This window comes from Dryobates pubescens, chromosome 15, assembly GCF_014839835.1.
Source record: "Dryobates pubescens isolate bDryPub1 chromosome 15, bDryPub1.pri, whole genome shotgun sequence".
In the NCBI taxonomy this organism is placed as follows: Eukaryota; Metazoa; Chordata; class Aves; order Piciformes; family Picidae; genus Dryobates; species Dryobates pubescens.
The window spans coordinates 10,033,458-10,105,546 of record NC_071626.1 but is presented as its reverse complement, the minus strand read 5'-3'; the positions used below and the strand labels follow the sequence as shown (position 1 = coordinate 10,105,546).

Below are 72,089 nucleotides of genomic sequence, written 5' to 3'. Positions count from 1 at the left end.
TTCACTACACCTGCATCATTTTCATTGCCCCAGGAAGAGGTATGCAAAATGATGCAGCTGAGGAGTTTAGGTGCAAGCCTGGTGCTCTCCTGTGGCTTTCCTAACACGAAGATAGCTGAGCTAAAGCTAAGGGAGGCTAAGGGAGCTGGGGTTTTTTAGCCTGGAGAAGAGGAGTCTCGGGGGGAGACCTTGCTCTCTACAATTACCTGAAGGGAGGTTATAGGCAGGTGGGGGTTGGTCTCTTCTCCCAGGCAACCAGCACCAGAACAAGACAACACAGTCTCAAGCTGTGCTAGGGGAAGTTTAGGCTGGAGGTGAGGTGAAAGTTCTTCACAGAACTGTCCATTGGAATGTGCTGCCCAGGGAGGTGCTGGAGTCACTGTCCCTGGAGGTATTCAAAAAAGGATTGGATGTGGCACTTGAAGCCATGGTTTGGTAGTCATGAGGTGTTGGGTGATAGGTTGGACTTGACAATCTCTGAGGTCTTTTACAACCTAGTTGATTCTATGATTCTATACACCACTTCTTCCCCTCTAGTGTTCGAAAGGGTAGAGGAAACCACGAAGGAGCAATAATTCAGTACATTGAATATACATATATATATATATGTATAGAGAAAGAGAGAAAAAGAGAGTTAATAAACTTCAAAATCCATGAGCCAATTACAACTGACCTTTTTCCTCCTTCCATGTTTTTCCATTTACTGTGTAGAATGAGCCTTAAGCTCCAATTCCAAAATACTCATTGCAGTAATTCTCTCCAGCAGAGCATTATTATTTACTGCTTGCATTCTCCCTTCAAATAGGAAATTACAAGCTGCAAATATAGAAGAACTCAGGTTAAAGGAATGTACTCCCATTTTGCTCAGAATGGCTTTTTAGAAGCATGGGGGTTGGTCTCTTCTCCCAGGCAACCAGCACCAGAACAAGAAGACACAGTCTCGAGCTGCACCAGGGGAGGATTAGGCTGGATATTAGGAAGAAGTTCTTCACAGAGAGATTTGCCATTGGAATGGGCTGCCCAGGGAGGTGATGGAGTCACCATCACTGGAGGTGTTTAGGAAGAGACTGGATGGGGCACTTGGTGCCGTGGTTTAGTTGATTAGATGGTGTTGGATGCTAGGTTGGACTCAGTGATCTTGGAGGTCTTTTCCAACCTTGCTTTCTTTGGTGGGGGAGGCTGCTTTCTGAGAGGTGGAATGGTAGCTTTGGAGTTTAAGACACTGGCTTTTTGCTTTGCTGTTAAGAGTTGTAGTCCAAAGAAGATTTTGCAACACAGCTGAAACCTGTGCCCAGGTTGGAGAATATGGTTTGTGATGATGAGCTCTTTTGTTCAGTGGAGGAAAAAGCATGAGAAACTCCTTTACATTCATCACTTCAAAATTATTGCCAGATTATAGCAGAATGTTCCCACTGTAAAACCAAGCAAGATAATGCCTTATTGGGTCTTCCAACACCTGCAAGCACTAATACCTTTATGATTCTTGTGCTTCAAGTGTGAATGGGGAAAAGCCCTGATTTTTTATCATGTTCCCTCACATTTGGTTAATTTTTTTCCTTCCTAGAAATCTTAAAAGCCTAGAATCAAGGTACTAGATGCAAAATTATGTTATTTGTATACTTATAAGATTGTATTAACAGGTGTCAAAGGCTGGCTCTATATTTACAATGTCGAAATGATTTTTATTACTAAACTCTGTTTTCCAGCAGCCGTAGCTTGCAAAACTTCCACTTTCTAGGCTAAGATTTACCATGCTTGGTGAGTAGCCTTGAAAAGTTAACATACAAAGTATTCCAACCATTTTCAAGTAAGAAGGAGAAGCAGAATAATTTCTGCCATTGTATCTTGTGACCCTTTTCAACAACTTTTAAGAATCAAACGGCTGCCAATTGAAAACTCTGATTTGCCGTGGAAATAGCTCTACCCATGTTGCAGTGCCTAGCTTTGCTGTGAAGGAAATTGATTTTTATCTAACTGAGATATGAATGCTTTAAGATCTCATGCCAACTCATACCCACTGCAAAGGCTTTTTTCATCTTTCCACCCCCCCACTCCCCTTAATTCTGCCTTATGACCCTGATCTTGAAAAGACAAATACTTCACTTGGCATGGTCTAGCAGTTCCCCCTCTCTCTGGCTCCACTAGAATGACCACAATGCATACAGCCTGGGGAGCAGGTCTTTGTAAAAAGGATTACATGTTTTTGAGGGTGTTTTTTGTTGTTGTTGTTAATGGATCCTGTAACTAATGTGAATGCAAAATGACCTGGTTAAATTAGAAATGCTTTTAACAACTTGAACAGGTTTGAACAGCCCAGACTCTCAGCAAAAGAAGCCCTCTTCATAGAGTATACATGCTTCTGTCCTCCTGCTGCTCTGATCTATAGCAAACATGCACAGAGCAGAGAAGAAAAATACTCCTGAATTTTATTCTGATCTGGTTTTGTGATTGGACATCACAGCTTTCTGTAATTGATGGCTTCTCTTTGCTGCACTCTGAGCAAAGGTGCAGCCTAATATGCAGGAGCTGGAAAGCTGTAGTTCAGGATGCAGGCTGGCTTCACTAATCAGCCATCCCTCCCCTTGTTCCTGAAGAAGCATTTGGCAGTTGATCAAGAGAGCATTTGCAATTCCTATGCTGAAGCTGGAACAGTGAGGCTTTGGCAAGCCTGGCTAAAACACTAAAAAAAGGTGGTCCACTGCCACAGCTATTAAAGGCAATAGGGAAGTTGGCCACTGCAGAAAAAAGGCTGGGAAACTCTTTCTGCTGGCATTGCCTTCCAACCTCTGAGCAAGTCTTGTAGGCATTGCAAAAGGAAGTTGAGACAAGAGACAATAACTTAGCGACAGACATTAAAAGGAAAGCAGTAAACAAGGATTTGCTTAACAGCACAGTTGAAGAGCTTCTGAATGACGTTTGCACAGATCTTTTTGAAGAGCTCTAGAAGCAGATATCAGAGGGTCTGTCAGAGCACTGCCACTCACAGAGAATGTAAGCAAAGGAAAAGCATGTATGGTCTTCATACGTGCTGTGTCCTCTGCTGTTGCATGGCACTTCTCATAACAATGATGGACTTGCCCAGAGGCTTGGGAGCCAGCCGTTCACCATCTGGGTATCTCCACAATGCAGCAGTGCATTGAGATACGAGCTCCAGTCTGAAGGCATTCAACTTATATTAATGTGACCAAGCTAATAAGCTCTGCCTCAGGAAACTGTTATCTAACATTTCAACAACTGTTTAGGGTGAAATGCCAAACCCAGATATTTTCCCTACCCAGACAAATGCTCTGGTCATTGAAGTAGAAAGCAACAGTTGCTTGCGCTTTCTTGCTGTTTGACCTGATTGAGCATTCCCATCTGCCTTATGGCTTGTGTTGGATAAGAGCTGGAAAAGCCTAAAAGGTTGTTAAGCAGCTCAGGTAAATGTTGAAAAAGATTGATGTGAGTCTCTCTTTGCCAGACAGTCAAGCAAACGGAGGTTTTCCACTAGGAAGAGAATGACCCAAACCCATCATGAGATAAGGACAAACCTTCTACTCTTCATCCTTGGAAAGAAGGAATATCTCCCTGTAGTGCAGGGAAGAGCACTCCTTCTCTTCCAAAAAATCCAGGAAATTCCAAGTGCTAAGCCTTGCTCAATCATGTGCTCCCTACATTGCTCAATACCATTTTCAGGCTGCTCCAACATATTGACCTCCCTCTTCCCAAAAGCCATAGGTTTGTGGTCCCTCAGCACAGGTTTTGAGGCTCTCTGAGGATACCAGCCTAAAAGTTTGATGCTGCTCTGACCTCTCCCAGTTCTGGTCTGTAAGGTACACCACAGCTACATGGCACAGCTGAGAATGGAAAGACCTGTGTAAGCTAGTTCCTAACCTACACAACAGCTCCTAGGAAGGGAGGGACATGGGTGGGGGTCTATGAAGATGAACCAGGTGCACGATAGGATTGTGCTGGGCACACATTTTAAATGATTTTCAAATGACCATTTGTGATCCATCTCTCAGCACTTAAGTGGAAGAAAAAGAGTGGGTGCATTACAGCATGTTGGCTCTCAGCTTGCAGTGGGGGCAAGTATCAGACTGATTCCTCCTTATTACAGGCAGTCAGAGTGCTTATGTGTGATAAAGGCAGCTTATCTAAACAAAGAAGCAATTGTGTATTGCACACAAGTTATACTCAGAGGCTCTGATGACTCAAGCTTCCTTTCTTGCAGCTGATGGCATCGTTAGAAGGTTTCTGCTCTGAAGTAGAACTGGAACCCTTGAAGGAGTAATAGCTTCATGATTCATAGCCCCCTGTTATTTGTTTGCTCAATAAATTACTTCATCCCATTGCAGAGAGATCAGGTCAAGGCTGGGTGTAGTGCAAAGGCTGCCAACAAGCGTAAAGGCCTGGGATGCTGGACTAGCAGGGGCTCAGGCATGAACACATGAAAGACTGCCACTCTGGGGCAGACTTGAAGCACTGTGGCAGCTTTATTTAGTTCTGGGGAACCTACTACCCACACCTCTTACTGGCGTACATTTCCACCAATTTAGAAGAATGGAGAGAAGAGCTGTCCTCACGCTAGCTGAATTTAACCACTCACAGCTCCTCTAATATTTCCTAGGTTCAGTGGATTGTAAAGAACTGTCATTAAACATGCAAAAACAACACTGACATTTACTCTGCAAGGAAGAACATATGGAGTGAGCCCACGCTTTGTGCTCTGCAGCACTTCAGAGCCTGTCTAAGCATCTCTTTTTTTTTCAGTTGCTAGTCTGGCCTGTAAGGTTTGTTAATTGATTAGCATTGTTAGCCTGGCAAAACCATCAGTGTGTTATTCTGAACGCATCAGCAAGAATGATCCTAATTGTAATTTTCTACTTTCTGATGCTTGGTTTCTAGCAGCTTTCAGCAGATTATCACCAATGTTTGTCTACTGATGTCACATGTGAGGTCACACCTGGTACCAAGATGGTTGGGTCTTTTATTATCTCTTAGTTTTTCATCACCACACCCTCCCCTTGCTCCCTACCCACACTCAGTGATTGTGTGACAGAGTTTTGGGTTTGTAGCTTTACTCCATGCCATGTAACTGGGGTCAAGAGATATATATATGCCTCCAGAACAAATAGACTTATTTTCACTGAAAATTCAGTGAAAATTTCAAATGCAATTTTCAACTTTTACATTGCAATAAATAGAATAGAATAGAATAGAATAGAATAGAATAGAATAGAATAGAATAGAATAGAATAGAATAGAATAGAATGACCAGACCAGGTTGGAAGAGACCTTCAAGATCATTGTGTCCAACCCATCATCAAACACCATTTAATCCACTAAACCATGGCACCAAGCACCCCATCAAGTCTCCTCCTAAACAGCCACAGTTAGGATTTTACCCACTGTGGTATAATGAGGTTATATCTATATACACACAGCTAAAAATGATTTTTATCTCTCTGATCATAGTAGCTCTTCTATTTCAAGCTGATGTTGTGCCTGCTACTTGCTGTGAACCCATATGTTCAAGAGGGGATTGGATGTGGCACTTGAACCCATGGATTAGTAGTCATGAGGTCTTGGGTGACAGGTTGGACTTGATGATCTTTGAGGTCTTTTCCAACCTATTGATTCTATGATTCTATGAAGGTAAAGCATGACTTCTTGTGGCAGCACATCTGCTCCATAGGAAAGCTTTGTCCTTTGGAAACACAGGATGGCCACTTTCTAGAGCCCCACACATGCTCCTCTTTCTGCCAGATACTGTCTCTCAGCCAGAATCAAAGCAGCTATGGAAAAACAACAGAAGTGGCAACAAGCTTAATAGTCCTTTCTAATGACTAGTCAGTACATAGCACCCGAGGATATAATTCTAAACCTGTTTTCATTTGGTTTGTATGTCAGGAGAAAAACGCTGCCTTCTTTATTGTGATGTAGCTCCACCTAAAGCACCAAAGATTTTACATGCTGGGTTTTTTACGTCCTGTTCTCTCAGCTTAAACATCTTCTGTAATGTCAAAGAAGGATGTGACTCCTGGCCATTTTCACAGCATATGCACTGGCCTGAATTGCAATTCCATGCAGATATGTGTGAAGTGCAGAGGCTGCAGTCTGCCTAGACCACTCTCCTATTTCTGATAGCCATGAATGCACAGTAGTATCTAAAGAGACAGCCCTACTCCCTCCCTCACCTCACAACCATCCTGTGTTTCTTCTAATGATGCCTCAAAGCTTTTACAGGCATTGAGTTTCTCACACCCTGCCTGCACAACAGCTTCATCCTTCACTTATGTGGCCTCTCAGAATCAGTGCTGGGTGATAGGATGGCAGGGAAAATCCCTTTTCAGAACAGAGGTTCACGAGAAAAAGAATATATGTCACACTGTACCACCTTAGGCAGATACTGTGGTAGCACCCATAAACATTACAGCTGCCAGCAGCATTTTCTTCCTCCTCTGTAGACCTTGCAGTGGTTTGGAGAGGCTAAGGTGATACTAACACAGTGCCTCTGTTGCCACGTGGGAGTCTGAGGACTTTAGGATGTGGCAGACTTGGCAAGGATGCAAAGTGACATTCAAGTCAGATCTAGCCCTAGGGTAAAGAAACAGAAAGGCAGTTCAGGAAAATATTATTGAGTGATTTAATACATTTGTTCCTCTTAGTCTTTTTTTTTTCTCCCCTTTGTTACTTTCTTGTTGACATCATCAATCCTTTGGAAATTCAGAAAGAAAGATGAGGAAATTCACTTTGGTTTGTAATGGGTAACAGCTTTTGGGGATGATTGCAAAGTGCCTGAATTAGGACAAAATATAAATTCGTGGATGCACACAGAGAAAAAGGAGAAGGAGGAATGGAAATTATAAAGTAACTTTTATGATTGGTGAAAAATTCTTCATTTTACTGCTAATCATAATGGACTCCTGCTGCTTGTAACCTTATTGTAATCAAAAGGGTATATTCATTTCTTGCATAGTTATGTGCACATAATTCCTATTGAAGCCAATAAGTGTTATGTGCTTGCTGTGAGGGGCAAAGAGGTGCCACACAATTAAATCATTTACTATAGCTGCATTGCAAATGATAAAAATGACCTAGAATGTTATAATTATAGATAACATTGCTCATTTTTAATTTTAAAACAGAGTGCATAGCATTGGCCCTTTGGCCTTCTGCTTGAGGGAAGAAAGAAATGGTCACAGGCACTGGAGGCAGTAGGAAGATGGGTTTCTGTGCATGCTCAGGCTCTCTGCAGGCCTCCAGCAAGTATTGTACATGTTGTAAGGAGACTGCTTAACCACTTTCCAATAAAGCTTCCTGCAAGTGCCTGCAGGGCTGGGTGAAGGCTACCCACTTCAGCATGCCTGAAGTTGTGGGTGAACTGGATCTTGATAGGACTGGACATCACACTGAAAATGTAGATAGCAGCTTCAAAGAAACAGCAGAGATGTCTGTGTTCACTAGCAGGAAATTAATAGCCCCTTCTCAAAAGTATTTAGGAACCTGATAGTAATTATCTTGCATGTCTTTGCTCAGTATATTTTAGATTTATTGGTCAGGGTCTGACATCAGAGTTCAAAACAATGGCAGGATATTCAGCCAGTGCAGTTAGTTTATGCATTCCCTTCTGGAAAAAGTGTGGCCAGATCCACCCAGACAGTATAACCACAGCTGCATGTAAGCTGGAAGAGAATCATATTTATATATAAATAGTGTCATTTTGAACATATCATTTCACTGTTGTATGGCTGGCTGAGATGAACTTTCAATATTGAAAACCAAAATGGTGTATCTTAACTAGTAGACTAGACCTCAAATGTCTCTTCAGGTCAGTGGCTCTGAACAGCAAATCCTGTAGCCTTTCTCATTTGGATGTTTCAGGCTGATTTTCTCCTCTCTCTCGTTTGCCTAACCCTAGCTGTTTGAAGATGATGCCATGCAGTGTTTGCTAATGATACTAACATATCAAAACACTGACATGACAAAATAGTAGCCCCCACATGAGAGACAGCCCAGTCACCTCAGCTCCATCCTTGGGGAACTGCCCAGTGATGCATGAAGCATGCTGGGCACTCTCTCATCAAATGAAGCTCAGCTGCAGAGAACTGGGGAATCCCCATCCAAATCTGCAGATCAGGCTGGAGAGCAGAGGAGCTGTAGAGAGTGTAGCATGTGAGAAACCAAATCAAGAAAGCATTAACTGAAGTCAACTTGCTCTCAGAGAGGACAGCTCATAATCCTCCCTGAGTCCCAGTGGGAACATAAGAGCTTAAATAATGAATCTCAAAGTCTCCTTTGCCAGGTGCACTAATGTGAAACCTCTTTCTCCTCCTCAGCTTGTCCTCTGCAGCTGTTTGATTCCCAAGGAATTGCAGTGAATTTACAGATCCTTTCCTAGTACACAGAGGGGAAGGAGGGTTCACCAAGGAGCTATTCTTACATTTTCAGTCACCTTCTGTCCTGCCTCAGCCAATTATGCAGTGGTAATAGAGACTGTTAAAATGCGACTGTATTCTGCCCCAAAGTTAGCTGCATTCAGAGAGATGAACAGAATCCTGGCTTCTCTCAGTTCTGCTGTCCTCTGGATTAAAAATTGAAGAGCAGGTCTGTGTCTTAACTTTTCTCCTAACCTGGGGAAGAATTTAAACAGTTTGAAACCTCAGACAACTTCAGAGAGAGAATGTGCAGTTGTGCTACCAGGCACGGTTACTCCTCATAACCCCGAGGAAGACAGGGTAAAGGCTTAAAGCAACTTTCATGTACAGAAACTCTGATTCTTATTTCCACTACACTTACAACGGCATGGGACCTTAGGGTGAGAGTAAATACTATATTTGCACAAATTTTCCTTGCTGTTAGATCAGGGATAGACTTGTAAGGAGAAGGGTTGGTGAGGCTATAGTGCTGCTCACAGCATGCACTGGGTGCCATGTACACCCTCAGCTTCAGGCTGGGGAGCAGCTGTTTCTCTTTCCCTAATTTCTTAGATGGTGGTCACATCCCACTCAACTTTAAACCACCCAAATTTGTAAAGAGATCTTTCTGGAAATGAGGACAAAAAGCTATATATGTATACTTATTTATTAATCTGTTTGGTTTAGATCAGTTTGTTCTGTTTTGCAATTAGTAATGAACAACAAATATTTCTCTAGCCACAGTTGTGATACAGGCTTCGTTTTGGAAGCTTTCTAGAGAGGGATTAGAGAACAGAAATTAGCTTCTTGTGGTCCATGCAACTTATGCATTCCAAGGTGCCTCAAAGGCTTTTGGCCTCATTACAGGAAATAATGAGTGGTTCTTTAAGAAGCTCCAATAAATTATGTCCTCAAACAAAGATGCTCTGCTGTTTGTGTACAATGCTGCTAATTTCCTATCTACAAGAAGAGACATCAAGCAGAGGTATGAAAGGCATCGACAGAATCCCACCTTTATGACTCATGTCTGCCCATCTTCATAACCTTTTCTTCTGGACTCACTGTTTGAAGCCTTTTTTTGTTCTTCCATTTCACACTCTGAAAGGCCTGATTTGCTGGGACAAATTCACCTAATTCATTGTAATTAGGAACACAGTAAACTTGTACTTGTGTACAAAAGATGAAAGGTTACAGCTAGCAAGTGATTATTTCTATCAGTAGGTTTCTGTATAGCATTTCAGACAAAACATTCCTGCTCTTAATAGCTTGAATGTCTCAGAAGAAATCCATGGTAACTTGATCAACAGTGTTTGACTCTTTTCATGGGCTGGATGCTTTTCAAGGAGTAATGATATTTGAATAGTCTTTCTTAATGAAGAAGATCACACCGACACAATGTGCCAGGTCCGTTGCTTAGCCACACAAAGCTGGTGCTAGCTTCACATTATGGTTGTTCCCTTGGTGACTGCAGGGTGCTAAGGCCCTGATCCAAGAAAGCCATGGAGCACAGGTGAAATGGAAAAAAAATAAAAATGGGTAGATTCAGATTGGATGTTAGGAAGAAGTTCTTCCCCATGAGGGTGGTGAGACTCTGGAACAGTTTGCCCAGGGAGGTGGTGGAAGACTCATCCCTGGAGGTTTTTAAGGCCAGGCTGGATGTAGCTCTGGGCAACCTGGGTTGTAACTAGCTAATGCTTGAGGTGCCTTCCAACCCTAACAATTCTATGATTCTATGTGCCTAAACATAAGATTTTCTCGTGTACAATGTCATGCTTCTGCTCCAAGTACTTGGAGAAACAGGATGGGAAAGCCAGGATGGAAGGGAGATGTGTGTTATTTGCACAGACTTTTGACAAACAAATCTCAGTGTGGGAGAGATGACATTTCACAGCACCTGGAGTTTCCTAAGCATATCCAGGGTACACAAATGATTCACACCAGTTTCCTTGGTTGTCTGGAGGATCGGGAGACACAAAGCCATTGTATTGAACTACACTACACTGGACTGCTGTAACTGGCACATCTAAGCATGATAAGCTTACTGGAGCAGGAATCCTATTACTAGTTATGTTTTTCTTCCTCTGAGACCTATGACAAGAGGGGATTGGACGTGGCACTTGGTGCCATGGTCTAGTCATGAGGTCTGTGGTGACAGGTTGGACTCAATGATCTTTGAGGTCTTTTCCAACCTTAGTGATACTGTGATGCAATCAGCCTAAAATTACATGGTTAAAATCATCTCTACACCCACTGAGAGATGTGAAGTGGGAAGTATAGACAGGTATGGATCACAGGAATTATCTAAGCCCAAGTTTACCCTTTGCTAGGGTTGTCCAGGCACTCATATATCATGTCTCAAGAACAAGGTTTTATGCAGCTGATATGTGAGCAGAGAGAGTACTTGTTTCTCCACTGCTTCTCAGGATCAGCAGCCAAGAGAATCTTGATTAGTCCTGTCTACAAGTCTTCTGATGTGAAAAAATAAGAAACTTCAGCCTGAAGCAATGATATCTGTCTGAGGAAAACACAGACCTCAAGGTTCCTAGGTTGAGGAACATCTGTAACAGTTGTTGAAGTCTTATGGCTCTGCAGAGACCCAGTAAAGCAGAGGCATGCCTGTGCAACATCAGCCTGCACAAGATGGAGGGTGTAAATGGTCCGGATGCAGCAAGCTTAGGTATGCTTCAGGGTGTGGGGACAGTCTTGAAGGAAGAAATTGTTGCATTTCATTTCAAGTTAATTATGTGCATATTTCTCATCAGTATCCCAGATCAGAATACTGGAAACCTCTCTTTTTCCCCTTCTCCCTACCACCCCCTCTCCCTCCCAATGCACCCCCCCCCCCCCCCCCCCCCCAACCAGTCAGCCACATTCCTATTCTCTGCAGAGGCAAAAATCACTCATTAATCTTAAACAGCTTTTGCACAGAATCAGCTCAACTAATGAAAAAAAAAACAGAGAAGATTGCCATAATCTCTTGAATCTAAGGAGTAATATAGAGCACTGATTCCATCAGGATGAGGAAGAAAGAAAGACATGAGAAGGATGGCCAGGTGCATTATGAGTTTTTTGCAATATATTCATTTAAAGAGTGTGGGGAAGGGAGAGGTGACAGGCTTTTTTAACAATACCATTATTTTACTTCATCCTTCTCTCATTACTTATGGACAGGCTGATGCTGAGATTTAGCACAGGAAACAGTTTTAAGAATCCATATATTCTTGGCTACAGTTCATGCCCTCAGACTGCACCAGAACTCCAACTGAATGTTAAGTATCTAGCATACCTATGCATTTTTAATGCACGAGTTATCATCATATTGAAATCACACTGAGCACTAATGGCAAGTCTCTTTTAACAAACAAAAGGCAGTACCCAGAAACTACACTGCAAAAACACACTATTTCTTCTGAGACATGGTGTGCCATGAAGTGTAGTAAAGAGCATCAAATTATATGTGACCACACTTGGGGATAAGGTTTGCTGGGCTGGGTGCTCTTCATTTGGAAGATTTAGGCAAGTCTGCAATTTATTCTAGTGCTGCCCCTCTGTATGCCCACTTTAGGTGCATTTGACACTGAAGGCAGGATCAGTGATGGCCCTTATGCCAACAGTCCACAGAATTGCTGAGGGGTGGAAGCCACACCAGCTTGGGCCAGAGCAGCTGCAGGCACAGCACTGCATGTGTGACACTTTTCTGGATCCAGGGATTGTTCTAAGGTCTCTGCACAGCACTGCCCTGGGACATTTCAAGGCACTACCTTGGTCAGGGATCTCTAACCAAGCACTGCTCTGGGTAAATATTCCTTTAGAAATTATGAGGATAGTCAGAGAAGCCAAACAGTGGAGATGTCTCCTCTTTCCTGCCATGGCTTCTCTTGTCTAGTAAAGCAATGACAGCTTCAAGGTTAGGACTCTTCCTTAGTGTTTGTGCAGATGCAGCACAAGGAAGCTTCAGTTTCAGTGGCAGCTGCTAAGCACCACTGCAATACATAATAATTAATATGAATTGTGTATACCAAAGAAATCAGCTGACTAACAGGCCCAATGTACCACTTCTGAAAAGATTATTCACCCTTTATTTTTCTCTCTGCTTATAAACAAATATGTAAGTGTACATACCTATTTCTTTCCCACATAAAACTTCAGTGATTGACCATCTAGATATAAAGTATACAAGGCTTGAAATCTGGAAAGGATGAGAAAAATGTTCCTAAATGATGCCATTTTCAAGGTTTTCAAAAGAACTGGAGATCAAGTGCTACATAAGCAAATAAAGGGGAAAAAGGAATAAAAGAAAGAAAAAAAAGAGGGAGAGAGATAATCTATATCCCCAGGCCAGATTCTCCCAAACCTAGGTCCCTCCTTCCTGCCTTCCTAAAACATATAGCCTGAAGTATTGATTCATTTCTATTGTCATCTGCAACATTCTGCTTTGGTTTTGCTTACTATTAACTTACAATATGCTTGCTCCAGTAGTCAAGATCCAGTTCTGAGGAGTGATACTTCCTCAGTGGCAGAAGGCCTTGTTTTGATAGATGGAGATGAAAAGTCTGGTTAGACAAAGCAGTTACAGCACTGCATCAGTTCACTAATGACCTAAAGTGGGATCCCTATTCAGTAATCCTGCACCAACCAGATAGATGTATGCTTCTCATGCAAATGCTGTTCCTAGGTTTTGCTTACTCAACCTGTCACTGAGACACCTGAAAAGTATAGGGTCTCTGTTACATCCCCAAGGCAAACAGTATCACATTTATTTTCCTTAGGGAAATTAAGTTCTCAGCTCCTGTCTTTAGCCCAAGGTGTCCAAACACTATCATCTTAATTTCCTGTTCCAGGTACTGAAGAGCAAGCAAGGTGACTTTATGCTCCTGATGTTTGAGGTGCTTTTTATTTTCTTCTGGGAACATGATATGTGTCTTGTCCTTGTTCCCTCTGGTGAACCTGGTACAGTGGAAACACTGTGACAGTAAAAGGTATCTCACTTGCCTAAAGAATAAGCACCTAGTTCTCAACACCAGCTAAACTTAGCTGAAATGAATCCCACTCATAGTCACTGCTACTTTCTGGGTAGCTCAGAGCTACCTGTTATAAGCTGCTCATGCTGTGCCAGCAGTCTGGGTTCAATCAATGCAACACTTTGCACAGCGAGACACGACCCAGCTAGAGGCAGAACTGAGTTCCCTGGTCTTTAAATCAACGAATTCTGCCATTGATTTACCTCAGGACCAAAATATTTCTTTACCTTTAGCATAATGATGTCAGTATGGCCTTGCTGGTTAAAAGTGAATGTCTGTGCAGCCCAAAAGATTAAAAAAAAAAGGAGCACTAGAAGAAAGGTTGGGGTAGGGTGATTAACCCCATCCCTATATGCCTTTCCAGCAGCAAGAAACGACGTTATTTCCTGAGCTGAAGTTGTGTCTACATCACTCAAAATCTTCAGCCTTTGCTTGGCCTAATACCAACTGCTTCATTTAATTGTTCTTGTCGTTTAATTACATTTGAGCTTTCAAATTTTCCTGTGGCATCGAGCTCCACAGTGCCATTGTCTCCTGAACACTTGTGGTGTTTCTTTGAAATCTGCTATCTAACAAATTGTTCCTTCCCTCCAGTGAACCTTGTCATCTTCTTCATGAATTTCTGGTTCTATATTTTCGACAGCTACCTCATACCCCCTTTTTTTTTTCCCCTCATTCTGCCAGGAGACCAGAACTGCATTTGAGATGTAAGCACAGCATAGGTTTGCATGGTAACAAAAGTATGCCTTTTATCACACTCACTATTTCTTTCCTAATAATTTCTAAAGTTCCATTTGTCTTTTTGACCACTGCTAGCTTTGAGATGATGTTTTTGAAGAATTATGTGTAATGATTCCCAAATCTGTCTTCTGAGTGGTAGTAGCTCATTTAGAGTCCATCACTGTGAACATATAGTTAAGGTTGTTTTCCTCCATGTGCATTACTTTGCATTTATTGATAGTGAATTTCATCTGCCATTTTATTGCCCAATCACTCAGTTTCTTGAGCTCCTTCTGCAAGCCTCACAGTTTTAGCTTTGACTGCTGTAAATAATGTCAGCAGGTGGCTATGCCAATTCACTATTCACCTCTTTTCCAAAGAGAATATTTTCAGGCATGCTGTGCCTGTGGGACCACACCAACAACCTCCATCTCTCCTGAAGCTATCCCTGCCTTCTGTGGTTCCCAAAATTACAGTCTCCAAACCACCTTGTATCTTGAGGATATCCAAGCCATGTGGCTTTCCCCTGCTAGAGACCCGTACTCACCCACAACTTCTCATACTAAAACTCCCTTTATTTCATACCCAGAGCCAAGTCTCCTAGTCCTAGCTCAGCGGGAGGTGAGGAGCATAGTTACAGTTTGCGTCCTTTCCCAAGCCCCTCGAAGAAGCTCGGCCGGCGCAGCGCGGCGCAGAGCAGCGCATCCGCTCAGCGCTGGCCCGGCCGTGAGCAGGGCTCCCTCTGGCGGCAGCCGGCCAGCATGGCTGCCCGGGGGGACCCTCAGCAGGGCCGGCCTGGCCACCGCCCTGCCACCTCGGTCTCACAGCACGAGTAGGAAACGGTCTACTAGGCAGCAAGGAGCCTGGGATGCTGCCAGGTAAATGCTGAGAGACCTCGAAGATTGCACGAGCAGTTCGGGAAACACTCCGGAGCTTGCAGTTTGAAGCTTTTGAAGAGAAGTTTGTTAGTGCTTCAGTCCTAGATCCTCGCTAGCAGCATCGGTCATTCCCTGCTGCACTTTGCTGCCATGGTCCTTCCCAAGCCATGGAACTGCCATGGTGCTTTAGAATGTATGTGCATCTCAGCAACAGTGGGAGAGGAATGCTTTTACATGGGGGAGGGAATTAAAAACCTGGTTTCTGTTCTGTTCACAGAAAAGGAGGTGAGGAAAGAAAATGAAACTGAGGGTTTTGAAAAGGAATAGCTAATGAACAGGGAGCCTGAGGACCCTGCCAGGATAGTACTTTTCACCTGGGAACTTCTCTGCCATAACTCAGAGCTTTCTCCTTTTATTGTCGTGCTGCTGAATGCTGGCAAGACTGTCTGCACTGTTCAGTGCAGGCTGAGAAAGAAGTATCTTAGTTAATTCTTCACTTGCTTGGAGAGAGGACACTGAGAGTGGAGGGTTCATGAAGTAGTTCTCTTTTACAGCACTGGCTTTTGCATCAACACACTCTGGGTAGTACTGTGTGTTGAAACAAAAACCAGTGCTGTAAAAAGTAACTATTTCATGGGGCTCATGATGCAGAACAGGACTAAGTAGGGTTTTTGGGACTCTGTGTTGACAGAGATAGTTTCATGGGTCTTGGAAGCAGCATCTCAATACAGCAAAGTTCAGCATTATCCTACCTGGAGGAACCAGGGTGTTTGAAATCAGCCCATACGTCTCTGTGCTGCATGGTGCTGACACACCCTGATGCACCTGGAAGAAGGTTCAGATACAAGTGCTCAGACTACAGCCATGGTTTAGCCCATTCCACCAAGATAAGCATGAAGACATGACAAGATTTTTATAGCATTTTGGGGTTTATATGATTACTGCATTAATTGGGCACCTCTCATGGTTCACACGTGGAAGTGTCTCCTTGTTCTAGATTTTTACAGCACCCAGCAGGTGCTAAATGAAAGGTGACCTCTAAAACCAGACTAGGGCCTTGAAAAGTCCAAGTGGAAGCTATATTTCAGAGAATTAAACAAACACAGACTTCAAATTCAGTGCATAATGTGACTCCAGTCTCCATATTGGTAGAAAATAGCCTAAGTTTGGTCTGAAGTATTCATGCTTGGACTCCACATGGAGAGGACACAATACAAGGGTGAATGCAGCCATAATGTGAAGGAGGACCTGTGGAAACAGAGCCACTCTCTTTTCCTCTGACCTAGTATGTCCTGAGTGAAGCTTCAGGTGCCAAATGAGATATTAAATATTCCTCAATGAGAAAACTTTGTAGTGCTTGTAGTTGTAAGCCAAAAAGCAAACCCTTACCTGAACAATATTCTGGGCCAGTCAGTACATGAAACAGGTACATTGCACAAATTGCAAATGGCTTCACTCCCTCTGTCTGTGCTCCACCAAATTATCCCACTGCACTAGTTCAGTGGAACCAAACCCTGATGTTTTTCTCCATCATGAACTAAGTCTATACCACCAATGCAGAAAGTACATTAACCTTATTTCCTCCACATATAAAGGTCTTAGATGCACTTGAAATCCAGTACTTGAATTGTGATCCAGGGATACTCAGCCAACACACCTGGCAGGAATCTTGACTGAATGGATGAAAAAGTCTACACAGATAGTTTGTTGGTCATGTTGTCATGCAGTATACTGTCTGCTAAGCAAATGCTTGGGATCCTTCTCAGGAAGCAAATAAAAATACTCTCAAGCTGCACTCATCATAGTTTCCTCATCACAGACACAAGCCTGTGTAAACAATCTCTTTCATTCTGTGTCTTTAAATCACTGTGTATGTATTTGATCTCCTAAAAGGTCACTGGGAAGATTTGTCAACTGTGGAAGCAAAAGACGGGGGGAAGAAGCTGACCATTAGCCCTGAAGAGAAACTGTCAACTGAACAGGCTCAAGTCATGTTAAGTAACCAGCTTGTGTATAAGCTTTAAGATGTTTCCCCATCTTTCTACCTGCTCCAGCTGCAAATAGAGATATGCAAGCTGAATTTATCTTTGTCATTAACAGAATGGAGTCTGGCAGGGTCCCCAGACTATGGACCCTTGTACTCTCTTTGGACTGAAGTATCCTGAATTTCATTAGCTCAGTTATACATGGTGAAAAGTATTCAATGGAAAGATTTTTGTGGAAGGCAAAGACTGTCCTTTTTGAAGTGAATCAGAAAAATAAAAGATTGTGATGCAGCTCTCCTTGATTCTCTGTATGCTCATTATCCAGGCTGGATATGAACTGTGCAGACTCTCCTATGGATGCTTCACACAGCTTCAATATTTCCATGTCCAAAGAGGACATCTGCATGGTGCTGCACAGTCCCAAGTGCAGCATTGTCTCTGCTGGGTATTGGCTGGAACATGTCTGCACTGACATGATCTCTCACTGCATCCTCATCTCTACTGTACCCTCCTTGTTAGCTCTCTACCCTATTTAACATTCATTCAGTGACTGCTGTCTTACTGCTTTTCCTGAACTGTGTTGTGCCATCTGTATCACTACCACCTTGCATTAACAGAAGAGAAAGCAATCCTTAGCTCTGTGTAACTCTGTATTTATGTGTGTGCATGTGTGAGCAGTTTTTTAGCTGCTGTGATGTATTAAGATGGAGCCAACTGAATGTTTAGCCATCTTATGGCTGTTATGCCTGAGGTGGATTTTTATTGGATGTGATATTTCTATTAAAACCTATAAGACCCACTTCCAAAATGTGCATCTTCAGAAGCCTTGAATTAGAAAAACTGCCTCCGAAAATTAATATTTCAGTTGCATTTTGTAGTTCTAATACTTGGTTATTAATGAAAAAGCACAGATGTGCTGTAAGCTTAATCTAGCCAACATTTCATTCAAACAAACATTTTATTTGACTTTCATGGGAGCTAAGTTGGGCTCTGAAAACAGAAGTTCAAATTTTTTAATGGTTAAGTGAACCTATAGACCTGCAGGTACAAGCAGAAGGATGCCTGAATGAGGCATGTGAATACCTTGGCAGGAGAGTTTTGTTTCTAATGTAGTACAATTTCTAAATGACCAATGCCAGAATGTGGAATTGGACCTAGCTGCACTTGTGTCACTGTTGTTAGCCAAGTGACAGGTCACCTGTGTTCTTAACTGAGCATTGACTTAAAGGTGAAGAGTTTGGAAATGTAAAAGCAATGCGAGTGTGCCCTTCATATTCTTCATAGTTACTCCAAAGAGTAAAAGAAACTTATTATTTAAAATAGGTGGGCAATTATAAACTGATTCTTAACCTCATCTCACCTCTACCATTAGTGTACTAACATGTAAATGAAATGAAAATAGGCATTTACCAAAAAACCTCACCAAAGCTGACAGGGACTGTGTGTATTCACCTGGTCAGGTCAACAGTAGAGGGGTGGCAATTAGTCCGTGGGGTGTCTGCAGAGAAGTTGCTGTGGATAAAGCACATGCAAGAATAGAATAGAATAAACCAGGTTGGAAGAGACCTTCAAGATCATCATGTCCAACCTATCATTCAACACCACCCAACTAACTAAACAATGCAACCAAGCACCCTATCAAGTCTCCTCCTGAACTCCTCCAGTGATGATGACTCCACCACCTCCTCGGCTGTACCTGTAGAACCCAAGGAACACATCTACATGATGCACGGGACAGATTACTACACAGACATAAGACACATGCCTGGGGCTCCAGCTCTGCTTTGATGACAACAGCAACCCTGTTTTCATTATGGAGAAATGCTTTTAGCCCCCTTAGCCATGAAGGAAAGCTGGAAATGGTAACCTGCACATCAGGGATCGAGAAATGTCTGCTTGAATCTGCTGTCAACATCCAGCAGAGGGAAGGGCTGTACCTAAAGGTAGAGGGGACCTTTTTTTCCTTGTTGACCTAAATAAAGAAATAAGCCAGAGAATATTTTTTTTATTTTTAAAAATGCTGTATTCATGAATTTCATTTAAAAAAAAGGAGCCTTGACAATCTGAAAATGTTTTCATTTTTCAAAGCTTACTCCCATAATAATACACACAAATGGAAAGTTTTAGCCAGGTAGTTTTATTTCTGGCAGCCTAAACTGCAAATAAGAATCAGTATTCAGTCAGAAAGGAAGCTCAGTGCCTTGTTAAACTGCTTCTGGTGTAGGCAGAGGTGGGGAGAGAGAAAGACACCCTGCATCAGATGCTCTCACCCTTGACCAGATCTCTCTTCAACTATGCAAGAGCACTTCTCAGTGCCTTGCCTTGGCCATGCACACAGCTCAGCTGCTCTGCTCTCTGCCCATGTGTGATGGGGGGTAAATTTTCATTTTCTCCTCAGAACAGGCCTTGGAAACATTTACTGGATCAGAAAATAGCACTACTTTTGTAGCACTTTTCAGTGCCTTGCCAGTGACAGACAGCTCATCACTGAAGGAAGCTGAATAAACCAGGAACAAACCACAGAGAGGGGTGATCTACCTAGCAGCTTCTGTCTGTTGCCTTCTGGCTGAAAAATGCTCTTCTGTACCCCTCAGATACTGTCTGAACCCCATCTGCCGCTTCCTCTTCCTCTGCATCACAGTGTGGTGTTGCATGCTATAGACACCATGGTTTTAGTACCTTCTAGGAGATTCAGAGGACACAATGGACCAAAATGAGCAAAGAGAAGATGGGTAGGGGCCAGGGCTGAATAAGAAGGAATTCATGCAAATGAGTCATTTTTCAGTCAATTCATCAGTCCTGCCATTGAGACAGATCTCCCACCTTCTGCAGGAATCTGACCATCTACAAAAGCTTTTAGAATGTCCTTAATGCATCTATTCTCAGTGTATGAGCAGAAATAATCTCAATCCTGGCATTGTCCTAGCTTTCCAGTACTCGACTCTGCAGCCTCATCTAATAATGTTCTATAGATGGACTTTCAGGTCTTCAGTGTCATGGATACAAAGCAGACAGTTCACTTGAAGAGAGGCCAGGCTGGCACAGAACTACAGAAAAGTTTCTTTCCTACTACAACCTGCAAGGAGAAAACCAAAGCAGCCCCACTACAGAGTCCAACAATTTTCATAGCCTGTGGCAGTGGCACACCAGAAAACACAGAAATATGTTTTAAATATCTGTGGTTATAAAAATGTGGGATGGCTTCTTGCAGGAAATTTGTTTCAAATTCATGAAGCAGCCTCAACCAGGGGAGCCAAAGTAGGACTTTTCTGCCCCAAAGGCAGCTTTAGCAGCTGATGCTAAACTTTGGCTCAAATGTGTGCAATTTGTGGGCCAGAAGGTTCTGCAGTTGGCTGCAGGTCAGAAGTGTCCATTTCCCAGCCATCTGAGCTTTCATGCTGCCCTATGAGTGGAAAGACCATGACTCAGAGTGCAATTTAAGGAGGAAAAACACCCAAACCATACTTTTGGCCTACAACTGAATGGTTTATCCTGCTGTGTAACTCAGCCCCCAAGCAGACTACCACACACCTGTGTAGTTTAGGAGATGTTCTACCCTTTTCCAAACCCTAGCAGTGACTTTGCTACTCCACTCCAAGGATCTTGGAATTCCCTGAGCCAAAAGAGCCTTTCTCTTCCCATACCCCTGCCACTTCAGCACTTGGTCTTTTTCTGGTGGGATGCAGCAAGGATGCTCTTAATGGGCCCCCACGGGATATCACAGGGAAGTCCAGGAGTGAAGAAGAACATCAGGCACTTAATTCATGACCTGCCTCAGGCAGAAGGGGGCAAACAACAACAAAAAAGCTCTTCTCTCTAAGAGCAGATTAATAGGAGCTCCCACTGGAGCCCATTAGACAAAACAAAATGCTGAAAGCCTAGGAGCACTGTGCACTTCATAATTTTGTCAGGATCCCTGGGGAGAGGACAGGGGAAATTGCAATGCTACCAAGGTGGAGGGAAGGAGAATGCCAGGCAAATGGGGCTCATATTTCCTCAGTAAGTAGATGTACTAGATGAACATCGCTTCTCTGTGCCTGCAGGTGACATTTTTCTTTCTCTGGTCTGTACACAGATACCTTGTACTCTCCCAAGATTTTGCTAGGCCTCAGTGGAATGTTTGCTTGGTTTGCCATTCTGCCATCTGGCCAGCCTGACACAACTATCCCTGGCAGAGGCTGAAATGTTGATTTATTGTCTAAATTTGGAAGTGACATTTTCCCCAGGTTTTGTAAGCAGAGCTAATGAATCACTACAATGCTCTCTCTTTTACTTCATGGAGTTTGACCTGAGCTTTAACATTGACAAAGATGATGTGTTGACAGGACAGGTTGCAAGGATAATATCTCCCAGTCTTCTCTGCTGCTATATGTTGCTCCTTCCCAGCATCTTCTCCTGTTATCAATACTTTTTTGTATACTGCTCTCACTCCTCTGAAAACAAAGAGTTTATTGTCCTCTTGGGACTCCCTTTATAAGGCTCTGAGGACACAGTTTCCTGCCTTCCTGCCTTTCCTGTTCATCACCTACAGAGAAATTCTGTGTAAGCATCCCAGCTCATCCTGAAATAATATTTAAGGTCTTATCAGTCAAGAGGCTGTTTGACTGAGCAGGACCTGGATCAGGATCAGTTCACTCCCTACAGATTGTGGAATAAGTAGATTTTGGAGTATTTGGAAAACCCTGAATAATTGCCACTTTCCCAACCATTGATTTGTTTAAAACTGCATGTCTAGGTGCCAAGAAGTCTGAAGTGTAAAGAAAACAGAGCAAGTCTCAGCTTCCCTTGTTCTTTCTAGAATAAGTTAGCTAGGGGGGGGAAAGGCTGTAGTGATGAGCCTTTAACAGATTTTAATTTACTATCTTCATAGATGTTGTATGCTCTCTACAGCTTTCTGAGGAGGGAAAGTGGAGAGGGAGATACTGATACCTTCTACCTGGCATCAAGTGATAGGTGTGTGGAAATGGTTCAAAGCTCTGTCAGGGAAGGCTTAGACTGGACATTAGGAAACATTTTTTTACTGAGAGGGTGGTCAAACACTAGAACCGACTTCCTAGAGGGGTGGTCAATGCCCCATACTTCTCAGTGTTCAAGAGGCATTTGGACAATGTCTAGAATGGAATGGAATGGAATGGAATAGAATAGAATAGAATAGACCACACCAGGCTGGAAAAGACCTTCAAGATCATCATGTCCAACCCATCATCCAACACCATCTAATCAACTAAACCATGGCACTAAGCACCCCATCAAGTCTCCTCCTAAACACCTCCAGTGATGGCAATCCCACCACCTCCCTGGGCATGAATGTTTCCCATACAACCAAGACTCAGCTTAACCTCAATGATTTCTGCTCTGTAGCCAGGCTCACTTTGTTTCTGTGAGTTTCTTCAGATAAGCACATTGGAAAAATCCTGTCTACCAAACAAAACAGTTCAGTGCATACATTGGAATGGGCTGCCCAGGGATGTGGTGGAGTCACCGTCCCTGGAGGTGTTCAGGAGGGGACTGGATGTGGCACTTGGTGCCATGGTTTAGTCCTGGTGATGGGTTGGACTTGATGATCTTTGAGGTCTCTTCCAACCTTGGTGATTCTGTGATTCTGTGGTTAAGAAGGCAGGACAAAACCATCAGTCTTATACTCCCAGTTTGTGCATGGCATGGTTAATTTGAAGGTGTTCGTGGGGGTTACCTTACTATAGGCACGTAACTTTTAGATAACTAATCTAAAGTACTTCTTGAGACTTTTTCCTCTTGAAAATTCAGAGAAACAATGCTTCCTGAGAGAGGTTAGGAACACTTCTTTCAGATATTTACCTGAGGATAATTTGAATTGTCCATTTGGACATGCTAGTTTCTTCTCCCATTGGCAAATGAGACAGCTTGCCATGGCACTGTTTAAATGATTATCTTCTGCTGGGCATCTCCATAATGGAAAGTGCAGTGCAGGCCTAGTTCTTTAACTGAAGATACCACTACAAAACAACAGCAGTCCTGCATACTGCTAATGATTCATGGGAGGATTCAGTGCCTTCTCTACTGCTGGGTGATGAAGAACAGTTCTGGGACATGGGAAATTAATTTTGCTGCATTACTATGGACATTTATTCACTAGCAAACTACAACCAATTTGAAATAATGAGCTAGGGGTCATGAACCTTCTGTTTTACTCTGTTATTGATTCTTAGATTGTTGTTTGTTTTGGGTTTTTTTCCCCTGGAGAATTGTTTTTATTTCTGCTCATGTATCCTTCTTCAGTAGGTGGGGAAAGAAGTATTGTTCTTCCCATGTTTACAAGGATGGGGTACATTAAGCAGACTCTTTATTATTTGTAACTTTCCCTCAGCCAAAGAGCAGATGGATCAAAGCCAGCTTATAGCCATGCCGGACAGCTCACTATGACAATTGCTGCTCAGAGGCCTGAATTGCTGCGAAGAGAGCAACCTTTGATCTCTCCAGCCCTTCCTACACAAAACAATGCTTGCTCCATTTGAAGCAAAGAGACAGGCTCCCCATCACAGAATAACCAAGTATTTTGATAGAAAAAAACTTCTGCAAAGGGCTTGAAGCAAGAAAAAACATGAAATACAATAACAGATTAAACTGAGGGTGAAATTGCTAAAAACCACCTTCAAACTATGTAATCAGTGACCTGGACTCAAACTGTTTGTGTGCTTCTTCTCTTGCAGTCCTGCTGCTGCTGCTGTTATTATTTTTGGTCTGGGAGAAATATCTTTCTGAGTCCATTTCACCTTGATGGATTATGATGCCATTTTTAAATGTCAATTGATAATAATTATGCCATAAAAGAAGCATAATTAATGTTATCAGTTTAAACCTACAGTCTCCCTTTTATTAATATTTCTAATTTATGAGCTTGTTGAGAAATCTACAGAGACAACAGGGCTAATAAATCTGAGATTAAAAAGACTCCAGAAGGCAGGCTGCATGGGCTTTCTGCTAGATCGTTGGCCAGCTGTTGAACTCTAAGAAGATCAGAGCAGCTCAGCTGTCACTGGGGAGATTGTCAGAGTCCAGCAAGGCGTAAAGGATGCAAGACGACCTACAAGGACATGAAGCTCCAGAGGTGATGTGGGCAATTTGCAGCTGCACCATCACTGCCAACTGCCAGTCCACCTATGCACCAGTACCTCTGACTGCCTGAGCTCATAGACTTGTTCTGAACAGATGACTGAGCACAAGCCCTCGGAGACAAAGTGCTGTGAGATGCAGCATCCATGCCGTGCATAAACACTGGACAGCTCTGACTTACATACAAAAATGGGAGCTTAAACTACATGTTTCAGAAGTGCAGAATATTGTCCCAATACCATCTTTATCCAGAGGAAAAGAGCAGTGAGACAGGAACAGACATGTTTCCTGAATCACAGCATAAATGCACTTCTTCCTCATTAGGACAGGCAATATAGGATTAAAAATTCCCAAGTATTGATCTCCAGTTGATTTCAAGTCCACATATCCAGGATTTTTTGCTTTTTGAAACCACGTCGTATTTCAACAACCTCACAGGCTTTATGGACCTTAAGGTTTGCCTGGCACAGGCAGAATAAGCTGAGAAAATAACACAGCATGATTTTGTTCTAGACAGCTGCCTTCTGGTGTAAAGAGCTGCCTTCAGAACTCAGCAGCCCCAGGGGAAGGTGTGTTTTCTACCTCGAGGAATTTATAGGGTAAATTAGACAGGTAACACAATAATTGTAACAAATAAGGGTCATCTGCATTTCCAGGTCAAGCAGAAATGTAAAGGTATCCCCAAGCTACCCTACAAAACCCATCATATTCGAACTCAGCAGAAAACTAACCTCTTCATTCTTTGGTAGCTTAAAAGAAAATCATTCCATGTTTTGACTATAAATAATTTGTTGCATTTCAGCAACTCAATCATTCAAAAAGGGGGTCAGCTCTGAACTTTCTTTATTACTTTGCAAAATGCTCATTTGCATTTCAAGCCTCTATTTTATGCCACTTGTCTTTATTTTAACGTAACAGAAAGCAAAGAAATTCCAAAGCAGGGATCACTCCAAAGAAAGCACTTATTTATTTATTTATAGTTAATGAGATAGCAGTTATCACTTATTTTCCAATTTGTTATTTAGAAAACATGAAAATGTTCAAATTTTTTGGTATTATTTAAACATTTCCTTGAGTACAGTTCTGGGCCCCTCAATTTAAGAAGGACATTGAGACTCTTGAACACGTCCAGAGAAGATTAACGAGGTTGGGGAGAGGCCTTGAACACAAGCCCTACGAGGAGAGGCTGAGGGCGCTGGGATTGTTTAGCCTGGAGAGGACAAGGCTCAGGGAGACCTTATTGCTCTCTACAACTACCTGAAGGGAGGTTGTAGACAGGTGGGGGTTGGTCTCTTCTCCCAGGCAACCAGCACCAGAACAAGAGGACACAGTCTCAAGCTGTGCCAGGGGAAGTTTAGGATCGAGGCTAGGAGAAAGGTCTTCACTGAGAGAGTTGTTAAGCCATTGGAATGTGCTGCCCAGGGAGGTGGTGGAGTCGCTGTCCCTGGAGGTGTTCAAGAGGGGATTGGATGTGGCACTTGGTGCCATGGCTTAGTCATGAGGTCTCGGGTGACAGGTTGGACTTGATGATCTTTGAGGTCTCTTCCAACCTTGGTGATTCTGTGATTCTGTGTGGAATCTGCAGGGTCTTTCTGAAGAGATTTTTGTGGGCAAAACATGAGATTTATGCATCATTACACTGCTTCTTTCTAATCCCCTTTCAAGGGTTGCCACTTAGTCAACCAATTTCCTACTTTAGTGCTTGTTGTGCTTTTCTATGCAGAAGAACAAAAATATATTTCTTGCTTGGCATTGCCTTCACTTCTAATAAAAAGAACAATGTAATAAGACAGAACAAAAATAAAGCTTTCACAGGGAAAGCTTTCAAGCTGTAAATTTGCATGTGCGCATCTCATTTAAACACACCAAGAAAATCTACTTGTCCTGCGAGCAGCAAGGAGGTTTAAAGTCACAGGCTGAGACAGAATAGTTAAACAAACACACTCAGTTTGATTTTGTGACACAGGACTACTGCGTTGTCTCAGCAGGTGCGTGCCCTGAGCAAGTTGGTGGCATTGGGGACAGGCAGCACGTCATAGTATCATAGTATCAGTCAGGATTGGAAGGGACCACAAGGATCATCTAGTTCCAACCCCCCCGCCATGGGCAGGGACACCTCACACTAGATCAGGCTGGCCAGATCCTTGTCCAGCCTGGTCTTAAACACCTCAAGGGACAGTGCTCCAACCACCTCCCTGGACAACCCATTCCAGGGCTTCACCACTCTCATGGTGAGGAACTTCCTCCTCATGTCCAGCCTGAATCTCCCCACCTCCAGCTTCATTCCATTCCCCCTAGTCCTATCACTACCTGATATCCTGAGAAGTCCCTCCCCAGCCTTCTTGTAGGTCCCCTTCAGATACTGGAAGGCCACAATTAGCCTTCTCTTCTCCAGACTGAACAGCCCTCTCTGAACACAGAGATACTCTTCTTTCACTTGGCACATGCTGTCAGTGTGGTCACTGAGTAAAGGTATTTGGCTGAGGTGTGTCTCTCAGCTCTTTTCTTCAGAAAAATGTTTAACACTGAGGCACACATATTTGTTTGGGAGGTGGTGTGAGCGTTCATAAAGACATTCCTGCCAGAAGGTTGCACTTCTTGCTTTCAAAACAATATTTAACTTTGCAAAAATGGAGCAAAGGGGAGGGGTAGAAGGAGTGGTTTTTGCCCTGAGAGTATCTAGGCTAATTCATCCAGTCAGTGACCTCCAAAGATATAAATCCTCCCGTAAGGAGTGTAGGGACTTAGTGGATTTTCCTGTGGAATTCTCCTTCTCCTCCTGCTGCAGAAAGACATTAGCCCCACAAGCACAAAGATGCTTTAATAACAATCCAAAGCCAAGGTTTTCCACAGCAAAGGAAATGTGTCCTTTCTTGGGCTTCACTTAGCAACTGAAGCAGGCAAATTCGTGGGCTTCTCTCCTGCAACTACATAAAGCCTACGGAAAATGGACAGCGGGGAAGGCTTAAAAACCAGTGGCTCCTGGTCCCTAGAGCTAGTTGCTCTGCACCTGAAGGTTTTCAGGTCAAAGGCAGCATGCTAAACATCAGAGTCCAGATGCTGTCATATGTGCTAAATTAATACACTGAAGGCTGGGTCGAGGACATTCAACTCTTGACATCTGAAAAGTGACCAGGATTTTAAGCCATTGCTCTACAGAAAGCAAGTAAAGGCAAAAAGAGTATCCCCTCTTTTAGTGCCTTGGGCAAGCTGAGCAGGGAAAGTAAGGCATGTGTGAAAGAATGTACTAGGTTTCTCCTTGTGCTTTTTCATGAGTTTTGAATTGGGAATCATGAGGTAAAAGGGGAACTCTGTTACTAGCTAGGCAGTTTTCACCCAAGGTTTCAATTCAGGTCATGTTTCTTTCCCTTCCATCTGCAAACAGATGACACACTCACATCTTCTCAGCCTGTAAACTACTCACTATTTCATTCTGCCTAAGCAGAGAAGAAGGAGGCATCCCTCTCTGTGTGCCCAGTCAGAATCACAGGTACTGGCAATGAAGCAGGAGGGTATGACTTGACCAGGGAGGCACCCCCACATGCATTGAGTGAAACAGCAAGTTGTCCCCTGCTTGCCAAGAAGGCCACAACAGGGCCACAAAACAGCTGCCATCTCATCAGACAACTGGGAAGATGTGAAATTCTCCTTTACACAAAGAGCTTCCTTGAGCCACTAGGCAGAGGCACGCAAAGGGAAGAGGGGGGGGAAAAAACAACACCAAAAAAACAACAAACCACTCCACAATCTCTACCCCAAACATTTCATCAGTGTGAAAGACACTTTGCTTGTCTACCCTGTCACCTGTGGAGAAACTTGATTAATAAAATCAGATAATTAAATATTCTTCATCAACACTGCCTGCACCAATTTTTACCTCTTTCATTGGTTTTTTCCCCCACCACCCCCACCACTTCTCCAGGTTCTTGAATCTGAAAAAAGTTGAAAGCCTTTCATCTTATCAGGTGTGGTTTATTGCCCCCTGGTTACACAGTAATTTTGGTCTCCACTCCATGAAGAGGTCATATGATGGGATATCAGCTCAAGAATTGTCAGTTCATTGGACAAATAAGGCAGGGCCTGCCAATGCAATTATAAGAGTCTGATAAGGAAGGCGCAAAGGAGAACCAGCAGGAGAGTGAGACACAACCACAGCAATTTAAAAGGTGAGGGGCAATCCCAGAAGGTGGCAAGAAATGCCCATGGGGGCAGGGAGAGGGAAGGAATGGGGGTGTATCTAGCCACACATTCTTCCCAAAATAAAAATTAACAAGGAGCTAGAAGTGGCTTAGGAGAGAACTTGCTGACATTCATCTGAGTTATCTGGGAAAACTTCTTCCCTGGGGTGCATGCCTGACCAGGAGGCAGGCACAAGTGACTAGTGGGATGATTATCAAGCTACTTAGCCTCAGGAGACAAAGAAAGTAATGTTTTATCTTTAGCACTATAGATGGGGGAGAGAGGGCACTAATTCCTATTTCTAAGCATGTTGCAAGGACCATCTCTCTGTCTCTTGTGATTGATAAGATGGGATGATGTTGAAAAGCACCTGTTTGGAAAGTTCAAAGGGTTTCCAAAGCAGAAGAAAAGAATCTGAACCAAAGCTGGTGGCTGAGGGGGATGACTGAAGGATAACCTGGGAATTGCTGGTGAGGGAGATTTCTGTGTGTGACACCTCCTTGCATGTGACAGAAGTTTACACGGTGTCTCTCTTGCTAGTAAATGGCAGGAGGGGCAAGTGTTCATCCTGCTGATTCTTTTAACTCCACAACGGTAGAAATCCAGTGGGCTTTTCACAGATTTCAACCTGAGAGCAGAAAAGGAGGATTACTGCCCCACAAACAGGATATATCAACAAGAAGGAACCCTTCTCAGGGCATTTTTTTGCCAAGGTCCTCAAGAAGCACACCTCCTCCTGGTATGGTCATGTGATTGTTCAGAACTCCATAAATGTGCGCTGGCTGGGGGATGTTTGGCAGTGGGTGGGGTTGGTAAGGCTTTTACCTCTGTTTCTAATGCTGTCTTCCCCAGACACAGGAGCGCGGGTCCCACGGTGATCAGCAGAGGAGCAGGCACAGCGTGAGTCACCTTTGTTCCTCCTCCCAGTGCTCCTGCAGGTTGGCTGGGTACAGGTGGGGAGAGACCTGCACCTTCCTTCTGCATGTTGCTTGAAGTGAATCAAGAGCCAGGAGAACAGGAGAGGACTTTGTGCCCTGTGGTCACTTTGGCATGAAGATGATGGATCCTCAAGCGTGTGCTGGCCAGGGGAAGCCCAGCCTATCCTTTTCCATTGAGGAAATATTAAAGAAGCCTTCTGCCAGCATCACCCCGACCAGCGAAACCAGGAACAGAAGAAACCATGCTGAGAGACTTCCAGACCTAAAAGCAGGGTCACCACTGGCCTTTGGTAAGTACCAGGCATAACATTTAATGATAATGCTCCTTTCTTTTTAACAGGTAAAGCTATCCCCTTTGTCCAATTTTTATTCGTTAGCTTTTGTAAGAGTCTGAGATTTCCCAAATCAGGGACAATTGATTCATTATATACACAGAGATCATCTTTAAAAAACAATTAGCTTTCAACCTTGCAGTAGAGTGGGCTCTGCTACTACCCTTTGGCAGGATTATGAAGTCTCATTGTCATTGGAGAGGTGGGTATGCAACCTGAACCTTTACTGCAGACAGGTTTCTTCAGTAACAGTGAGAAGTGTTTATTGTGAACAAATAAAACATCCCGGTGTCTTTCCCTTTAAAAGCCAATACTTTTGTTATTTAAACAACCACAGCAACAGCAAAAGAGTCACCTGACTTAAGTAAGGACAGGCATTCAAACATAGGAAACTATTCTAAGATGGCTACAACTTAATTAAGTTGTTGGAGTTTCACTTATATCACAAGCTGCCTGTTGTCTGGACTTACAGCCATGTCTCATATCAGTACTATTTTCTGATGAATTCAGCCACTCATCCTCAAGCAGAAGGAGTTGTCTGTAAGGGTAATGGTAGCTAAGGAGTGTTAGAACTCAGTTGCTGGGACAAGAAAAGAAAAAACCCACAGTTTTGTTTAAGCATTTTTCCTTGTCATCTAGGATAGGATAGGATAGGATAGGATAGGATAGGATAGGATAGGATAGGATAGGATAGGATAGGATAGGATAGGATAGGATAGACCAGACCAGACCAGAAGAGACCTTCAAGATCATCACATCCAACCTATCATCCAACACCACCTAATCAATTAACCATGCAACCAAGCACCCTATCAAGTCTCCCACTAAACACCTCCACTGATGGTGACTCCACCACCTCCCTGGGCAGCCCATTCCAATGGGCAATCACTCTGCATAAAATTTCTTCCTAATATCCAGTCTGAACCTCCCCTGGCACAGCTTGAGACTGTGTCCTCTTGTTCTGGTGCTGGTTGCCTGGGAGAAGAGACCAGCCCCCGCCTGTCTACAACCTCCCTTCAGGTAGCTGTAGACAGCAATAAGGTCTCCCTTGAGCCTCCTCTTCTCCAGGCTAAGCAACGCCAGCTCCCTCAGCCTCTCCTCATAGGGCTTGTGTTCCAAACCCCTCACCAACCTTGTTGCCCTTCTCTGGACACATTCCAGCAACTCAACATCCTTCCTAAACTGAGGGGCCCAGAACTGGACACAGTACACCAGGTCCTTTCATGAACTAAGTAAAACTAGAGAGTAGAAAACTAGCATTACTTCAATCTTGGCAAACCAGCAAGTGCATTTGCCTTTTTGACTTTGGTTTCCTCGGTTTAGTTCTTTTGGCCTTGAGAGAACTTTTACCCACACAGAAATTGTCTTATTTTCTTTCCTTAAGCAAAGACCTGTGGCCAGTATTTTCTAGATTTATTATTTACTCTTCTTTTTCAATCTACAGCTTCCATAAAAAAGGAGATGGTTTATGTACACAAACACATTCACTTAACTGAAAAATTACCTGTACTTTGGACAGAAAATTTTTACTCACCTCTCACTCAACTGCTTTCATAAAAGCTTAATGCTACACTGTATTTCTTATTTGAAACACACAGAGATCCCTTGATGGATCAGGACCCTATTCCCTAGAATACTTGATGAATGACCCAGCAGTAAGGAAGTGAGTCTTTTTCCACAAACCTGGAGCCAAGTAACCATTGCTTATTCATATAGTTTCAGCTGGTTTTATGTCCAAGCTGGATACTGACCCTGACTGGAAAGCAAACAATAGCTAAATCAGGAAGACAAGTGCAGTGAAGTGAGCAGCACATCACTTTTGCAATGTTAGCCACCACTTGAACTTGAGCCCAGTCCCACAAATGCTGCCTCTCAAGCCATGGTTTGCACAAGATTTGCACTTTCTTGTTCACAGCTAACATAGGGTAACTTCACTGATTTTGTGCAGAACTTGTTTCCTGACCACGGGTCAGAATCCAGCCATAACACATCTCACAGTCATGGGAGTCCCAAGTATTGGGGCTGAGTATACAGCCCCTGCCTTTGGGTTAGTGCCTGTTTTCCATGGAAACCTATGTACAGGCAAGCAGGATAGCATCCTGATGATTTTTTATAGAACTACAGGGTAATTGAGGCTGGGTGCCACCTCTTAAGGTCATCTTGAAGTCCAGCCTGCTACTCAAAGAAAGGGCAGCTTCAAAGTTATAAGAGGTTCCTGAAGTCCATGGATAGTGTTGCTTGGCTGTTTCATTGGTACTGTTGGAGCACCATAGCATTTAGGGGTTTCCTAAAGCTGCCAGGGCAGATTGGACCTAAACAACAGCAGACCTAGGCAATGTTTTAGATATGGTACTGAAACAAGTGAGACCTTGGCAATTTCTAGGGATGGATAAGGACATACGTGTTTCTGATGCAAATGTAATGGGTTCTTTGTGTCAGAGGTGCCCAGGTGGCAGGTTGCAGATGGAGGGAAATGCTGATACGAGCTCTGTGGGAGTGAGATTTTGTAAGCCAAAAGTCCTTTCTAGAGGGCTCATGGCAGTCACTTTGTGACACTGGATCCAAAGTGAGACAGATAACACCAGCGAACATGAAGCTGCTGCTGTTTGTAACATGGAGCACAGAACTGCATTTTAACAACATGAGACTCCTCTTGGAACAGAGAAGCGTGGCAGAGACAGAAGCTTTTTATATGAAACTTGTTTCACAATCAATATGTTGAAACCCCATTTCACTGTGTGCCTTGGCTAAGCGTGCTGCTACAAGCGCAAGATCTGGCAAATCTGTATGCAGGACATGTTGGGTTCTTAGAATTGCATTAATGCACTGCCAGTACTGTCTCATCCCAAATTGCTCTACCTGAGAGTACTGTCAGTTTTTCTCCTGGAAAGCAGTGCAGGTGGAACAGCCAGGCCTTACCTTTGTCTTTGCCTCATCACATAGACAGAGAGAAACTGTAGCAGTAGTGACTCTTCTCTCCCCTGCTAGAAAGCAAGGTTGGATTAATATACTCAAGGCAATGTAAAATGTAACTAATTAAAATAGTATAGACACATGAAGATACACTGAACTGTCTCTGGAGGTAGGAAAACAGGCAAGCTGTGGAGATATTCCAAGATGTTGTACATGGCTTTTGCAACTGATCAAAGGTGTTTAAAAAGGGAGTGAAAATGAAGCTTTTCCACTGCTGATTTCTTGCTGACACCAAAGAGATGCCTAAGTTTCTTACCCTTTGCTTTCCTAACAGAGCTGCCAATTTTTGCAGTTAAGGTTTATTTATTTCAGAAGAGCAATACTCTATTCTGTACATCTTGGGGTAATTGCTGTATTTGATCAAAGTCATTCAGCTTCACACCATATGACACTGGAGGTAAAGAAGTTTTCATGTAGTCGGCCAAACCTAATTTGGCTCTGTGCTGGTCAAGGTCAGGGAAATGAAATGAGCAAGGGAAGTTGTGGGAAATTCCAGGGTGGGACACAAATCCAGCTTATTTCCCAGAATGGTTCAGCAGCAGAAGCAATGAAGGAAATGCTACAGGTCAAGGCTGAGTTATATCTTACTATAGATTTTAAGAACATTTCCCACATCCCATGTGTGGCATATCTGAGCCAAGCCATGATTCACATGAGACCAAGAGCTGGCACCACACACATACTCGTGGCTACCATAAGGTAAATACACAGGCCAGCTCATCTGCTAGTCGAAGCAGTCTAGGTACCAAGATCACACTCATCCTAAAGTTTAAATCTAGCCTTTAAGAACTGAGGAGACAGGTAGGACCTGAAAATGCAGAATGTCAGGCACAGGACATAGACAAAGTTTATCCTGGAGCCTTTACACAGGAGTGCTGGAACAGATAACTTCTAAAAGTCACTTCAAACCTAACTTATTCTATGATCCTTTGACAAAAAGAACGTTGTGATGTACAGTGCTAGCTTCACATGGAAAGATGGTGTAGGATTTCATCAGCTACAAGAAGACCTCTGGGCCTGTCTCCTGAACTGACCATTTTTTGTGAGTGTAATTCCAGTGGGACCTGGAATAAGGAGTGTACAGCCTTCTGAGGTGTATACAACTTCCCAGTTGCGGTATTAGCCATTTGTGAGTGTACTGCACAAACACAACTACTAGATGACCTGGCCCTGCAGCTGTTGATCTGAAGCCTACTAATTTCTTTCAATTTTTGAAAGCCTCTTACCAGGTTAAAAATAGAATAGTGAGCAAGAAGACTCTTTAATGTTCAGTCTTTGCTTTCTCTCTTTTCTTTTTGTCACAGGGCCTAGAAAGGGTAACCAGAGCCTTTGCAAGGGACACAAATAAACACCAAGCAGGTGTTGATCTCCTTCCTAGTGCAAACTCTCATTTTAAACAGAGAAGACTAGCAGCTCTATTTCAGAGGAAATCCTTCTGAGATCTCTGGGAACTTGATTTCAGTCTGCCTGAAAGTACATCTGAAATAATTTCATTACTTCCTCAGTTTGTGCCAATGAGGTTCCAACAACAGGAGGTTCCTTTATCGAGTCAAGGAGAGCTTGGGATGAGGATGCTACACCTAGGAAATTAATAGTAAAAGCAGCAATAGACACAGTAATTTTGTCATTCTGCTTGTGTTATGCCACACTGTGCTAAGGCTATGCAAATTAACAGGAGTATCATAGTATCAGTCAGGGTTGGAAGGGACCACAAGGATCATCTAGTTCCAACCCCCCTGCCGCTACACAAACAAATGTCAATATGGTGATTGTTTAGTTCATCCTTAGCAACACCTCACCCAGCTTTATTGCAAGAGAGGAAACAGCTGACAGAACATAACTGAACAGATACCACCTGGCCAATATCACCAATTCACCCCACCTACTACAGGTGAAAATGGGGGGGGGGGAAATATATATATATACATATAGAAGCAAGAATAAATCAGGACAATAAAGAGCAGCTTGCATTTCTCAGTGACAGACTTCACTCTGTTCACAGCCTTAGTAAGACCATAAACAGGTCTTTTTCTTTCCAGTGATTACACAAAAAGGCTTACATGGACTTAGGCCATATGATATAACCTCTTGCTTCCAAAAAGAAGTCTTGCAATCTTGCCTAAAATTTCCCATTCTTTCCTATGCAACTGAAAGTCAAGCAAAAAAAGACCATTTTGAGCCACAATTGAGAGTAATTGAGAGTAATTTCTGTGCATGACAGTAACAAATATCTCGTATTGTGTCCAGCTGAAATGTCATTGCCATTCCTGGAGGAAATTTTACCCCATGGGTATTTGCCAGAGCTCTCTGAAGGAGTCACATGAATATCCACCAGAAAAAAAACAGTGACTGACCTAAAGAGCTGCAACTTCAGATAGTCTCCCTGCTTATTCAGGACAACAAGCAACAGAAAAGTTTGCAATGCAAATAGGACTAGACCTTGGGACTCCTCTCAGATATGTGCTTAAATCTCTCACCTGTCTTCAATCTTATCCTTCAGAAAACTTCCCTGTTTTTTTCCCAGACTCTCTTTAAGGATCATACCACTCTAGTTTGCTTATTTGATTTCAGACAGGTGATAGGTTGGACTTGATGATCTTGAAGGTCTTTTCCAACCAGGTTAATTCTACTCCTATTCTATTCTATTCTATTCTATTCTATTCTATTCTATTCTATTCTATTCTATTCTATTCTCCTGCCCCTTTTCACCAGTGCACAGAAGCGTTGGTATTTTCCCACCTGCCTAGGACCATCTTCTATTCTGTCTATATATTCTCCTCTTCAGCCCATGATTATTCTATCCATGTTCATACATAAGTTGTGCTCATCACTCTATGATGAGTATGTGAGCATCTCAGAGAAAAATTTTGGGGAGTGAAATTCTGTCTGAAGGATAAAGACATATGGAAAATATCTTCCAGAATTTAGGAAATGCCAGTGTCTGTCTTCAAAAACTTTATCTCTGCCCACAGGAGCACCTTAATCAGGTTCCTTTATGTTCTTCATTAGTGCAAGATAAAAGCACCATCATTTCTGTAACATATTCATTTTGAGATTGATACAAAAACCCTGGGCTAACAACCTATGGCAACACTGATATCCTCTGAGTTCCTAAGCAAATAATTTAACCCCAGTGCCATGGTAGAGACCACTCCCTGGTCTATGCTTCTGCTTTATCACACATATATTGTTCAAAACTTCCCCCATTCTCTTGCCAGAAAACTCAAACCTAGCTGATCCTAGAGGAATTAGAAGAGTCCCATTTTGCACAATGTGCCTCATACCCAGAGGTGGACCTCAGACCAGGTTGTTAGGGTTAGCATGGCTGGACACATGCAATTATATTTAGATGTTTACCCAAAGATTGTTAGTAATTTGAAAAGATAACATTTAACAATCATCCTTCATTGACATGAGGCTTTTTCTAACTTTCATAGTCCTTGTAACTGCATGTTCTTCATGTCAGTGTCAGCCCCCTGTAAAATTCCTATTATGTGGGCTTTTACTGAGGGCACTTTGTCTCCAGATGTTATATCATTGCTCCAAGGCTGGTTACAAAAAGGGCTTATTCTTTGCTCAGAAAATAAAACTCTGACAAGTCTTAAAAGTTCGATGCTTTGCCAATGCCAGATACATCATCAGAAGTAAAATAAATGTTTTAAAAAATATGGAGTTTCTTCCAGTACAACCTGTTGGGGTTCACACCTGCTGCTATTTAGATATGAGAGGTGAGAGCAATAAGGGTGACTGCCCAAAGGTGCTGCAAACCCCAGAGCCTAGATGTGGATGACTGCTCAGGAGGGCAGTCCGCTATTACATCAAGATTTTAATGCTCTTTGGTGGTAATAGCAGACTGACTGGTGCTGTTACATTCACTTCAGGGTCATGCTAACCATAGAACCTAAATTCCACAGCTGATCCATTATGCTTATGAGTTGTCTCTTGTTCTGTCTTTCCAAGCGAAGGATTTGAGGCACGGATGAAATCTAGATCAAATTTCAGGTTTACCATTAAAGCAGCACAGATCAAATTATCTTGTTTCTGGACAGTCAGCCTGAGCCTTGATTGCATCTGTCAAAGGCAGTGTGTCAAGCACTCAGAACTGGGGCTTATGGCGAGGCTTTAATGTAGAAGAGAATGGGAAGGTTTGGTATACTTCCTTTGGGGACGCCACTAGCTGCAAACAGTCCACTTGTCTCGAACCACGAGGCTTCCCATCATGTTATAGTTCACTGCATGGCTTTGAAAGGTCCACTTTACCCTTGTAAGGAAGAGAAAGGACTCATATGACATTCACGAGGGCAGAAAACTAATTTGAAAGATCTTTGCAGTGCCCTTGCTACACAGAGATTATGATGTTAGCAATAAGGCAACACCATGGAAGAAGAAAGATTGGGGCTTCTATTTCGTCATCATTCAGGTGTCCTAGCACATGAAACCAGTGGTTACTGCTAAGCTGCCACTGAGATTGTTTATAATGCCCACGCTCAAATCTAAGCTAACCTTATGGCTGTGCTTCATGAAAATGGGCCAATATGCATTGCTCTTATGTTTGTCCTGTCAACAAGAGCATGCAGGTGATTTCAGGAAGGTGACACTCAGTACCTTCCTAGATATCACCAGTGTCACCTGTCACAAAGGCAGATGGGAAATATTGACAGCCTGGGCAAGGCAGACATTAAAATTATCCAACACATTTATCTGAGTAGCAGGCGGCCCAGGTGTAGAAGAACAAATGGGACTTGAATTGAGGAAGACACTGACGTTTAGCCTTTTCTTTGGTTCATTTTCCCATAGGGTAGGTGTACATATAGGCAATTTTTAAAAGGACCAGGGTTTTAAGAGCCTTTGGCATCCAGCAAATTCTGCCACACTCCTGCTGACAGATTTTCAGTGCAGCCCTATACCTGCTGTACTTCTGGGCTCTTCAGTAAATGCAGTCACCAGTTTGGATACCGATGGGGAAGCTGAGCTTTCCTGATCATGTGGTTGTGTCTCCTTTCTTCTACAGCCCTTTAATGAAAATCTCCCCCAAGGACCACTGAAAGTTTTAAGCTGGAAGAAAGCAGAGAACAGGCTAGATTTTGGGGTTAAAGGCACCAGGATCATGCCCCTGCAGCACAGGGTCATCTTAGCATTGATGCACAGCGCAGAAGGATTAAGGCTATTTGAAATATGATCAGGTTTGAGTGGTAAAATACCTAGAGCATAACCATGGTTCTTTTCACACAAAATGGAAGGTGTGCTGGATGACAGCTGCTTTATTCAAAGCTGTCTTGTGTTATGTCCTTTCTCAGATTCTCTCAACAGGAGTCAGTTAGACTGTGACTTATCATCAGCCAAAGTGCTTTTTGCTGGCACATGTGCTACACCCATGGCCAGGGCAAAGAAAGTGCAAGTAGCTTACTGCAGGAGACCTACTGACGTCCCAGCTTCCCTTTTGGGTGAGGACACAGGATGTGATCACCTAGAAGGCAAAAGAAAACATGAGGAAGATGAAGATCAGCTATGTGATTTCCCAGTGGACCATCCACTTCATGGTAAGCGCCTCTGTAGCCAAACTTTCTCACAGAGTACCCAAAAATATATCTGTGATTTTACAGTGATGTACATGGCAATACCTAACAACAGATATCATGAATATTTCTACTGCTAAGCTCGTGGTTGAGTAACAGGGACAGTTCTTAAGTCTCACCATCAAAAACCTAGAGACACACTTTTGGAGATAAAGATTTAGCTCATACCTGCCAACCCTAACAATTGTAGGCATAGAGATTTCTTTGGGTGTTTACTGCCCTCCAACTTGGGGTGGCAATTTACAGAGTGACCATGTTCCGCAGCCTCCCTCCCTGGGTTGTGCAATGCCCATTTCCTGGTAAATGTGCATTGCACAATGCGAGGAGCAAGGCTGTTGAACATGCCAAATCAGCTCAATGTGTTCTGTACACCTTGGACCCACTGTAGAGGTGATGAAGAGGTCACCAGAGCACACACAGAGGCAAGCCGTCTATGTGCAGTAGGTCTGGCACACAGGATGTGTCAGGCACAATTTTTGAGCCTGGCCATGTTGGTAGGCCTGCTCATTTCATGATCTGTGTGAACTGTTTACCAATCTATTTCTTAGTGTGGTGGGTTGGAAATTCCCTCTCTCCCCCCACCTCCCCTCCCCGCCTCCCCCATTAAATTTGCCAGACCAGCTCAGTTGGAAGCAAATGAAAGCTGTATTTACAAGCAAAACTACAATCTACAATGGAATGCAATGAATATGTACAAAATATACAGTATTTACAAATATTTACAGGTATTTACAAACAACCAAGAACTCCCCTGGTCAAAGACCAGGGGGAGCTACTAGCTTCTCCTTCCCTGCCTCCCCCTTATCCCCCTGTACAAAAGGGAGAACAGAAAGGAGCAGAGAAGTCAGACTTAGCCAAAACAATGCAGCCAAGGTCAAGCAGAAGGGAGTTAGTATCTCTCCCAGAGCGAAGAAGTGAGAAGAGAAGAGAAGAGAAGAGAAGAGAAGAGAAGAGAAGAGAAGAGAAGAGAAGAGAAGAGAAGAGAAGAGAAGAGAAGAGAAGAGTAGATGCGAGAAGAGAAGAGAAGAGAGGAGAAGAGAGGAGAAGAGAGGAGAAGAGAGGAGAAGAGAGGAGAAGAGAAGAGAAGAGAAGAGAAGAGAAGAGAAGAGAAGAGAAGAGAAGAGAAGAGAAGAGAAGAGAAGAGAAGAGAAGAGAAGAGAAGAGAAGAGAAGAGAAGAGGAGAGGAGAGGGAGAGGGAGAGGAGAGGGAGAGGAGAGGAGAGGAGAGATTTGGTACAACTAGTTTTAGTCCCTTATCTCTTCCAGTGGGTTTGTTCAGAATGAATTACCACTATTTTCCTTTTTACACCCAATAGTAATTAATTTACATTTTATTACTTTTCTGCTCAAGATCTGCAAAAAAAATTTAAAGGCATAGCTTATAACTACCACACTTAGTCAAAACAAAGGACAATGCAAATACACTTTGTTAATATGTTGCAGAGAGATTTTAAGCTAAGCAAAATGCCAGCACTTGAGCAAGTTCTTAAAAGACAGATCGGAATTTGTTAGCAGAATGTGACAAAAACTGCTCTAAGTTCTTTGAGTTTGAGGAGAGGTTCACCCAGGTGAAGATGTAAAACTCCAGAAAGCAAGTTTTCAGTAGCAGCAATAAGGTGTTTCCTGCATCATTGGTTATTATTCACTTCTTTCTTAAAGGAAGAAAGGGGGGGGGGGGGGGGGGGGGGGAAAGAAAAGACCATTTCAATTAAATCTACTGAAGGCTCCTAGTGAGTTCATGTGACTGCAGATGCAGGGTCACTCTGCTGGCTTCTCTGAGATCCACACATCTTCCTCAGCCCACGCTCTGCAGTGTGACAGACAAAACATTTCTTTGTGTGAAATACATTTGAAAGAAAAGGCTTGTTGCTGCTGCTGTGTATACATGAGCCTTGTGACAAGTTGCTGTCACCTCCTCTTGTATGAGACAGGAGCTGTCTTGATGCAAAGAGAAGCCTGTAAGATCTCTGGATATTTTAGCCTACCTCTGCCCTGCAAGCAGCTGACAGCATTAGGGCAAAATCACATTTCCTACTGGCAGAGGAGCCAGGGTTGTAGGTATCTAGCACTTATAGTTGTCTGTGAGTGCTAAAAAGGAATGTGTTTCATGCAGGAGGGAGTCCCCAGCCATGGGCATCACACCAGAGCTGGGAGATGTCTTTCCCAAGATGAGAGAGGTGGGAGGTGGCTGTCCTGACTCAGCTCTTAGCTTCATTGACCAGCACAGTGGTCGGTACCAGCCTCATCATTAAAGCAAGGGTGAAGCATGTAATTATCTGCACAGAACTGAAGCCAGCTGAGCAGGCCTTTTCAATGACAACTTATATTTTAGAGGCATTTAAAAAAAAAAAAAAAAAAAATCCCTGTGTTCCCTGGTGGCAGTGGAGTTTTGAAACCAAGCAGAGGTTTAACGATCTGCCATTTTCTACACCACTGATTCCTGCGGTTGATGAGCCTTTGATGGGAACTGACTGAAGGAGGAAAGAGGATCCTGAAGCACTTGATTGGCATTTTGCCCATGGTGCACAAACAATAATGTTTCGGATCCTGTTCTTGCACTGTGCCATTTTTAGCAGAGATGGAGGCCTGGGTTTAAAATCCTTCCCGAAACTATGAGCTTCATCCTCCTCCCTCTCTTTTGTGCTCGTAGTTCTTTTTCTCCTGCCTCTAACTGTAGCTGGAGTCACCTTTCCCAAATGAGGTCAGCACCATTGCCTGAGAAAGAGGTAAACTGTGCCACCCCTGGAAGCACACTGTAATCCTTACAGTTCAAGCTGATAGCAAATGAACTTCTGTTTCCATGCCTATTGTCACTGTGGTACTTCAGACACACTTTTGACACGGTAGTTAAAGGCTGGCTAAAGGTTCTCTAACAAGGCACCTGAGCAGTGCCAAATGCCCATATCATATGCCACAGATGTATCCCCAGGACTTCCTTCACACCCACAACAAGGATGCCTTCAAGCACCCAGGGGAACAGCATGAACTGCAGGAGCAGGAGAGCTTCCTGATGAAAAAGATGCCAGAAGCCCTGGTCTGGGCATTCCCTCGCCTCTTTCTTGAAGCCTGCTTTTATCTATACAAAACACCTGCATAATTTGTGAGCAAGTGCACTAGACTCTGACTAAGTATACACTTCTGTGTGGCTGTCAGGGAGCAGAATAAATCAAGTGTGACATTGGAGGTGGGAGGGCTGGGGTTTGGTGCTTTTTTGGACAGGAGGAGAAAGAAGAAGAGGAGGCTATGTCTGTATGAATTTCATGGGCAGGTAGTCTGAGCTATCAAGAGCAGCATCACTGTGACCATGAGTGTGAATGAGGAGCATATTTCCAGGAAACCCTGTAAGAGTGTAGTATTCCTAAATATATGTTTTCCCCATAAAATAGCTCCTGCAATTAAGTGGTTTACAAATGCAGTGTCATTTCAACTCAATATATTTATGTCCTTATCACAAAAGATTTACAAGAAGCAATGCCTCTTGCACTTTGAACTTAAGAGGCTGCATTGTAAGCAAAAAAGAGGGAAGCTCTCATATGGTAGTGATATGCTGGTAGTGGCATTGAGTTTTTCTAAGCTTCCATTTGAATTTGGAAGCCTTCATAATTTCAGCAAAGGATTGGATGTGGCACTTGTTGCCATGGTTTAGTTTTCATGAGGTGTTAGGTATTACGTAGCAGGATGGACGTGATGATCTCTGAGGTCCTTTCCAGCCTGGCTGATTGTATGATTCTATGAATTTTGGGTGCTTTCACCTGTGACCTCCTGCAAGAAAAAATCAGCAGAACTTTTTCAGAAAACCTGGGGGTGTTTTTATGAAGCAGCATGATAAAACCCATTTTACAAGGAAACCACTCTGACAGGGGCCTTACTTTAGAGCTGTGGGTATAGAATAGAATAAACCAGGTTGGAAGAGACCTTCAAGATTGTTGTGTCCAACCTATCAACTAATTCAACCAACCCACCTAATCAACTAACCCATGGCACCAAGCACCCCATCAAGTCTCCTTCTGAACACCTCCAATGATGGTGACTCCACCACCTCCCCAGGCAGCCCATTCCAATGGGCAATCACTCTCTCTGTATAGAACTTCTTCCTTACATCCAACCTAAACCTCCCCTGGCACAGCTTGAGACTGTGTCCTCTTGTTCTGGTGCTGGCTGCCTGGGAGAAGAGACCAACATCCTCCTGTCTACAACCTCCCTTCAAGTAGTTGTAGAAAGCAATAAGGTCACCCCTGAGTCTCCTCTTCTCCAGGCTAAGGGTACAGACTATTTGGGCCAGCTCACTGTGACTGCCATTTTGCAGGGTGCAAAACTTAAGAACAAGCAGGGCAAACTCTCGTGGCTGTCAGTGAGCATCACTGAAACATGTTCATGTAAGCACCTAAGTTAAATCCTGAGTTCCCACTTTGGTTTTAATTCCTTCTCTTTGCTCTATGTGACACCCTAGGGGCCTGAGCAGTTCACAACAACCAAGCACTGGGGCCTGAAAGGGTTGCATGCCTGACCCACAGCAGCTCTGCTGGAGAGTACCACGTACAAGATCCTAGCCTAGTTCAGTGACAATTCTTCTGCAATGTTTTTTACACATGCTTGGTCTGATTGTATACATCACTCTGTGTGCACTGTAAATATTTACCTCTAAAGGCAGTAGGTGAGTGTGCCCAGCACACACTGATTCCAGTCCTCTGCTCCAACAAGGGAGACATCAGCACCCTGGAGCAACATCAGCTTAAGACACTGGTGGGTGCCCAGCCTTGTGAAACTTCTTCTCTGGAGAGTAATTAAAGTATAATACAGACCAGGCTTCAGTACATGCACCTGGGTCCTAATTCCACCAGAAACTGGGGGGTTTAGGCCATGGGAAAAACCAGATCTATGTTATGTCCTGCAACTCACGTCTTCATTACTCACCATAGAGGAGGCTCCTGTAATGAGTCAATACCATCCAAATATTTCCATAGCAGAAATCCTCTGCACATAGCTAACTGGGAGGTCAGGGATTTTTTTAAATTAATCTAATTGTTTCATTACTATGATAGCATCTTTGAGCCCAAAGCACATTGACAAATTCTGGTGGCAATTATCATAAAGACACGGAAAATGCAGAAATTATCTCACTTCTGGAGACCTTCCAGTGTAAGTTGTGTCCCCTCTGTACTGATGCCAGCTGCAGGTGTCTTTAGCTTAGTGTTCATGTTTTCTGTGGAGCCATAAATTAATTTGCATTGTTCATTTGTGGATAATATGGTCAAATCCATGTATCCCTGTGAAACAGCATGGTTTATCTCTTGCAGAACATTCTTTTCCCCAGTAGGCTGACTCATCTTAATGCATTTATAAAACACCTAAGAGACAACGAAGCGCTGTAGAATGACAATCCCAGATAAATATCAGCTCCCCAGAATACACCAATGGAGCTGGGAGAAATGACACAAGCATCCCATTGTCCTGCAGAATATTGTCCTGCTTCCTAAAAGGAAGCAAGTCTAAAGAAAAAAGAAAACCAATGGGACAAAAATTAAATGCCTCTACATATTTCTTGCTTCCATTAGCTATCTTCCCAGTCTTCTGTTTTTCTGTATGAATAGCTCATTCAGCCCTGTGTCTCTGAAGTGAAGTATTCCTATATGCATTTAGAAATACAGCGGACAATTGGCCTTGTTTTGGTGAGTTTACCTGGGGGATTGTTGAAGTCTGGGTCTTTGTTTTTCTCCCTCTTTGAGGACTGTGTTTAATCACATCCTGGATACTAAATCATAGAATCATAGAAAGTTTTGTGTTGGAAAGGACCTTTAAAGACTGTCTAGTCCAACAGTGTCCAGGGGCATCTTTAACTGGATCAGGTTCCTTAGAGTCCTATCCAAACTGACCTTGAATGTTTCTAGGAACTGGGTTTCTACCACTTCTCTGAGCAACCTGTTGCAGTGTTTCGCCATCCTACTTGTAAAAACTTACTTCCTTATATCTAGCCTAAATATCCCCTCTTTTAGTTTAAAACCATTATCCCTTTTCCCATCTCAGCTGGCCCTGCCATAGAAGATTGCATCCATCTTTCCCTTAAAGTGCTTGAAGACCACAAAAAAGGTCTCTCTGGAGACTTCTCCAGCCTGAACAACCCCAACTCTCTCAGCCTTTCTTCCCAGGAAAAGTGTTTCAGCCCTCTGATCATTTTTGTGGCCCTCCTTTGGGCTCACTCAAACAGGTTCACATCTTTCTCGTGTTTGGGATTCCAGAGCTGGACACAGTACTCCAGGTGGGGGTCTCATCAGAGTGGAGTAGAGGGGCAGAAACACCTGCCTCCACCTGCTGGTCATGCTGCTTTTGGTCATGCTGCCCACGATACAGTTGGTGTCTTCCTAGCTGTGAGCACACCATGCTGGCTCACATCCAGCATTTAATCCACCAGTACACCTGAGCTCTTCTCCCCAGGGCTGCTCCAAATCCCTTCATCCTCTAGCCTGTATTGATAACAGAGGCTCCCAGGAGGGGTCCTATTGACCAATTCCTTTAAAAGTAGGAATTTTGCTTTCCTGAAATACCTAAATAAAAGGCATGAAACCTGAGTCCTGTACTCCCACTCCTCAGACTCTGCTCACACAGAAGTCTTACTGTTGTAAGTAACCACTGACAAAAGCAAAGCTGGCAGAAGTTAGGGGGCTATCATAAATTCTGTTTGTGCTGTTTCTCCATGGGTTTGTGGGATTGGGGTCTTTTTAAAGTCAGCACAAATGTTAGCATTCAGTGATTTTCTAAAACAGCCCCTTCTTTCTTAGAAATTTTGATTCCAATGGGTACATTACACAGGACCCAGAGGCTATTTTGTTCCTGCTAGTCAAACCCATGTAATGTGACCACTTGTAAAGTTGATGGCACATGGTGATTAAGTTAATTTCAAAAGTCTTATTAGTACATTTTGGCTTCTCCTAAATTGTCTGAGAACTCATCATTACATCCTTGGGATTTGGTACTTTTAATTACCGCTCTTTGAAATTGAGGTCAGGCTTTTCACCTACTGTATTAGAAAGTGCTTTAGGCTGAAATAGGAAACAGCAGAGCCTACATACTAACATAATGATGGAATGATGATTTCTTGGAGGGAGTGCAGACTCTGAGGCAAGGATGTAAACAAGCATGCCTGATTGATGTCTAGAGGTTTTCAGGTACAAACAACCACAAAGAACAGGAAGAAAGTATAAAACAGACTGTCTGTGCAACCCGCAGTAAGCTGAGCTTTCTCCATGGGAAATGTTTGGTTTCCAACAAAGGTGGTTGACCAGAAAGCACAGGAAGAGTAGTGGGGAATCTATTTTCCTTATTGAGAACTATTACTGATTTAGGGTGGCCTCTGCTTTTAAGATGAAGTTTGCCAACCGCTGAACATTCACAGGAAATAGATTTTGAGGTTTAGCTGAATGGGGAAACTACACCCATGCCTACCCCAAATCCACTGTGACCTGAAGGAATTGTTGAAGGTCCAGGTCATTTATTGTGAGGGAAACTAACACACACTCCTGTCAGTTGGGGTCACTCAATCCATGGCCTGCATTCTTCCTCCTCCAGGTATCTTGCTGACCTCTGACTGTACTATAGAATTATGCACAAAACCATTTTAGGGCAGCAACAATTGCAAACACAATGACTTTGCTAGTAGATAGGAAGGGTTAATTCCACCAGGGGCTCAGGCTGATGATGAGCAAAATCCCCTGCAATGAACTGTCCACAAGAGTGGTTTCATATATGCCATCTACTGCTTGCCAGCTCCCCTGACATGCAGACTAAGTAAGGAACTCCCCTGGCTGCCAGCACACAGCTTGCTTAAACAGTTTTTTTAGCATTCCGAAAGTCTGCTCCTCTCTGCATTTCAGCCTTGCTGTCAGGTGATTAGGCACTGTGCTCCGCACCAGGGTGGAAGCAACTCTCCCTCAAGGAGTTATGTGAAGGGAAGTCAAGCCTTTAAAATTTCAAGTTGTGCATCTCTGCCACACCTGAGCAGGCAGCTGCTGGATGCTAAAAGCCGTGTTTCACTAGGATGAGGCACTACCCAGAGCACATTGTACCCATCCAATTAGGATCAGTCTCACTGGCAGTGCCAGTCCTTCCTAAAACAAGCTGAAAGTTCGCTTTAATGAGGATTAGCCCCACTGCCCTACTCCAACCTAAGAACTGCAGCACAAGCTCTTTTGAAAGCTGTGAGCCACCTCTATAACTAGCAGAGGGACTGCCCCAGGCCCATCTCGGTACACAGACAAGAATATTTAGTCTCGATGCCACCAGTGCTCTGTAATAACTCATTGATAGAGTTTCAATTGGCCTTTCTTTTTTGCTGTGGGCTTTGCAGCCATGAGCAAACTGTCACCACAAGAGAACAATAGTCAGAAAAGCTATGAGAAGGAGCTAACTGGGAGATCCACATATTGTAACTGGTTGAATATGAAGAGAGAGGGGTAATTATTTAAAAGAGGCCAAAAGCAAAACCAGAATTTAACCAGATACAGTGAGGTGCCATTTTAACACTCCCAAGTTTCTTTCCAACAAATGATACAGTCAACATTTTGCACAGACTAAAAAATCTTTCTGAGGATATGGCTTAAGCCAGTTGCTTGATTATGTACCTGTTTTCTCCCTTCTTGACAAAGAAGCAGCAAAATCTTTGAATCTAGTTATCACATGGCATGAGAGTGTGTCTATCCAGAAATGACAAAGAGAATTGCAGCAAGGTAAACTGATCCTACCAGATTTTATCTACCTAGATTACATACTCCAAAGCAAATGCGTGTTGCACTGGCTTCCAGCCCTTCTCTTGGATCTTTATCTCCTTATCCCTCCAGTGGATCCCTCCACCTATGTAATGAGACTAAATAGGCTTGATACAGTCTTAGCCTATTAATGGACTAAGTGCACATGGAAATGCCATTGCAAAGATCTCCCTGAGGCAGCATTTATCCAGCTGGTTCAGGTACGCAGGGAAGCGGAGAAACAGCAGTGCAAGGTGCACCACAGGCTATTTGCCTACTGCAGACTGTAGTCCTGACTGGATTTGCTCAGGTCTGGCTTTGTTGTTGTCTCACAACTTTCACTTAGCAAACTTAGGTACAAGAAGTAGTCTTTGGTATTGATTTTCTCATAAATCTATCTTGTAACTGTGTTATACTGACTAGTAAAACTAAGCCATAATATGCTAAGCTAAAATTGTGTTAATAAGGAATTGCTAATCAGATTCCTTGAGCTGATCTTAGTATTAAAGACTGAAGTTCCCTTAGTCTTTAGAATAGAAATTATGGAGACATTTCTGTCCATGTGGATATCTGCAGGTTAGAGATGTAATAAAGTAAGTTGAGAGGGACCTCTGGAGACCATCTTGTCCAACCCCAGCTCCTAAGCATGGTGAGCTTCAATAACATTCCTCAGGCCCTTGTCCAGGCAAAGGCAGAGTGTCTACAAGGAGATACTTCTCAGTCTCGTCAGGCCCACATCAAACTATCTTCATGGTAAAAACATTTTTTCCTCTTATGTAGTTAGAATTTTGCTTGCTGCAATTTGTACCCATTGATCTCAACCCGTCAATGCACACCTTCAAGAACAATCTGTATTTCTACAAAAATCAGATGCTTGAATTTGGTCCAAGTCTAGCCTCATAATGAAGCCAGATCTGCAGAGGCCAAATGGTGCCTGTTACTGAATTTAAAGGAGCTGTATTGCTTTATCAGCATGTTGAATCTGGCCCTTCCAATGTCAACAGTAAGGCAATGTATAGACAGCTGCATCTCTAAGCATCTGCAAATGCTGACATACTTAGCTGCCTGATATTTTCGGGCTTGGTTTCAGCAGTCAGCTAACCTGCAAATGACTTTCACAAAGAATAAAAGCACACTTGAATATCCCCAGTTTTTACATAGCAAAAAAAATAAAAAGCTCAGGAAACTCAGACAGTCTTATTTCCCCAGAGACTCCAGAGCCACATTTGTAAAGCCAATGTTACACTTCCAACACTTCTAGTCTTATATCTTCCACCCACATTCTTTATTAGACTGTAGCTCTGAATGCCGTTGTTTGCGATGGGATCTCGAAGCTAAGGTCCCAAGGCAAAGGGAAGTATCAAAGCTACAGTCAGAGAAAGTTTCATCTTGCAAGAGAAAATGTTAGCACAGGGGCTCAGATTTTCTGATTTTTTTTATAGGTTGTTTTATATGTGTGTGTGTGTGTGTGTGAAACAAAAAGAGAATGAGTGATTACTTCTAGAGAGAAAATGCACTTTTCTAGATTTTCTATTTACAAAAGCCTTGATTAGTTCACAAAAGTCTATTTTGCCAGCAACCTAAATTTCATTTCCAGTTGAAACCTGTCCTTCAGTCACTACTGGCTCGTAGCTGGCCATGTGTTACTGCACCTTTTTTAATCTGATGAGTTTCAGCTTTGAAAAGCGTGGTTTCAGTAGAATTGACATTGCAGAGCACTGTGTAGACCCTCTCCTCACATAAGTCTGGTCTGTAAAGAGTTCACCTTTCAAGAAGGAAATGTGGAGGATACCTGAATGAAAAGGTTCAAGTCACTGCAACTTTGCAATCAGGGCTTCTTAGAAGAGTGTGCCCGTTGCTACCTTCAGCATAAAGGCACAAAAATATTCTCATTTCAGTTCTCTGCCCTAGCAGAGCCAGCTAGATTCAACATAAATAATATTTTTCTCTTGGGGCTGAAGCTAACACTGCAGTCTAATCAGTAGTACTTTGATAGGCCAGTGAAAAGTCTAATGATATGGATTTAGCTAGGTTGTACATCAGCTCTATTAAGTTGTCCCTGAGATATGGGCATATTGGCAGCGTTTATGATAAATGACGCTCTGCAGGCATTCTTGCATGACTAGCTGCCTTTCAAGGTACCTGAAAGGTTTAGGAAAGATGAAATATTTACAAGGAAATTTACTCACTCATTGCTCTTCAGGTATTGTGTCATAGGCACCATCCTACCAAGTCAATGGATGGAATTTTACCTTCCTTATTTTATGTGTCAAAAGGAGCACAATGGTTTGGGTGTTTTTTTTTATACAGAATGAAAGATGTCATTTTCTGACTGGCAGTAAGGCTTGTTTATATTAGCCAAGGTATTCAGTTACCTTTTTCACTGCTTTAGCCACCAAAAGGAGAAGTTTATGTTAGTAGTTCAAAGAAATGTGGAGAAAGGAAGTACAAACTCTCTTTGAGGGACTAAGCTAACCTTTTCTAGTTCACTGTTTCCATTTGGGCAGGTATATACCTAGCTACATAGTTTGAATTGGTAGTTGCCATCAGAACATGGAAGAGCAAAAGCGTTCAAAAAGGTTACTTTCTGGAGCAACATGGTGTCATTGACAATCTCTTCAGGACACTGAGCAGCAAGCTCATCATAGTCACTAATGATATTAGATTTCTTATGCTCCTATAAGGCTGCAGCTTCCCAAGCTCAGCAGAAAAAAAAATCATAAAATTCTTTGGCTCACAACACTTGAAGCATGGCTTTTGTGGTGGTTGTTCAGTGTCAGCTGGAAGATACTACTTCATTTGTGCATCAGATGGTTCCAGTCTTTGGACAAGGCAGAACTCCAGAGTCTACAGATCAGCTGCTGTAGAGATCACTTCTGTTGCTCCTTTCTCCTTCTCCTTGCAAGATGTCAGCCCTTGAGAATAATATCAGAGAAACCTTATTCTAACTTCCACCAACTGGCAAACAAGAGTTCATGATCAAAATAAAATACCCAGGCACAGGAGGACATTTTCAAAGCAGTGGAGGAGTGCTGAGTCTTTGGTGCGGTCACACTACAGCAGGTGAAGGAATTCCCTTAGGAATTTGTATCATCCAAAGTTCCCCATGTGCTGCTCCATGTATTTTAAGACCCCTGTAGTTCTTAAAGAAGCTTGTTTTGACAGTTCCCACACAACAACAGTGCAGTCAAAAGAATACTATGACTTTTCTTTGTAATGTAGCACTTTTTAATGCCACTGTCACAATGCAGTGAAACATTTGGGTATTCCTAAATACTGCCAAGGGAATGGTAGAGGAAGAGAGTTGTGGTCAGTCAGTCTGAAGTGCTCATAGAATCATAGAATCAATAAGGTTGGGAAAGATCTCAAAGATCATCAAGTCCAATCTGTGCTCAACTCAATGTTCAGCTCTCAATGCTCTCAATGTTCAACTTCTCTCCACAGAGTTCTTGCATCTTGGGTACTCTTTGATCTTGCTGACATAGAGGAGGAGAAAATTTATCAAAATCAGTAGAGTGCCAGTGGAACAAAATAATACTTCAGAGCCTGAAGAAAGCTTAATAAGACCACTATGACAGGAGAAGATAGGGACTGAAAATTTATGAGCTGAAAGAAAGATGATTCTTAAAACAGGCATGAGAGGAGCACCAAGACAAAATGGAGTATCCACTCTTTTATTTTATTTACATCAAGAGTTTTTTCACCAATAGCTAATGTGGGTTTATAAATTAGCAGCAGATGTGTACATGTGCCAGGAGCAAAAACAGGTCGAAGGTTGGTCCAACACTAAAGGACTTTGATGACAAACGAATTTCAGGGCTAGTGTAGTAAAAATACATAGAGTTTTGTATCTGTTGACATCCAGTGGATCCATAGAATTAGCACTGCAGATAAGCACACAGATAGGCACTCACTCCTTGAGTGATAAGAGTTCATTTGCATTTCCCTGTTGCGTCAGGAGATGGTCACCTGTGGTAAGTACACCTCTAGAAGGTGTTTGAGGTACTATCCCCACTGCATAACTATTTACAGCAGTTGTGTGAATCTTCCTGTGGCCCTGTGGCTTTTTCCTGTAAAATGTGATATACCTTTCCCTGTTTGCACAGTTGAGAGGAAAGGGAAACGGAGAATTCGGACAACATTCACAGCTGAGCAGCTCCAGGAACTGGAGAAGATTTTCCAAGTGACTCACTACCCTGATGTCCACATTCGCAATCAACTGGCAGCAAAGATAAACCTCCCAGAAGCCAGAGTTCAGGTACATTATGTCTCCAAAAGGCTGTATTCAGTGCACCAATTCTTCATTCAGAGTACAGTCTTAATAGTTTATGCCTGGGTGATAACGTTAATGAAATACGTGACCTCTCTGTTACCTTACAGAGGAGACAGTATCATTGTTCTCCTTTTACACAGAGGCAACAAAAATAGTTTTCACTCATCTGGGACTAACCAACTAACCTGGGATTAATCAAAGGGTTAACAGGAGCTCTAAACATACTAAATGCACAGCAAATAGGAATTGCAGGTGGTTATGAGCAACTTGTTGGACTGTGTAGCAACAGAGTGGCCATTTATGAAAGTATTTATCAACCCTCTCTCAACCTTTTATAGACTAATGTACATCTAGGACAAAAGGTCATCCACATAAGTTTTCTCCAGGGTCTCAAAAAAAAGTGAAAACTGCCCAGACCAAAATGCTTTCTTATTGTTCTGTATTTTGATATTACAGGCTGTAAATGCCCTGGTGGCAATTTCAGTGCATGGAAACAAATCCAGTTCCCCCCAGCTGTAATGTGGTCTTCCTGACTGAGCTCAAAAAACCTGACCCCCAAATGTTTACTGAATATTAAAGCTGATGCATTAAAATATACATACCTCTGTGTATTGGAATTTGGGGTTGTTTACAAGGCATTGTTGTGATGATTTTTGCACGAGGCAGTTTCTGCACCTGCCATAGTGCTGGAGTCATCAGTCTACTTTGATGCACATATCCCACTCTAAAAATCAAAGTTAAACACAGAGCAGTTTATTGACTATGACATGCCTGGGATTATTGACTAACCATGATGATACTGCTTCATAGCTAGGTGACAGGGAGAATTGGAACAGCATAGCTGTAATGTGCCCGTCAGCAATACCAATGCACCCACAATGCATTTCCAAAGGTATGAAGCCCAAGTGAGGGCTACTAGTCAGTGTTCCCAACAGAACAGCAAATCACATGAAAGAACAGGACAATCTTCTGCTTAAAAAACTATTTAGCATCTGTAGGGTAAAAACAGAAAAGAGTTGTCATGGGAGAAGCCTGGAGAAGAGGAGGTTCAGGGGAGACCTTATTGCTCTCTACAACTACCTGAAGGGAGGTGGTAGCCAGGAGAGGGTTGGTCTCTTCTCCCAAGCAGCTAGCACCAGAACAAGAGGACACAGTCTCAAGCTGTGCCAGGGGAAGTTTAGGCTAGAGGTGAGCAGAAAGTTCTTCACAGAAAGAGCTGTTGGCAATTGGAATGTGCTGCCCAGGGAGGTAGTGGAGTCACAGTCCCTGGTGGTGTTCAAGAGGGGATTGGATGTGGCACTTGAAGCCATGGTTTAATTAGTCACAAGGTGTTGGGTGACAGGTTGGACTTGATGATCTCTGAAGTATTTTCCAACCTTATTGATTCTATGATTCTATGAAACATGAACCTGAAGTGTGGATGAAGGAAGTGAAAAGCCTCTTGTGTATGAATTGTGGATGACAAATTCCCAGTTCAGACCATGTTACACATGACACAGGAAACTCTGCATTTGCCCTCATCTTGGCTGGGAAAGACAAAAACAGCCATGGAAATAAAAATTAGCATCAACTTAGTTACAAGTTGTTACAATTTTGGTTGATTGTACTTGCAGAGAATTTGTATATGCTCTTGGTGTTTTGAAATAATAGTTTTAACAGAGCTAAAAATCAGTGTAAATCAGAGAGAAATGGGGGGAAAGGAAAAGGAAAAGGAAAAGGAAAAGGAAAAGGAAAAGGAAAAGGAAAAGGAAAAGGAAAAGGAAAAGGAAAAGGAAAAGGAAAGAAAAAAGAGAAAGAGAAAGGAAAAGAAAAGAAAAGAAAAGAAAAGGAAAAGAAAAGAAAAGAAAAGAAAAGAAAAAAGAAAAGAAAAGAAAAGAAAAGAAAAGAAAAGAAAAGAAAAGAAAAGAAAAGAAAAGAAAAGAAAAGAAAAGAAAAGAAAAGAAAAGAAAAGAAAAGAAAAGAAAAGAAAAGAAAAGAAAAGAAAAGAAAAGAAAAGAAAAGAAAAAGAAAAGAAGGGAAAGGGAAAGGGAAAGGGAAAGGGAAAGGGAAAGGGAAAGGGAAAGGGAAAGGGAAAGGGAAAGGGAAAGGGAAAGGGAAAGGGAAAGGGAAAGGGAAAGGGAAAGGGAAAGGAAAAGGAAAAAAAAGAAGCGAGCAACTATTGGGTAACCTCCAGTCAAGAAATGAAGGTATGATTGCCATGAAACAGTTGAAGTGGATAGCTGGAATTATAGCCCTGCATGTGTACATACTTACATTTAATAAAAAAATAGAAACAATAACATAATAAAGACAAAAAAAATAAGCAAAGCATAAGGATATAGGCCAAAGCATTGGTCACAAAAATTAAAGATCATCTGAAACTCAATAGAAGTCCATTAAAAACAATAGAAAAGTGTTATTTTACAAACTAGTGAAACTGCCAAGAATAATGCAGAAATGGCAAAGGTGTTCATCCACAATGTCTGCACTATCCTTGGAAGTATATCAGGTAAGGAGGTAGTATTACAGGGTGATGATGATGAAACACTTTTCATAAAGACAATATTGAAGAGCAGCAGTTATGGACAGATATTTTTAAATCCAGACTTCTAGGTGACTTACCTCCAGTAGCTCTTAAAAAGCTGCTTTAGAAGCACTTTAGGCCATCAGTGCTGACATTTAATCGGTCCTGGCACACAAGAGACATTCCAGGGTCCTTGAAGAAATCTAATGTTGTGTCAGTATCTAAAGGGTAAAGAGGACAATCACATAATGACTGGCTTGTCAGCCTAACATTGATTTTTAGGAATACAGTGATAAAGCCAATATGAGTCTCTGTTAATGAAGAATTTAAAAAAAGGGTAATATATTTAAGGCTAATCAATGCTGGTTTATGGAAAACAGATGTAGTTAAAATCATCTTTTTATGATGAGATTATTGATGACAGTTTAAAACTGAAAGAGAGTAAATTTAGACTGGATATAAGGAAGAAATTATTTAAAATGAGGATGGTAAAACACTGGAACAGGCTGCCTAGAGAAATGGTAAATGTTCCATCATTGGAAGTGTGCAAAGTCAGGTTGGTCAGGATTTTGAGCAACCTAATCTAGTGAAAGATATCCCTGATCACTGCAGAAAAGCTGGACTAGATCATCTTTAAAAGATTCCCTCCAATCCAAGACCAGTCTGTGGTTCTATGCCTCTATAACCTTGATAGCATGTCACTGTAAGGACCTTGCCTTGGTCCTACACCCTACTTGGATTAAGAAAACAGAGCACATCAAGTGTCATAGAATCATAGAATCAACAAGGTTGGAAAAGACCTTGAAGATCATCAAGTCCAACCTGTCACCCAAGACCTCGTGACTACTAGATCATGACACCAAGTGCCACGTCCAATCCCCTCTTGAACACCTTCAGGGATGGTGACTCCACCACCTCCCTGGGCAGCCCAAGTATCATGTGGTAAAGGACAATAAAACTGGGTCTGTAACAGGTGACCAATTGCAATCAAGGACATCTCAAAGTTGGTCTCTCATAGGAATCATTTAGTAACACAACAGTGAACTCCAACTACCTAATCAGTAACTTTTTAAATTATAGTGTTATGAAGTGGTAAAAATATAAAGGACTGGAAAATAATGAAAAGGCTGATTCTTAGTACAGCACACTCTGGATCATTGGTCATGTGTCTACAAGAGAACAACAAATGGACAATCTTACAGAGAACAGACAGAGGCCATTCCTACAATATAGTCCATGCCACTCCCCCTCTGGATTCTTAGTCCTTGGCTGCTTGAAGAATCTGCTGATCACCGACAGGGCAAGTGAGTCTTTTGTGAAATCTCAGGCAGGAAGTACTTGTCCCTGAGTTTAGCACTGGTGTGACTTTCATGAACACACATGGGAATACTGTGCTCTATCTCAGTGCCATAGCTCAGGAACACTGCAAAAATGAAGGTTAGCAGTGTGCAAAGAATAACTTGTATCATTAACTTGATATCTGTGGTACATAGAGCATGGAGGAATAGGTTTAAATCCCAGTAAAGAAATTCAGGATAGGCATTTTAAGAGGTAAGGGTAATAGAGAACTGGGGGAGCCAGAGGGGGAGGGAGGGGACAGAGAGGGACATTCAGTCTGTAATCACAGCTTTGCCTTTATTAAAAAAAAATTAATAAAATCATTTAGTGAGGACTTTATCCAATGTGCAGAATTGAGAAGGAGTGCTTCAGAGGATGAAGTTTGGCTTCAGTCTCTCCTCCTCTGCCCTCAATCACTTTGTCAGTGTTCAAGATGAGTCATTTTCACGGTACCCTTTCACCATATAATTGCCACATGGCAGAAAGGGAATGAAGCAGTTCATACAGTCCAAGCAGTTCTCAAACACATACAAACCCAGAAAAACAAAACTGTCCTTTCAGTAACCATGGATGCTTCTAACTATCAGCAACATAGCAGCAGGTTGTGCTATTCCCATTACTTTCTGGGCAAGAGACGCAGAAACAACCGAACTGCTTGTTACTTGGTTTAAAATGCATACACGTTTATAGCTTCTGGTTTTGCTCCTTAATCCTTAATTGTGTTCATGTGAACCACTTCCTTACATTCAAACAGCAAGTTCCTAAGCCAGGTAAAATCTACAATTCAACTTTTCCCAGCAATCCAGCAAGATGCACTGCTGTGGCTGCACAGTAAATATTTTTGTGCTTCAGCCAGAAGCCAGACTGGTCAAATCAGCTGACGGGTGAGAGAAACTCCGCTGAGAAAATCAGCTGTCTGGTTTCTAGTGCAAAAGAAGATGGCAGAAAACATACTCAGACTTCTGAGTGATTTAGAAGATTTCATCCCCTGGGGTCTTTTGCGGAGGTTCCTTCACGCGCATTTCAAAATGTTACCAGCTAAAGATAGGAAGAACCCTGATACTACATCTCCACTGGTAATGAATTTTTATTGCAGCCCAGCAAAACATCTAAGTGGGTCTTTTCCCAGACTGTTTACTTGGCAACAGGGTGAAAGAGCTCTGTCATGCAACAAATTGCGCCTTCCAGGGAAAATACAATGCCTTGACTGATGCAAAACTTTGACCAAGAAAGGATCTACTTTCCCAGGAGAGCCCTGGAACACCTGCTGCTGCATGCTGGGACACTGTCTTTCCTTGAACAGGGAGATTCTGGCTCTTCTGTGAGCTGTCAGAGAAAAGAGGCTGTGCTGATGTGGTGGGCTGACAGCCCAGACATCAGATATACTACATAAAATGTGAAAGGTGCTTTGTCAAATTCAACATTTCCCTTTAGGTTCAGTCCCTGGTTCACTGAGCCAGAGGTCAATGTTTTCCCATGTTCACTTAGAGAACAGGAAAAATAGTTGGAAGTGAGAAGTTTTTCCTTCATCTCCTGTTCATTTCTTTGCCTTTTATGTCTTACCTGTATCCAGATCTGGTTCCAGAACCAGCGAGCAAAGTGGAGGAAACATGAAAAATTTGGCAACTTTGGTGGACTTCAGCATCTGACAGAAGTTGATTATGTTCCTGCTCCCAAGTCAGATATCACAGTGAGTATTGAAGGCTGAGCATAAAGCCACTGAGGGAAAGAGAGCTATCCTTCACTAGGTCACCTCTTGGGACTAGCCCAGAGAAAGAGGACTGAAAGTGACAAAAAATGGCATAATGCTGAAGAGAAATCCCAGCTAATTTGGCCAAATAACGTCTTTCTTCTTTAAATTAAAATGTTTTGCAAATATGCTGAGAGGTGTCTGTTCCAGGATGATTATTCCCTATTTTACTTCTAAATCATTTCCCTTTAAGTCAAACTCTGATTCAAAATACCTTTACCGTGAGAAGTTTCCTGAATGGGAAGAAATATGACATCTGCAGCCACAAAGCTGCGTTAGTTTACAGGCGGTATCTTTTTACAACATCCAGCCTTATTAGGCTGACCAGCCCTTTTTACCCTTGGCCCATGTCCTTGCCAAGTCCCGGACAGTTAATATTATCCAGGCTGGCACACAGGCTCTTTCCCTATCAGGAGGTTTTCCGTGGCTAGAAATAAAAAAGGTATTTGGCCTTTCTCCCTGGGTGACAACACATCACTGAGTTTTTGGGAGTCTATCCCTCTAAACTTTTCTTCTTAATTACTGAGCACCAGGGAAACAAATAAGGCTGATGGTAAATTGTAGCTAACTAAAAGTCTGTATTGATTTACCTGAGATTGCATTTTTATTCTTGAAAGGCTCCCAGCTTGATGCCAAGAAAGCTCTCTGCTACCATCCCTGCCATGGGATACTACTCACCATTGCAAGGGCAGCTGACAACTGCCTGGCTGCCCAGCACGCTCTCCTTCATTCCTCACAGCCTGGAGCTGATGCCCTTCCCAAAGCCATGCTTGCTCTTCAATGTCCTCCCCATTTATGGCACACCACTACCCCAAAAACTGGAAAGAAGCAGTATCTGCGCCAGCTCCACATAGAGGAGGGAGTGGGGAACTTTGGGGACATGGTTTTCTCACCCATTACTGTTTCGGTGATGTGCCATTCTTCTGCTCAAACAAGCTTGCCAGGAGAATGGACAGACTGTGGAGCAAGGTCAGCTTGCTACAGGAGTGCCACCATGAGTCGCTGCAGTGACAGCCTAGCGAACGTGGGCAACAGCCACCAGGACCAGGAAGGGGCTCCCCATCTGCCTGAGGAGCAGCGTGCTCAGCTGAGAGCTTCTCCATGGTGGAACAGTGCAATGAGCACCTCTGCAAAAGGACTGGGGTTTTACTCAGCCCTGAGACAATGCTGGATGACCTGATTGCACTGGCAGCTTGGGGCAGGCAAGGTGCCTGCGATGAAGCACACATAGCCCCAAGGACTAGCCAAAAGGACTTTCCTCCACAGATTTAGGTCTCTTTCCCCATGCATTCACGTCCTCATGCACTGGGGAGTGCAAAGAACGTGTTTAGGTCAAAAATTAAACTTTCAAGACCCTTTGTCCCCCCCAAGCAGTCAATGAGGGAAGGCGGTGGGTTTAATTTGCTGTCTGTGTTTTTGACATGAATAAAGGGGCACAAACACAGTGTGAGCTGAAGTGTGACAGCCTTAGCGGGGTAGCAGTGCTGAGCTCTGGATTGGTATTGTGAGTCTCTGGAGACAAGAGAATCCTTCAGCTTGTTAATTAAAATGCTTATGAGGAAGCCTCTCATTTTTTGACCTGAATTAAAAAAGCTCAAAACTGCCATCAGAAACAATAACAGAAAGAGACAGCCTGAATTTAATCTACTACACATAATAGGATGCTATGACCCCACAGTTCAGTTTAATTGTAGATCAATAATGAGATTGGCCTGCCCACTTATAAAATGTCTATATGCCTTAATATTTACATATTATTCATCTCCTTCCAAAATATGTTTCAGGGTTTTTTCCCCTGCTTATTCAGGGTCCAATCCTGCTACCACTAATGTCTGCACTGACTTTCACAGGAGGCACTATTGGAAAATGCTGTTTAAAGGGCTGCACCATCTTCTGTCTTGCAGCCGCAGCACACATTGCACAATGACAGGGGCAGCTACTGAGCAAAGCTATTAAAATGTGGCCTCCCCCCTAGACATATCATTTGTAAGGGTGGCCATTTGTGACAAAAGCAAAGCAGCACATGACAAAAGCAAAGCACTTCTTGACCCAAAGGCTTGCTGGGCAGGCTATCCTGCGCACATGGGAGTGCTGCTAGGTTAATGACTCTGAATAGGTTGCTTACTTATGAAATCTCCCTGGCCAGACTGCAGCTGCCAGGTCTTCAGCCTTCTTCTGGCCACTAATTGTTAGTTACATAGTGAAGCACAGTGAGTCAATAGTTTTCTTGTTGTCTGCCTTGTACCAGTTTTCCACATACTGCAGCTTTGGGAGATCTGTAAGCTCAGGAGTAGCTGATTGTTGCAGGGGAAAAGAAATATCCTACCCTATTTCATGTCTCCACACTACAACTATTCAGCAGAAGTCAGATGTACAGTGTCCTTCCTCCTACAGGTCTTATACAAGACATTTTTCCCATACCTGCTTGGATCATTATATCCTCTTCATTGCTGTCATCTTATCTGTCATCTGAAGGATAGTTTGGCCAGATAAAGGACTAAACTTTGGCTCCAACAAAGGGGTTCAAGCACCTAACTATTCAAATCAACAGTAATTAGATATGGTATCTACTTCATGCAAATTTATGTGACTGCACTGCAGCTATGAACACCTGAACTAAGCACCCCAGGCTCACTTTGAAGAAGAGAAGTGATCACACCAAGGTTTCTAGTCGATGCATTAATGCAATTTCCAGAATGAGAATTGTCCCTGTACAATGATTAGCTTGAATAGAGATACTGCCACTGCAATCATCTAAAGCTGCACAAGTAGACCAGAGCTGCATGCCAGCAACTGTAGGAATAGCCCTCCAGTCTCTTCAGGGGCATGAGTTTATTTTCTTTGCTATTCCCCATGGCTCAGTTTTGATGCTAGTTCTCTTCAATATCTGTTCAAAGGTAGGAAGGCTCTGCAAAGGGATCTGGACAGGCTGAATCAATGAGCCAAGGTCAGCTGTATGAAATTCAATAGGGCCAAGTTCTGGGTCCTGCACTTGGGTCACAACAAACCCATGCAGCACTACAGGCTCAGGGCATAGGGGCTGGAAAGCTGCCCAGCAGAAAAGCACATGGGGGTGCTGGTTGACAGGCAGCTGAAGGAGACCCAACAATGTGTTCAGGTGGCCAAGAAGGCCAACAGCATCCTAGGCTGTATCAGAAATAGTGTGGACAGAAGGGGTCAAGCAGTGATCATGCCACTGTACCTGAGCATTGGTGAGGCTGCACTTCAAATACCTGTGCTCAGTTTTGGGACCCTCGCTACAGGAAAGATATTGAGGTGCTAGAGCATGTCCAGAGAAGGGCAGCAAAGCTGGTGAAAGGTCTGAAGAACAGGAGGAGCAGCTGAGGGAACTGTGATCATTTAGTCTGAAGAGGAGGCTGAGGGGAGACCTCTTTGCTCTCTACAACTCCCTGAAAGGAGGTTGTAGTTCAGTGGAGGTCAGACTCTTCTCCCTAGTGTCAAGTGATCCAAGGAAATGGCCTCAAGTTGCACCAGCAGAGGTTTAGATTAGATATTAGGGAAAATTTCTTTACTGGAATAGTGGTCAAGCATTGAAATAGGCTGCCCAGGGAGGTGGTGGAGTCACTGTCCCTGGCGGTGTTCAAGAAATGCTTAGACACAGCACTTTGGGATGTGGTTTAATGGCCATGGTGGTGTTAGGTTGACAGCTGGACTTTGTGAACTTGGAGGTCTTTTCTAACCAAAACAATTCTATGATTCTATGAATAGAATAGCATAGAGAAGGACTCTGGGATGATCATAACATGACAATATTTTTGAGGGTCTTTTTGGAGTGCTTGAATTTCACTAGTCTTTCAACAGAAACCAAGCAGCTTATCCATGGCAGATATTTTTGTTGTTTACTTTCTATCCATCTCAACTGTTTGATAACCTCATGACCAGCCTTCCTGCACATCTGCTTCATGACTCTGAAGTCCTCTAGAAGTCCTGGTTTTTGACCAGAGTGGTGAGAAGCAGAGCTGCGGAGCTAATTTCATCAACTTCATCTTGAAACTTCAAAGCCTTAAATTTCCTTCTTTCTTTTTTTTGCCAGAAGGTTCAATACTTGGAAGGTTTGTTTTTGTTACAGAACAATTTTGCTTGAACTTTCTTATTTTTTTAATGAAGTTTCAGAATTTCCCATTGAGCAGCAATTCTAGGTTTTAGGATACATTTAGCATCTCCATCCATATGTAGCTGCTCAAATCTCAGAGAGACTTAATACTTATTATTGCCTCGTGTGGTGGATTGATGACATCATTTTTCAATGATTTCATAATTTTAATCTCATTTGCAGCCAAAACAAATTGGCACTGAGTGGGACAGTTTCTGGCATTGGTACCTTGTTAAAACCAAATGTCCCTTAGTCTTCAAATTTTCATCTAATAGCAGCATCTTTACTTTCCTCTGTACCTCCTGCCTACCTTCAAAGCAAGAAGCAAGAATGTCCATAAGGCTGTGCTGGTCCCCAGAATGCTGGTTTTGCATTGTTTCATACTCTGGTGTTTCCAGAAAATGCCAAGTTGGGCACACAAGGCTTGGGACTCCCTAAACTCTGCCATCTTTCAGACAATATAGGATTGTTTGGGGCATAAATGTGTCTTAGTCCTGTCAAAGAGTTCCTAGAAGTCATCTGAGGAGTTAACCACACACTAGCAAGACCTGCATATAGAAAAACAACCTTAATTTCATCCTGACTTCAGAGTAAATATTCTGTGGTATTCCCTAAACATGTGGCTAGGGAGAAAAAAATGGATTCAGATTTCTCACTGCTGTTCTCACAGGCTCCAGCTGTGCTGCCTTGGAGCAAAGGAATCCATCAAATCTCCCAGCACCTGTACTACATGTCACAGCCACAAACACCCTGAACACCTCTCAGCATATTCATCCCACTTCTCAAACAAAAATGTGAGGCTCTTACCTCTACCCAAAGGGTCTAGCTGAGAGCTTAGGCTCAAACCCAGCCATCATAACATTTTGTTCCCTCAGCAGTTCTGAATCACTTCTCCAAGGTAATGGCAATGAGAAGTGACAGCATGGAGCTGCATGCTCCCTGCCGATGCACATCCTGGAAGGCTGTTGCCAGAGTCTGCTGGAAAGGAGAGACAGGAGAGCCCCATCTTGTCCTAGTCCTTGAACAGCTATTATTTATGGTACATACTGGGAGGTTTGCCTTACCAGGTTTCATGTTACTCAAATGACAGTGCTTACAGTGCTCTCGGTGGAGATCCCTCTGCAGTCTCACAGCTCTCCCCAACACTCCACTTACATTTTCTGTATGACAGTTTCATCTTGCAACCTGAACAGTTCCTTCTCCCAGCTTATGGCCCTGATTCCCATTTTAACTTTGACTTCTCTCAGTGAGCCAGGCCATCAATTTCAGGGGAATTAGTCCTCTCTGGCAGGAGGAAGACACAATCCTGATAATGATGTTTGCATACTGCAGACACCTCTGAGCCCTCAGACTGCACTGGCTTGTTCTTTAGCTCACCTATCTATCTTGTGTCCTTAATCTTCCCTTGTAAATCCATCTAGGACATAGGTATTGAGGGCAAAATTCTCAATTGGATTAAAAACAATTAGATGGATGACCAAGGTCCGAGAACCAACGTAAATTAGCACCAATCAAGTGGGTGGAGACTGGGACAAAGTCCAAGCAGGGTTGCAAATATACATCAGAAAGAAGGGGATGGGGAGTGTGGCAAGTTGGCAGAGACCAGCTTTGCCCATGTATCAGCTACCTGAGAGAAGGGGGCCTGTGCTGCTTGGGGGGAAGAGGGCATGACTGTAGCAGAGGAAACCTGGTCTTTGAAAGGAGCCCACAAAAAATGTATGGTGAAGCTACCTGATTCTTATTTGGACTATTTAATATGGAAAACTTGCTGTATCTCACACTAAAATATAGACCAATGGGCAGAGTAAGACACATCTGCAATGATTGCTCTTCTCATCAAGAGCACACTAGACCTTGGCTCAAAAATAAGACGTGATTTAAAGCAGCCAAACATCTGGTTCTTCATGCATGTTGGCCAAGCTCTCCAGCCTTTTTCCACTCTGTGCTCTGACCTGACTTTGCTAAGTGACTGCAAAGTGTCCTTCCTCTGTTACTTTACCTCTACCCTTAGCTTGGACTACAAGCGCCCGCTTCTGTTTTCCTGTTCTGCTCTCTTTCTGCCTCTTGACAGTTTGGTGAATTTGGGGGTTTTGAGAAAATGCTACTATTTTTAGCTCAGAGACCTAGCAAGCCCACATCTGCATATCTCAAGGGAGATCAGCCAAAAAGACTGAGTGTAAATAGAGGCTTAATTCAAAATATAATGGTCTGTGAAATAATTCTGGTGGGCTTTATCCACCAGGAGAGCTTGGCTCTTCCAACAAGGCCTCTTGCAGCACTTCCTCCTTGCTTGTGCCATGCAAACCTGCTCTGTTCCTTATCCAGGTTTTACCCCACTTCCATGACATGTTCTTGCTTTTGCTGAAATCCATCATTTACTGTGTCTATCAAAAGATATCAGCACAGACTACTTTTGTTTTCAAGTGGCTAGCAATAAAAACTCACCCTCTGACTTCGGGAAGCCCAGCTGAATGGAGAGGGTGGGCAAGGAAAATATCTTTCATTCCAGCTCTTCAGAGCTAGAGCTTTAGAAAGGAGTCTAGAGTTGATCAAAAGTGAACCTGGTGTCAAAGTCACAAGGTGGCTTTAGATTAAACACTTTAAAAGAATGCCCAAACAGAGGGTTTTTTTTCCTAATCAGCTCAAAGGAGAAAAATATAGATCTGTGTCTCAAAGGAGTAAATCATTCATTGCTCCAACAGCTGTTTTCATAGGCCTTTCAAGGAGAGGATGTCCACTCATCATGCAGCTTGCAGTGCTGCTTCAACCCTTCCGAGACCAGCATATCAAGCAAGATCTGTTGGCCACCTGAACAATCTTTAACACCTGTTAAAGAATTAAAGAGTGCCAGCCAGCAACCACGTGCCAGGAATTTGTAGCAGCTGCCTCTTTTCCTGCATAACAAAACTCCTAGTCACATACTTTGCCATTGAATTCCTCATCACTGTCACACAGCTGATGTCAAGGTCATAGGACAGAAATTCACTCAGTCCTTCATCATCTTCAATTAAATATAGATGCTGCTATTTACAGCTGTACAGACCAAAGGCTTTGTCAGCTTTTAATGGTTTTGAATGCCTCCAATAGCAGAAAAGAGCTATTTCATCTTCTCAACAACAGGAAAAGTCAATTTAACATTTTTCTTTCTTTCTCTGCAGGAAGCACATTCCTGACTCTAGGATGGTACCCTGTGCTTTGTTTGTGACTGCTGAAGCTAAAAAAATGTTTAAGGCTCTCAGCAATATCAGCCTTACCTGCTACTAATTTCCCACTCCCTGAAGCCTTGCTATTCTCCCTCTCCTGTCCTTTGTCTCCCCTGTGCTTAACAGAACAAACGCTACTGCTACCTTGGCATTATTCCCTTGGTTAATCTCCTTTTTATTCTGTGAATTCAGGGCTGTCTCAAACAATGCTGCCAAGATTTCCTAGGTAGAAATAGGTGACAATCTTTTAGGGACATCAGGCAGCTCAAAGCACCCTCACTGCCATGAAATGGTTGCTTCTGTAGGGAGCTACTCAGGAGAGGCTTCCTGCATTTTCTTGGAAGAGGAGTAGATAGGCATCTGGTGTTCAGGGTCTACCACATGATTCCCAGGGTTATCTTTTTTTAGAGTTAAGGAAAACCATGTCTCCACCAAGGGGTCCTAAATCTGTCAGCATTTGCAGATGTTTGGACAAACTTTTATTGATGACATTTTACTGTACTCTTTGTTGCAGTTCCCCTGCCTCAGACACTTAGAATTCTACCAAATATTCCCTTTCAAAATGTAACCTTTTTTCATGTTATCTTTCTGCCTCAGGCTGATGCCTTAAATATAAGCAATTCAAGTCCCTGAAGCTGGGAAAGTGTGCTCTTTTGCTTATAGTGACAAAATTCTGGTACACTTTTGAGAAGAGCACTTGGAACAGGAGCTTGAAATCTGGAGGTGGCCTTTTCTGCTAATCAGAGTCTTTGCCATCCTTGTCACCAACTACTGCCAAAGTATCAGTCTTTGGAAAATATCAGTTTGCACAGGTTTATTCTGCATCTTTCAGATTATAGCAGTTATATGGGATGTAGGGTGACAATGCTCCCTAGTAATGTTTATTCTGATGGCCCAGCACAACTTCCTCCACAAGCTCAGTTCTTGGCTTGCTATGAACAACTTGTGGCCCGCACTCTCAAGATAGCTACCAGAGCCCTTTTCCCGGGTTTATGAGCACCCCACTACCTCAATCACAGGATCATGACAGTGGAGCAACTTCCTCAAACCTATTACTGAGACAACATTACCCGAGAGAGGTGGGATGATGCAGAGGGGTTGTGGCAAGAGAGGGAAATGAGGCTGGCTGCCTGGAGAGAATTTGCACTCTGGAGTGTCAAGGGAGATCTAGCCAGAGGTGACACCAGTGAGTTCACAGAGCCAGGATTGGTGGGGTAGCAGTGGATTTCACAGGGACAAAACTTACTTTGCACCATGCCTTATGTGAGGCATGGGATGCTCAGATACTAGCTACTACTGAACTGCAGGTTTCACTCATAGAATCATAGAATGAACTGGGTTGGAAGGGAGTTATAGAGGTAATCTAATCCACTCACCCTGCAGTAAGCAGGGATATCCCCAACTCTATTAGGTTGCTCAGAGCCCCAGCAAGCCTCATCTTCTCTGTCTCGAGGGATGGGGTCTCCACCACTTCCCTGGGCAACCTTGTTCCAGTGTTCCACCATGCTCATGGTGAAGAACTTCTTCGGAATGTTCAGTTCAAATCTCCCCTCCTCTGGTTTAAAACTCTTGCCCCCTGGTCCCCATCTTGTGTTACTTCAACTTAGGAGATGTGAGGAGGGAGGCTGACAATGAAGACCAAGACAAAAAGCCTCAGGCTTCTCCTCATCTGTTGTTACTAGCTCGCCATTCTTGCTCTTCAGGGGGGTTACATGTTCTTTAACCTTCCTTTTCTCATTGCCATACCTGTAGAAGCCCGTCTTGTTATTCTTTGTACCCCTTAATAAGTTCAGCTCCATCTGTGCCCTGGCCTTCCTAACCTCATCCATTCACAAACAGGCAACAACCCTATACTCTTCCCAAGATACCTGCCTGTGCAGTTCCTTCTTGTCTTTCAGTTTGACCAGCAGGTCTCAGTTGAGCCATACTGGTCATGCAAAACTCCTTTGCAGAGGCTTTGGCAGCATTATACTACCCTACTACTTGGCACTGCCCACCTACAAAAATATGAACCCCAAAATCTGAAAGTGGGGTGCCAAGACCACAAGCGATCCTAGCCATTGCAGTGTGCACCAGTTCCTGTCCACCATGAAGGGATTGCATTTCCTTGCAAAACATGAATCTGTGGACCTCACACATGCCCAGTGGAGTGCTGCAGAGAGCCCAGTGGACTGGGAGTACTTCTAATGCCAGAGCAGGCAGCAGCTAAGTCTTGAAAGCTGACAATTAATAAGGAGAATAAAACAACAACTGATTTTCAGAAAGTCTTTCCATACTGCGCATTCAATGAAGTCTGATCCTTATTGTACAGAAACTGGGAACAAAAAGAAAACAAAAATAGGCTTCTGGATCAAATCCCAAATGAGCACCCAGCCCAGGACCAGAGAGTGCTCGGATAATCAGCATTCCATGTTGGTCTTCTATATTGTGTTGCATGCATCAGATTATTCCCGTGCACTCATCCAGCTCAAGCAAACAACTTGACATGCTGTTATTTCTCAATGGCGGCCTCTCTGTCCTTGGCATCACCTTGTGATGTCAAGTTGCAAGAGTGGTGTCAAGAGAGACAGTTGTGGTGTCTCCCCATCTACCAGAAACCCTCCATAACCAAGACTATTTTTTTCCTTCTCCATATTTTCAGAACAAAAAATTAGACTATCTCCTCATTCTGCACAAGCACCTACCTCCCTGGGTAGCCACAGTTCACATACTTTTCACCCAGACTCTTTGAGGACTGACTGAAGCCTGAGGTGGATGTAAGTTGCCTTACATGAAAAGGAGGTCACCAAATTGCCAAAATGGTCCCCAAGTGTCATGAGCCTTTGCTGACTCTTGAAACCCACAAAGTGCACATAAAAGAATTCATTTCCTACCACCAGTCACAAAACAAGTAGGATGCTACGTGGCAAACATTCCCTTCTGATTTATACTTTGTAAATTCACTCTTCAGCTCTTTGTAACTGGGTGCTAAGGATAGCTCCAGGAAGGATGGTGAGTCTGGTTGTGGGAGTCTGATTCAGTCCCTGTCATTATCAACAGGCAAACAGGAAAACATTCATCATCTTTGTCAGAACCACAGGCTGGTGTATGTTGGGTGGGAAGAAATAAAATAAAGCCCTTAACACCTACTCACTAAACAAAACTACAGCCAGAGGCCTGTTGATGTTGCACAGGGAGTTACTCAAGTGCAGAACAGTATTAGCACAGCATTCCAGGGCTTGATATCATTCCAGGTAATTTATTGCTCTCCAGTATAGAAGCTGCTGTCCTTATGAAAACAACAGCATGTGGTGGCACCTTGTATTTTCTGTGTTTAGCTGAGCTACCTTAGAAATGTTGCTTTCATAAAATTGAATTTGTGCTCATATTACAATGAATAATAGTGCTGATGGAGCTATGAAAACTAGTTTCTTCTTTACTGGGAAGCCAAGTCCCTTCAGCTCTTATCGGATCTGTTGCAGCACGCAGCGTGAGCCCAGCAAGTGTTTTATTGCACTGCTATGCAATAACTGGTTCTCAGTCAGAGTAAGTATTTAGTAGAAACTTGTGCCTTCATTTTGCACTGGGAGGCTACTGATCAGGGAGACAAAGCCCAGTCCTGCTTCTCCAAACAGACTGCCATGTCTGATCAAGCTCTTTGATGTTTGTTTTCATTTTGGTCCCACAGCCTTTGCATTCCTGCCTGTGCCTTGAAATGGGATTACCCTCTTCCTCTACACCAGAGCTGTGCATCCCATTCTAGTTTTCTCTAGGCAGAGAAAACTTTCAGCACATGTCCTGGTGGACAGAGGTTGTCATCAGTAGGTCTGATGTCCATCCATGGCTTTTTGCTTTGGAATTGCAGCAGTGGCAAAGATCACACCCTCAGTGCTGGTGATGGCAGATGCTTGCAGTGATGCTGGCTGTTTCCACTGCTGAGATGGATTATGTACCATGTTTAAAAAGCGAGGGCTTTTGGACTTCAAGAATGCCTAAATCTCTCCATTGAGTCTTCAGGGAGACTACTTCATTCAGGCAGCTGAGATACAGCTCCACAACACCTGTTTCAAGCACGGGCTGAACACTGTCCTCAACTTAATACTGTAACAATACTTCATCTTCTGAGAAAGCAATCCTCACCACTCAGCATGGTAAATAAGGGATGCAACACTATACCTTTGCATTCAGGCTCACAGAACAGCTGCTCCCAAATCACACATAAGAAAAGGAAAAAGGAAAAGGAAACTGAAATGGAAAAGGAAAAGGGAAAGGAAAAGGAAAAGGAAAAGGAAAAGGAAAAAAGAAAGAAAATGGAAAAAGGAAAAGGAAGAAAAAAGAAAAAGGAAAAGGGAGAAAAAGAAGAAGAGAAGGAGAAGGAGAAGGAGAAGGAGAAGGAGAAGGAGAAGGAGAAGGAGAAGGAGAAGGAGAAAAAGAGGACAAAAAATCTATTTTAAAAAAAAATTACAATCAGATGAGGATACCTTAATTAAAAGATAAACACAAATGAAATCAAACCATCAATGGCAGTTCAAGTCTGAGTTTTATCATCAACAGAGCTTCTGTTGTTTTCCCCTTCCTTCCAAAATGAGAAGCTCTGGAGAGGAAATTCCCTTCATCAAATTTCACATTCAGTTGAACTAGGCTGGGAACCATTTTAATAAAAGATATAAAAAAGCCAAACTTACACACACACCCCAAAATAAAAAGAAAAAAAAAAAAAGAAGTTTGAAAGTAAAATCTTTAATTTGAGCCAAGGCTCTTAAATCAACTACCCTGTGACAGACTTTTCAGTGAGGGAACTCGAGGGTGTCAGCACTAATCATCTGCCCCTATTTTCTGAGGGTAAATTCGGCATGTGTCTCAGAGCTGAAGAGGCCCTAGAGTCCTCCAAGGAATTGGATCATAATTCTGATGTGATGGCATCAGCTAATTAGCAGCTCTAACAAACCTCACCTCCAGCCCCTCTCTGGATGTTTCTCCAATTATGGCTAAGAGTGAAGCCTGCAAGAAGGGGAGGTGAGGTGAAGGGAGTTGTCCATAGTTACTGAAGGTTACATAGCTGCAAAGAATAAAAATGACTGCAGTATTTAATGACACTCTTGTTTAATTCTGACAAACAGGAGCATTAACATCCTGCAAATAGGGACAAATTAACATGAAGGATACTAAGCAGAGACAAGCCCCAAAGCAGCTTCTCTGGCCCTTTGTAAAGAGCTAAATTTTACCATTATCGACATAAGGGACTTGGCAGCCTTTGAACATGATTACTCCTTTACATGTGTGTGACTATAAATATGTAATTTCCTCGAGGTTCTGCTTTATTAAAATTCTTAACTACAGAGCTTTTCTTGCTGCACTCTTTTCTCACACACATCATGCAAAGCAGCAAATACTGTTTACCACAAAAAGAATAATCACTTACGTGCCGAGGGCAGGAAACACTCTAATTGCTGTCCTCAAAAGAGTTTCGTGCTATGCTCAGAAAGTTTGGGTGTATTTTTCTTTTGTCCCTCAGTGGCATTGAAAAGCTCTCCCACTGAAACCAGTGTAGTCCATTTTTCATCTCAATCCCAGCCCTTCCCCGACGCCATAAAATTGAGACTGTTTTGCAAAGGCCATAAAGCAGCACAGAATTTTACAAATGCTGTAAAAGTGGCCATGCAAAGACTGAGGGGGTGGGGGGGTAGGTGGTGTGGTGATGTTCAAAGTGTATTCCACCTCTCCCAAATAACTGTAAACACCTCTGTCACAGCACAAAGCTCTGGAACAGTTATATTGCCACGCGTCGCAATGCAAAGTGCAAATGATCACACCAACACACGCTCAGTGCTGACACTTAAAAGAGCAGCTGTAAAAGACAGCAGTCCATGATAAAAAGTACAGCATCAGCCATTGACTTTATGCAAACTATTTTTTTACTGTACAAACATACTGGGCTGCAAAATATGGCTAATAAAATAAGTGATTTGCCTGTCTGCTGCTTCCAGAATCACTCACGGTCTCCAGTAGGCACAGTTCCCTAGGGGGGATGGAAAGTATTTTCTAGCAGTAGACAACAAACTCTTGATTATTTTCCTCTTTTTCTGACAGCAAAAAGCCACCCTTGAAAATCTGATTTGAAGCCACTAAACTCATTACAAGTTGCCAGTGTAAAAAAAAACAAAACACTAAATTTAAATGCAGGGGCACAGGTGCTAAATAAATGAAATAGATAACATCTCCCCAGGATGGGGCCTGGGAAACAGCCAAATGGCATGCCAAGTTTTTTACACAGCATGGAGCATAACCAACAGTCGTGTTGAATGTTACCTCACAGTTGAGGTATGTCTGGTTTTGGCCAATGCAGAGCAATAACCCAGAGAGACACCAGCCAGGTTCAGCCTGCAAGCTACTTAGGTCCCCTCATCCAGGAGCTGCACCCCAACAAAGGTATCCTCTCCCTGGCTCAAGTGGTCCACAGACAGTTCCCCAGACACTGCCTGTGCATGCCTGTGTAACAGGTACACTCTCTCTTACTCCGTTCTTGCCTGTGTTTGAACTGAATGAAAACTGTCCCTGCAGAGGCCATAAATTTTAAGACCTATGTGCCAATAAAGATCAACTTGAAAACGCTCTTGGAAGGTCAGGCCACCCTCAGAGCTTCTCTGCTGACAACAATGAGTATTGCTGCCTAAATACAACACAAGCAAAAAAATTTCAGGCAGTGTCCAGACCACACTAACTTCTGAACAGAAACCAAAGTATCTTTCTTTGGCTGATCCCCAAAGGATCTTGTTCCTCACACTCCCAAGGTCGTCACCTGCATCCTGCTCATGGGTGAAGATTTGAAGATTCAAAAGCAATAATCTAGATAGATTTAGGAAAAGAAAATTTGCTTCAGAGATGCCAGCAGCCACTGTGCCCAAGAGATGAGTAGCTGGTATATAGACACTACAGGACATACTCTGCATGTCCTCCAAGAAACAGAAACTAGCTGTACTCTGGTCTGTTAACTGCTGCTTCTTAATGGGTTTGTGCTCACTTTCATGGGTTATCATCCCATGTTCAAGAAAACCTTTCATCAGAAAGCCAAGCTCTGGGAGAGGGACTGGTGGTCATGTTGGGAGTTTTCCCTCACAAGGGAAGCAGCCTACATTCACCAATACAAACTTGGAAGCATTTTACACAATTTGGATGCTGGGTTTCCTTCTCAGTGATCCCATTCTGGCACCATTACATGGGCAAGGATTGTTGAAAACGCGGGGCAACTTTTGCCAAACGGCTGGGTTCCCCAGAGATGCAAGGCACATTGGCCATGGACTACCACCTACCCCTTTGTGCCTTCTTACACAGCACTCCTTCAGCTCAGCTCTTCTCCGCAGAGAGCTGCCTCACCTAGGAAAATAATCAAAGTATCCAAAACCCACTGGGATGCTTTCAGGGTTTCCTACAAAGCCTCCTGGAATTGCCCTGCTGTAAATTGATTTCTGACATTTCAGGCAGAATCTGAGCACCAAGGAGCTAGCACAGAACAAAGGGACCACAAAGAAAGTTTACAGCTTGAGAAATCTGAGCAAAAGCAAAGTAATGTCCTTTCTGAATGGTCATCTCAGCCAGATTCCATTTTGTCTACTTGGGGGCTTCTTTCTTGGTTGTTTTTTGCTGGTTGTGTGCTTTTTTCCCCTCTCCTTTTTTTAAAATGCCAACACATTGATAGATGCTTCCTATATATTTCCATCCTATGATGTATTAAAACTTGCTGCTGAAACAGCTCCAAGTCCTTTCAAGGGATTATTTCTTCCACTGTTACACCTGGGTCATCTGGAAATCCAAGGGGAGAAAGTAACATTCTCTGATAGCTCTGTGATTAAAATGATTTATCTTACTACATCTCCCAACATCACAATGAGTAAAATGCCACCACCCTGTGTGAATGCTAGCTCCCACACAAGACTCTGCTAATGGCCTCCTTTCCCCAAGCAGAAAATGGCTTCGAAACCCCAGCATTTTCTTCTGAGGCTAGAAAAACACCTGATGCTCAAAGCCAAACTCAGATGGAAGCAACACATTAAGTAGGAACTATATTAAAAACTCAAAGCAACTTTGTTCTCTCTTATTAG

At 43.0% G+C, this 72,089-nt stretch overlaps 1 protein-coding gene across 1 annotated transcript; it reads left to right on the top strand.

Annotated features, from left to right (window-relative positions):
* Positions 1-29,134: 29,134 nt before the first annotated feature.
* ISX (intestine specific homeobox) lies at positions 29,135-57,687 on the top strand. The gene is made up of 5 exons (XM_054167941.1): positions 29,135-29,502; positions 37,815-38,057; positions 50,937-51,088; positions 56,518-56,634; positions 57,312-57,687. Exons 1-5 carry the CDS (start codon positions 29,325-29,327, stop codon positions 57,546-57,548), a joined length of 927 nt encoding a protein of 308 aa, XP_054023916.1. The 5' UTR covers positions 29,135-29,324; the 3' UTR covers positions 57,549-57,687.
* Positions 57,688-72,089: the final 14,402 nt, after the last annotated feature.

What these genes read in the sequence shown, in the direction of transcription:
- ISX (XM_054167941.1), top strand. Translation starts at nt 29,325, where the DNA reads ATGAAGATGATGGATCCTCAAGCGTGTGCTGGCCAGGGGAAGCCCAGC. An exon ending in AGGGTCACCACTGGCCTTTG is followed by an intron (nt 29,503 to 37,814) that starts GTAAGTACCAGG and finishes GTCCTTTCTCAG; the next exon opens with ATTCTCTCAACAGGAGTCAG. An exon ending in TCCCAGAAGCCAGAGTTCAG is followed by an intron (nt 51,089 to 56,517) that starts GTACATTATGTC and finishes ACCTGTATCCAG; the next exon opens with ATCTGGTTCCAGAACCAGCG.